Source organism: Culex quinquefasciatus, chromosome 2 (assembly GCF_015732765.1).
Source record: "Culex quinquefasciatus strain JHB chromosome 2, VPISU_Cqui_1.0_pri_paternal, whole genome shotgun sequence".
NCBI lineage: Eukaryota > Metazoa > Arthropoda > Insecta > Diptera > Culicidae > Culex > Culex quinquefasciatus.
In genome coordinates, this window is record NC_051862.1 from 108,554,523 (window position 1) to 108,625,474 (window position 70,952).

At 42.8% G+C, this 70,952-nt stretch overlaps 7 protein-coding genes across 8 annotated transcripts; 1 reads left to right on the forward strand and 6 right to left on the reverse strand.

Annotated features, from left to right (window-relative positions):
• Positions 1-9,740: 9,740 nt before the first annotated feature.
• LOC119766212 lies at positions 9,741-10,334 on the reverse strand. The gene is made up of 2 exons (XM_038250647.1): positions 10,053-10,334; positions 9,741-9,999 (listed from the first exon to the last, which is right to left on the reverse strand). The coding sequence occupies exons 1-2, from the start codon at positions 10,265-10,267 to the stop codon at positions 9,741-9,743; spliced, it is 474 nt and encodes a 157-aa protein (XP_038106575.1). The 5' UTR covers positions 10,268-10,334.
• Positions 10,335-10,602: 268 nt separating this feature from the next.
• Positions 10,603-15,942, reverse strand: LOC119766213. The gene has a single exon (XM_038250648.1). It carries the CDS (start codon positions 15,940-15,942, stop codon positions 10,603-10,605), a length of 5,340 nt encoding a protein of 1,779 aa, XP_038106576.1.
• Positions 15,943-16,496: 554 nt separating this feature from the next.
• Positions 16,497-18,100, reverse strand: LOC119767104. The gene is made up of 2 exons (XM_038254754.1): positions 17,704-18,100; positions 16,497-17,650 (listed from the first exon to the last, which is right to left on the reverse strand). Exons 1-2 carry the CDS (start codon positions 17,916-17,918, stop codon positions 17,416-17,418), a joined length of 450 nt encoding a protein of 149 aa, XP_038110682.1. The 5' UTR covers positions 17,919-18,100; the 3' UTR covers positions 16,497-17,415.
• Positions 18,101-18,297: 197 nt separating this feature from the next.
• LOC119766216 lies at positions 18,298-36,804 on the reverse strand. Its single transcript, XM_038250655.1, has 2 exons — positions 36,657-36,804; positions 18,298-20,267 (listed from the first exon to the last, which is right to left on the reverse strand). The coding sequence occupies exons 1-2, from the start codon at positions 36,802-36,804 to the stop codon at positions 18,298-18,300; spliced, it is 2,118 nt and encodes a 705-aa protein (XP_038106583.1).
• Positions 36,805-47,696: 10,892 nt separating this feature from the next.
• Positions 47,697-51,648, forward strand: LOC6049778 (zinc finger BED domain-containing protein 5). Of its 2 annotated transcripts, XM_038254753.1 has the most exons (6): positions 47,697-48,316; positions 48,379-48,648; positions 48,710-48,979; positions 49,040-49,372; positions 49,434-49,803; positions 49,864-50,460. In XM_038254753.1, the coding sequence occupies exons 1-5, from the start codon at positions 47,789-47,791 to the stop codon at positions 49,608-49,610; spliced, it is 1,578 nt and encodes a 525-aa protein (XP_038110681.1). In that variant the 5' UTR covers positions 47,697-47,788; the 3' UTR covers positions 49,611-49,803; positions 49,864-50,460. The 2 variants fall into 2 exon arrangements, with proteins under 2 accessions (XP_038110681.1, XP_001866486.2); XM_001866451.2 differs by lacking the exons at positions 47,697-48,316; positions 48,379-48,648; positions 48,710-48,979; positions 49,040-49,372 and having other exon boundaries at positions 49,626-49,803; positions 49,864-51,648.
• A 3,919-nt stretch (positions 51,649-55,567) lies between these two features.
• On the reverse strand, positions 55,568-56,756 carry LOC119766217 (uncharacterized protein K02A2.6-like). The gene is made up of 2 exons (XM_038250656.1): positions 56,000-56,756; positions 55,568-55,578 (listed from the first exon to the last, which is right to left on the reverse strand). The coding sequence occupies exons 1-2, from the start codon at positions 56,754-56,756 to the stop codon at positions 55,568-55,570; spliced, it is 768 nt and encodes a 255-aa protein (XP_038106584.1).
• Positions 56,757-58,894: 2,138 nt separating this feature from the next.
• On the reverse strand, positions 58,895-59,776 carry LOC119766219 (paraneoplastic antigen Ma3 homolog). The gene has a single exon (XM_038250657.1). The coding sequence runs from the start codon at positions 59,774-59,776 to the stop codon at positions 58,895-58,897; it is 882 nt and encodes a 293-aa protein (XP_038106585.1).
• Between the last annotated feature and the right edge of the window lie 11,176 nt (positions 59,777-70,952).

The window sequence follows — 70,952 nt, forward strand, 5'->3', positions numbered from 1 at the left end:
TCAACAAGTTATGGCGGATGACAAAACGAATGTGATAAGTGGTGATTTCAATATCTGCTGGAATAACGAAGGCTACTCAAGGGACCTGAAAAACATTGCGGATGCAGTTGGACTAGAGCAAAAAGTTTTGGAACACACTCGGATCAGTGTCAGAAGCCGCACTACTATTGACTTGGTGTTTGCAAACGTTGAAGACTGTACTGTAAAAGTACAAGCAGATTGGAGAATTACAGATCACGAGACATTGGGAATCAACGTGGAAGGAGTTTGTAAAATAAACATGCCGGAGAAGAAAACGGAGTACACATGCTGGAGAAAGTATTCTAAGGAACGGCTGCAAAACACTTTATTGTGTGATGAGACCCTGTGGAGAAACAATTTGCCGGTGGATGGAAAAGCACAGCAGTTTAGCAGAGCTCTAGCAACAGCAGTAGGACAACTTACGGAAACACGTATGCGACGCTCAGCAGACACCAAACGGTGGTTTACTCCACACTTACAAGCGGTGAAACTAAAGCGAGACGAAGCATACAAAATTTTCAAGACAACGAACAGCGCGGAACACTGGGAACGGTACAAACAATTCCGGAATGAGTACGTGCGGGAGCTGCAAAAAGCAAAAAATAGTTCGGTTCAGCAAGAGATTCAGAGCTGTAGTGGAGATTCAAAAAAAGTTATGGAGATGTTTAAAAGATTTGATAAAACCTGGAGGAACGCCCGAAAAGGAAATTATCTTCGACGACAAAACTGAGCCGTGCAGCGATGAAGAGACGGCGAACAGACTGAACCATTACTTCATCAAGAGTGTGAAGGAGATACACGATTCCATCCCGACTGTGAATCAACCTCAGCAAGACCCGTTACCAACTGTGCGTACGCTGGACATCTCGGAATTCAGCCAGTTCCAACCCATTTCCATGGAAAAGCTTCGAACGATTATAGCAGCGATGAAAAACTGTGCAGGAGTCGACAACATCTCGAAACGTGTGTTGGAGGACGCTATGGATGTTGTAGGAGATAAGCTGCTCGATATTATCAACAGTTCATTGAACCTGGGTGTTTTCCCTCAAGAGTGGAAGAAATCTGTGGTGGTGCCGATTCCGAAGGTACCGAACTCGACGCGTGCAGAAGACCGGAGACCAATAAACATGCTGCCAATCTACGAGAAGGTTTTGGAGACGGTTGTAAGGGAGCAGCTGGTGGAGTACGTTGATCGGGCCGGATTACTTATCGAGGAACAATCAGGATTCAGAAAGCAGCACTCGTGTGAATCAGCACTTAACCTGTTGATGCTGAAGTGGAAGCAGTCCATCGAGAACAATAAGTTTATCCTGACGGTGTTTGTTGACTTGAAACGTGCTTTTGAAACTATTGATCGGCGGAAGTTGTTGGAAGTGTTGCGGCGAAACAGGATTAAAGGGGACGTTTGGAGGTGGTTTAAAAGCTATCTGGAGTACAGAACCCAAATTACACGGTATAACAACACAGTATCAGAAGCAGAAGCAGTAGAGTTAGGTGTTCCACAAGGGAGCGTGCTGGGACCACTACTGTTTATCCTTTACATAAACGACCTGACGAAAGCCCTTAGGCGGGCATGTGTTAACCTGTTTGCTGACGACACCGTGATATATATTGCTGGAGACAAACTAGACGAGTGCTACGAGATCATGAATAACGAGCTGGCAGTGTTCGCGGATTGGCTGAAATGGAAGAAGCTGAAACTGAACGTTAGCAAAACAAAATACATGGTGGTGACAACAAGGAGGAGTGAAAGTAACTGTACAATATCTGTCGACGGTGAATTGGTCGAGCGGGTTAATGCCATCAAGTACCTTGGTGTAATGTTGGACGAAAAGCTCTCTTTTGCGGAACACGTGGACTACACTATTCGGAAAGCTGCTCGGAAGTTGGGTGTCCTGTGCAGAATCAATATCGTTTGACAACAAAATTATGGTCTACAAAACGCTGATTGCACCACATTTTTGACTACTGCGCTTCAATTCTGTTTCTTGCCACGAACCAGCAACGGAAGAGGATGCAGATCGTACAGAGTAAAGCTATGAGGATGATACTTAGATGTGACAGATTGACACCAAGAATTTTGATGCTTGACTCTCTGCAGTGGATGTCGATTAGGCAACGTGTGGAGTATAGTACATTAGTGTTTATTTTTAAAGTTGTTAACGGATTGGCACCACAATACTTGACAAAAACTGTACAGTGCGGAAGAGACGTTCATCGACATTTTACTAGGCAAGCAGGAGATATCAGATTGCTGAATTTTAAGAAATCGTGCACACAGAACTCGCTATTCTACAGAGGATACAACTTGTTCAACATGCTACCGGAGTCAACGAGAGCGACAACTAATATTCGTGAGTTCAAGAAACTGTGTAAACCTTTTGTAAGGCAGAGACCTTAGGAATGAAGTGGCATCCCATAGGTGTGGCTGTGAAGGAGAGCATGTCACGACGGTCGGCTTCTCTATATCGGTTCACATCCTAATGAGGATGTCACTGGGCCGCATATGAAACAGTCCAAAGAAACGCGATTCTGGGCGCGGTAAACCCCTATGTGCTCATATGTGTGTGGAACAGGAAATGATTCCAGTACCCAAAGTGGATGTAAGCAATCTGGTGAAATGAAAAAGACTCTTGAAAGTATGAGCGCCTTGAGATGACAAATGAGAGAGACGGATGGGCATACACGGAAGTAGAGTTAGATTTAGGACACTCTCAAATACGGACAACTGAATTATCGAAAGATATCTGCTCGTAATCCTTCCATGCTACAAAGATGTGTATGGGCCATCCAAGGATAAAAAAAAAAACTTTGATCGTTGACGGCTTGAAAAAAAATTCAACTGTCATTAAATACGCCCTCAAGAAAATATAAAAAAAAGCTTTGGTCGCTGACGCCTTGAAAAAAAAAAACTAAAGTCTCGCTTAATAAGCCTTCATAAAAATTATTTTAAAAAAACTTTGATCGTTGACGCCTTGCAATTTTTTTTCACTAAATACGCCCCCAAGAAATTATTTCAAAAAAACTTTGATTGTTGACGCCTTGAAAAAAATACTTTCACTAAATAGGCCCTCAAGAAAATATTTAAAAAAATTTTGATCGTTGACGGCTTGAAAAAAAATCAACTGTCACTAAATACGCCCCCAAGAAAATATATAAAAAAAAGCTAAACTAAATACTACTAAATACGCAAACAAGAAAATATAAAAAAGCTTTGATCGCTGACGCCTTAAAAAAAATTAAACTCTCGCTTAATACGCCTTCATAAAAATAATTAAAAAAAACTTTGATCGTTGACGCCTTATAAAAACTTTCAAGGAAATATTTAAAACAAACTTTGATCGTTGACGCCTTGAAAAAAATCAAGAAAATACAAAAAAAGCTTTGATAGCTGACGCCTTGAAAAGAACTAAACTCTCGCTTAATACGCCTTCATTAAAATAATTTAAAAAAACTTTGATCGTTGACGCCTTGCACAAAAACTTGCACTAAATACGCCCTCAAGAAAATATTCAAAAAAAAACTTTGATCGTTGACGGCTTGAACAAAAATTCAACTGTCACTAAATACGCCCTCAAGAAAATATAAAAAAAGCTTCGATCGCTGACGCCTTGAAAAAAAACTAAACTCTCGCTTAATACGCCTTCATAAAAATTATTAAAAAAAAACTTTGATCGTTGACGCCTTGAAATTTTTTTTCACTAAATACGCCCCCAAGAAATTATTTCAAAAAAACTCTTATCGTTGACGGCTTGAAAAAAAATCAACTGTCACTAAATACGCCCTCAAGAAAATATAAAAAAAAACCCCCATTTAATATCACCAGAGGTGAAATCGAGCCTTTCTTGAAAAATGATGAATTTCCGAAAAATATATTGGTGCAATTAAGTTTTCAGAAACATAATGATACCACCCAGTGAGAATTTGACCTAAAGCTTCGAATCTTTTTAGACTAAACCTCGAATGCATTTTTTTTCAGAGGTACATTATGGGTCCTAATTATATTTAATTAAGAAAAACTTATTTGACTGACATTATTAGAAAAAAAAATAAAGGGTACTCAGTCTTTAATGTTACTCTATGATTAACTTTAAAAATATGTATCGTTATTGCGATCTATAATGAGAAGCCAGAAAGAACACCTTTACGCGCAGCGTAAAACGCGCAAGCGTAAATGTGCTGGCGTTTATGCTTCGATTTGACGACTTGTCGATCTTTTGAGCGAGGACGAGCCGGGACTTCAAATTTTATGTTCAGTATATGATTCCGTATAAAACCAGAAATGTAATAGGAAAAAATAGGGTAAACATAAGACGTAAAACACTTATATGGCTATATATATATCTCTGGAAATACATTTTGGAAAAGCTTTAGGCCCAAGCAGTTTATGGCGCATGTTTTCGAATGGATTTTTATTTGAAACTGAATTCTTTTAATTTGATAGTGTTATCTGTAAAATAGTCCAAAAAATACCTCTAAAAATGGCTTTGACCACATTTACTGGTCGAAAATTGTGAATCGAAAAATAAAATGTTCGTCTCCGACCCCACGGCTACAAATCAGAAATATAAAAATTGTGGGTTTTACGAGCGGTTTTCCAATGATGGAAGACACAAATTTTTAAGAGCGGATACAGACATCGCTCAAGTATTTCAGAAAAAGAGCTCTATTTTTATCAGACTTTGAGTTCCGGGTTTCGGGCCAAAATTCAATCGAAAGAACGCATCTAAACCTACAAACTTGACATAGGGTTTTTTTCTGGGACGAATCCTCGCCGTGCACGAATATTTTAAGATTTCTAAGAAAAGCGTTTTTCCAAAAGCAAACCTTAAACCTTTCTTTTGTAAGAAAGGCAAAAAGCTTTGATCGCTGATCCCTTGATAAAAACCAAACTCTCGCTTAATACGCCTTCATATGAATTATTTAAAAAATAAAAACTTTGATCGTTGACGCCTTGAAAAAAACTGAAGTTTAGCTTAATAAGGCCTCATTATAATCTCGAAAAATCGAAATCGCACTAAAATCGGCCAGCTATTTTTATTATAAAGCCTTTGATGAACTGGATAGGCCCTCCTTGATTTTGTTAGTAAAATACTTAGATCGTTATCAGCCAGATCCAAATCCAACTTTGACTATGTACGCCAAAGTTTTTTTTAATAGGGTCATTTCTCCCCAACTGGAAACAAAAAAGTACAAATTCGAAATCTACATTTTCTGATCCTGCTGAAATTTGGCGAAACTGTTTATCATATAAAAACATGAAAAAATCTTCTATTTTTTGGCACTGCTCCAAAGTTTTACGATTTTCGCCAGTTAAAAAAAATAATGTCAAATATTTTGGAAAAAAAATGATATATTCGACAACGAATATTCGACTGCAATTTTTAAAAGAAACTTTACGCTGATTCAATTTAGCGTCATCATTTTGATTAATATCAAACATGGCAGCATTTTGAGCAATTAGAATAAATGATGCAGGGATGGATGTAGGTAAATTCTGCTATGTCGTGGATACAAAAAAGCAAAAATCGACTGTTTTTTTTTTTAACGCTGAATTCTATGGCGTCATCAAATTGTTTATTCGAATCGAACTTTACTTGTTAGGGCAAGTTGAAATCTCTTGAGAATTTCAAATTTGTAATTTGTCAAATTTGTAAGCTTACAAGCTTACAAATTTGAAATTCTCAAGAGATTTCAATTTGCCCTAACAAGTAAAGTTCGATTCGAATAAACAATTTGATGACGCCATAGAATTCAGCGTTTAAAAAAAAAAAGCAGTCGATTTTTGCATTTTTGTATCCACGACATGGCCATTTGAAAACTATAATTTAAAAAAATAGAAAAAAAACGAAACTATTGGCACTACGCCCCCCGGGCATGGCCTTCCTCTAACGTGGGATTTCTGCTCCAGCGCCTCTGACGAGACAGGAGAAACCGGGACCGACGTTTTACTTCACCATCCGATAGAAGCTCAGTGGATAAGGCGGGAATCGAACCCGCGTCTCATAGCATCATCGGGATCGGCAGCCGAAGCCGCTACCCCTGCGCCACGAGACCCACCCAATTTAAAAAAATAGATGAAAATCGTAAAACTTTGGGGCGGTGCCAAAAAGATGGGATTATGCATGTTTCGATAGGATAAACAGCTCCGCTAAATTTTAGGCATGTTCAGAAAAAGTCATTTTCGAGTGGCGTGAAATGGCCTCGTAAGCAATTGTATGGGCAGCTGTCAAACTTCTATGGAAACTTGTACGGACAAATCAATGTTTTTTTGACGATATTATCTAAATGTGATTGATTCGAAAATGTTTAAAAATGTTATTGTGTGATATGACTAGAAATCTGGTAAGTTTGGTACGAAAACTTTTTGTTGATTTTGATTTTCCAAAAACTTTATGAGCTTATAGTTTGGGTTTTAAATAACAACTTTGCTGAAAACATCAAAGAGATACGTCTACATCGCATTAATTTTTTTTTTCAAACTAAAATCAAACTAAGGGATTATTGTCTGTGCCAAAGCAAATCTCGCTGATGTCTTCGGCAAACTTGTTCCTTAAAACACAAACTATAAGCTCATGATATGTTTGAAGAATAAAATAAAACGGCGAAAACCAAAACGCATAGATTAAACGAGTTGATTTCCATTTTGAATTAATTTGGCTTGAGATGCTCGAGTTCGTTACCAATCTGGCTTAAGCTGTGTAAAGATAAAAAATGCCGTCCTGTAAAATTTTCTCCAAAAAATTAGGGGCAAAACAAATTACTGAAGAGAAAAAAATAATTGAAAACAAAACAATCTAAACTATCAAGGATTCAATAACGTTATTTCAATATTTTCTATCACATAGAAAATATTGATGTGATAATAATATATGCAAGAATAACAATATTTTCATGAACTTATTGATGTTTAGATATTTTTTTAGCATTACTGCTACAATATATAAATCAAATTTCACGTTTTTGTTTGGTACGCATTTGTTGACTGTATACGCCCTTCCTATAACACACACACACACCCCTAACGCCTTATGGGGGGAAACACCCCCCATTGAAGAATCCTGGATACGGGCCTGCGGGCGTCGGCGAGCCTTCCGAGCAACGATGCTATGAGAAGGTCTTTCTGGTTAACACAAAAAATCACTCAGACACAGTTATTTTGCTCCACTCGACGATCCAAATTGTCAGTGCGTCTTTCGATCATTATATAGAAATGGCTTTTTCACCGCAAAAAAAATAAAACCTTATTCGAAAAATTTAAACACAATCAACCCGACGCCGTGCCTTCCGATCAACGATGATATAGGAAGGGCTTTCAATATCACAAAAAATCACTTTCCGAATATTTTTTTACGACCACGCGCAAACCACGCGCTTTTTTTGCCAATTATGCACTCTTGCTGAGATATTGGCATGCAGGTTTTAAAAACAGGAAAATTGATGTTTGCTAATGGTACGTTCGTTTGAGGGCTAGTTCCGCACTGAGTGCCGCACTCAGAGCTGTCAAAGTGTTTGTTTGAAGAAACTAGCGCGAGTGTCGCACGAGTTTCGCCGCCATCTTGGAACTGAAAGTGCGAGTGCCGCACTCGATTTATTTCTAGTTTCGTGCGGGTTTCTCGCACACCAACAGGTGATGTTTGTAAACATCGAAATCAGCTGTTTATTCAAAACAAGCTGATTTTGTTTCTGTCATACGACTGCTGAGGAAACTGATTTTGTTAAAGTTTTCGATTGTTGATTGGTGGACAAGTTGGTGGCTTGATCGGACAATAATTTAATTTGGGTAAGTTTTACATTACACCGGAACAATTTTCAGTTGTTTAATAATTTTAATTATTACTTTCAGGTGGCCAAGCGGAAACCATCCCGTAGAAGCAACTTTTGCTGATGTACGTCAAGAAGGAGTACAAGCGATGCCGTTTCCGGGAACGGTTTCATCCGGACGGACGACGACCGGTCAAGATTCGCAAGAAGGACAGCTAGGCACCGTGATCGGTCGTTCGGTTGTTCCTTCTGGCAAAATGTGTGGTGATTACAACAGTACAAGTGCAATATCAAGCCTATCAACTCGTCGAGTCGGAAGAAATGCCTGAGTGGATGATCCTTCAAAGACTATCGCTGAATCTGGTGCTGATGCCAACCTGGCACACTCCTGAAACCTAATGGCGAACATGCTGCCGAGCTGACCGAGTGCGGAATCGCGAGCTACGACGCACTTCCGACAGGATCGAAGGATAATCACGAACATTCTCGGCGATTCTAACGAACAAGTGAATCAATAAAACCAGAGAAAATGTGTATTTTGTGAACTGTATAGTGTAAAAAAATCAGTGTTGCGATTTTGAGCGCTCATCCGCTCATGAGCGAGCATTTTTCGCTCATTCGTGAGGAGGAGCGTGACGCGAGCTAGCTCACGTTTGCTCGTGCTCGTGTTTGCTCATTTATTTTATGAGCGAAAATGCTCATTGCTCGCGCTCATTTTTGCTCATTGAGCAAAATGAGCGGCATTTTTTTACCTGTAACGGGTCTCGTGGCGCAGGGGTAGCGGCTTCGGCTGCCGATCCCGATGATGCTATGAGACGCGGGTTCGATTCCCGCCTTATCCACTGAGCTTCTATCGGATGGTGAAGTAAAACGTCGGTCCCGGTTTCTCCTGTCTCGTCAGAGGCGCTGGAGCAGAAATCCCACGTTAGAGGAAGGCCATGCCCCGGGGGGCGTAGTGCCAATAGTTTCGTTTTCGGTTAAACGACAATTACTTTTTTTTTCAGCAGAGCTTTGAGGTTGTTTTTTTTTTAAATGGAGGCTTGAATAGGATAATCTTAATAATATTGGATGAAGTTATTTGTCATATTTTTTGTTTTGAAACTTATTTTGGAGTCAGAATTAAGGGGTTAAGGTGTTACATTAAGATCTGTACACAGTAAAAAACCATAGAAATATTACATCTGGGAAGTACGTCTTTTATGTTAGAAAAATGCGTAATTTTACTTCTGAAAATGTGTAATTTTACCACTTTTCTGGTGTAATGCAACTTTTTCAGTCTAAATCGAGGTAAAATTATAACATTCAAGAGGTAATATTCAACCTTACAAAATTACACCATCCAAATGTACAGTTTTTTTACTGTGTACAAAAATAATTCGATTAATAAAAAAAAGTTGATAATAGAGTGACACGTGAAAGTGAACTGTTTAATAAAGCTGAAAAGTATCTTTTAAGGAACACAAATATGTTTTCTTGGTAATAAATTACGTAATTTTTTAATCGTGAATGTTTTGAAGTCTGGGCACCTCATCTTGTTTAATCAATTATTTGTAAATAATTTAGCATAATAAATGTCAATTCTGTGTCTTACATGAATTTCAATAAACTATATTATTTAAAGGAGTCTATTTCAAATAAATAAATAAATAAATGAGAAATGAGTCTGGCCACAAGTAAAATTATGTTTTAATATAAAAAAAAATTATTGTCTTCTGTTAACAGCTTATTTAAGACCTAAAAATGCAGTTCCTTGAAAGTTTAGTCTAATTATGAAAGTTAAAATGATAAACTAAAAAGTGTGCCTGGAATTCTAAGTTATTGTGTCTTGAATGCAAATCAGCAATTTTTCATTGATCGGGTATTTAATAAAAACTAGCATTTCCAATTATAAAACTCTGAAAAAAATACTAGGCTGACAATATTAGATGAGTACATGCCTCTTTTTCGTGATGAAATTATCTCAGGAAATTGAAAATCGGTTGATCTTCTGTTCGTTGCGGGGGTGGATGCTTCGATGCGCTGCGGTTGTTGTTCGACGGCGTGCCGCCGACGTCGGTTGTCGGTTCGTCTGTCTGCTTGCTTGCTGCTGTTAATCTGCGATGATCTGCTGAACGCAAAGCCACCGTGCGTGGGTGGCGCCGTGCGTGATCTGCTGCTCTGCTATCTGATGCGATCGGTGACGCCGGCGTCGGCGTCGATGCGATGCGAGACTCCCTAATCAGATGAGAGGGTGCTTTTTAATCAGTTAAATTATATTCAAAAACGACTTGCCTGAACTGGGGGAGACCTCCGTGGCCTCCCCCGACGCCTCCTGGCGTCGCTGTTGACCCTCAGCGGTTACCGACACGATGGTTCTTCGGGTGTACAGATGCTGCGATGACGGGGGTTGGCTCCATCGGGCTGCGATTGGGAACGAGCTGGCCAAGCTCGCTGCTGGTCGTCGCAGATGGAACCGGGAGGACGTCTCCTCCGCTGTTGTCATCGTGTGCGTGTGTGTACCTCGAAGAGTTCCAAACGTGGAACAGAAGTTAGCTGAGTTCAAACAGTGGGAGCAGTCGTTGCGACTAAAATGGCGCTGTGCGCCGCTATTATCCGTAACCGTAAACTGTGCTGGGTTTTTGCCAGCTAGATCGCAAGCAAACCACCACCGAAACCGATCTTTTTGACGGCCTCCGAGCGCAGAACGACCCGCAGGTCTGGGCGCAGACAGGGTGGCGACTCTGGAGGAAAAAGATTCGGTGAACTTTTTGAAATTCAAAACAACACATAACTTAACTGGTGTGCGGAGGCCTTTCGACCTCCGCCGTTGGAGGAGTCCTAGTTCTCCCCTTGCGCGGTAGAAAGGTTGTCACGGATCGGCAGAATGCAGATCTTAGAGATCGCACGCTGATAGCTACCGTCCTTTGTGCGCACCGTGACGACACGGATGTTGCCGTCAATTCCCGGGTGGATATCGGAAACGCGTCCGAGCTGCCACTTCAACGGCGGGAGGTTCTCGTCCTTCAGCAGGACCATGGTTCCGACTGCGACGTTGTCTTTCTGCTTTGTCCACTTCGTGCGGTTATGCAGGTCCGACAGGTAGAGGTTGGACCACTTCTTCCAGAGCTGCTGCGTGTACCGCTGGACGGTTTGCCAGGCCGACAATCTGTTCTCGGGAATGTGGTCGAGGTTTGGTTCTGGAATCGCAGTGAGTGGACGCTGGATCAGGAAGTGTCCTGGAATCAGCGCTTCGAAGTCTGCGGGGTCGTTGCTGAGCGGCGTGAGCGGTCGCGAGTTGAGGATCGCTTCAATCTGGACCAGCACAGTCTGGAACTCGTCGTACAGCAGGGTGTGCAGCCCGATCGTACGTTTGAACAGCAACTTGAAGCTCTTCACTGCGGACTCCCAGAGGCCGCCGAAGTTCGGCGAGCGAGCGGGAATGAACTTAAATTCGATGCTGTCGTTCGCTGTTTCGCGGATGATCTCCTCTTCGAACTGCTGACTTAGGAACAGCTTGGCGAGTTCGCTCAGCTCACGTCTTGCGCCGACGAAGTTCTTGGCGTTGTCGCACATGACCAGCTTCGGTTTGCCACGCCGGGCAGTGAACCGTTTGAGGGCCGCCAGAAATGCCTGCGTCGTTAGGTCTGCTGCTAGTTCTAGGTGAACGGCCTTGGTGACCAGGCAGACGAAGATGGCAACGAAGCACTTCACTGGACGAGCTCGGCGTTGCGGGTACGCGACCTGAAAAGGTCCGCAGTAGTCAACTCCGACTCGTGCGAACGGTGTGCACGGAGTGACTCGTTCGGGCGGCAGATCCGCCATGAGCTGGTCCAGAACCTTCGGCTTGACACGGAAGCAATCGACACACTTGTGGATCACCTCGCGAACGAGGTTGCGGATGTTGATCGGCCAAAACCGTTCACGCACAGCAGAGATCAACAGTTGTTGTCCAGCGTGAAACATGGTCTCGTGATAGTGTGTGACGATAAGCTTCGTGAACGGATGACGATGGTCGAGAATGTACGGATGCTTTCGGTTGTCCGAGACTGCGGCGTGCTGCAACCGGCCGCCGACGCACAGGATTCCATCGACGATTCTTGGGTTCAGCGCAGCGATGCGGGAGTTGTTTGGAATCGCGCGATCTCTGGACAGAGCATCGTACTCTTCCGGGAAGCATTCTCGTTGAGCGAGGCGCACCAGCTTCTTCAAAGCGACCTCGAGCTCTTCAGCCGTCAACGGACCAACTCTGCGACAGTGCTTGTTCGCCGCACGGCTGTTAAAACAGAAGCGGCAGATTACAGCGGTCGTCCGTATTGTCACGGTGTACGACGAATTCGCTGTAAACAGTCTGCAGGGCTCGGCGTCATGTGCAACTACAGCGACAGCGTTGTGTTCCTCCAGTTCTTCGTGGTCGAAGTCTGCTGCGTTCGGCACTTGAGCGTGCGGCCAGTGCTGGTGGTCGAGACTCAGCCAATCGGGTCCGCTGAACCAAAGCTTTGAGTACTGCAGCTGCATCGGTGTCATGCCGCGAGAAATGATGTCAGCTGGGTTCTCTATTCCGGGCACATGGTCCCAAGACCCGCTCTCTGTCAGGTGTTGAATCTCGGACACACGGTTGGCCACGAACTGGTTCCATCTGGACGGCAGTGACGCAAGCCAGCAGCGTACGATCATGGAATCCGTCCAGAAAAACGCTTTGCCTCGGAAGTTAATGGCGTTGGCCACTTTCTCGTACAGATGCGCCAGCAGCAGAGCGGACGCCAGCTCCAGGCGGGGAATCGACTGCTTACGCTTCTTCTTCTTCAGGTTCTCGAGCGGTGCGATGCGGGATTTGGAGGCCAGCAAGCGGACGGTGACGTCGCCGTTGGCCGAAACGGTTCGGATGTAGATGCACGCACCATAAGCGTTGACTGAAGCATCGCAGAACCCGTGAAGCTGCACATTCTGGTCATCTGCACCTGTGCCAATCCAGCGGGGTATCGACATGCTGTCTAGACCGGCTAGATTTCTGCGGTATTCTCGCCAGTACTCCTGCAGATCTTCTGGCAGAGCGGCGTCCCAATCCAGTTCCATGCGCCACAGCTTCTGCACGAAGATTTTTGTTTGGACGACGACAGGACCGATCAACCCGTACGGGTCGAAGATCATGGCCATGTCTGAGGCCACGACACGCTTCGTGATCACGGCAACGTCGTTCCACTTTGGCGATCTGAAACGGAAACAGTCCGTACTGGGCTCCCAGACGAGCCCGAGCGTCTTGACGGTTGCGTCAGACGTGTCCAGTTCTAGCAGAGTCCGCTCGTCGCGAAGATGTTCCGGGACGTCGAGCAGGATGTCTCGGGAGTTTGAGTGCCACTTTCGCAACGAGAATCCGCCAGATTCCATCAGATCGACCATTTCGGCGACTAGCTCTTTTCCTTCAGCGAACGTGTGCGCACCTGCCAACATGTCGTCAACGTAGAAGTCACGTTTGAGGACCTTGGCAGCGGATGGGTGCGTCTTTTCTCCGATCTCACCGAGTTTTTGCAAGCACTTGGTCGCTAAATACGGCGCAGACGCCGTTCCGTACGTGACAGTGGTCAACTCGTAGATTCGGATGGGTTCGTCCACATTGTCTCTCCAAACAATTCTCTGCAGTGTCTGGTCGTCAGGCTGGACGCGAATCATACGGTACATCTTGGCGATGTCAGCGACGATGGCAACAGCGTGGAGTCGAAAGCGTAGCGCAATGTCCAGTAAATCGTCCTGCACAACTGGCGCATCGTTCAGAGCAACTCCGGTAGACGTGCGACACGAAGCATCAAACACCACGCGGAGCTTCGTAGTGGTGCTGTCCGGCCTCAAGACGCAGTGGTGTGGCAGGTAATACGCTAACTCTCCCCCGGCCGTGTCGCCGGCAACCCGTTTCATGTGTCCCATGGCTTCGTATTCGTGAATAAAATCACTGTACTGTTGTTTCAGGTCTGGATTCGCTGACAGCCGCTTCTCCAGTCCGAGGAAGCGTTTGATGGCTGTTGATCTGGACTCACCGAGACGCTGGACAGCATACTTCTTCTTGGGCAGCGTCACAACAAATCTGCCAGTTTCGTCACGAACCGTCGTCTCCTCGAACAGCTGCTCGCACGTGGATTCTTCGATCGAGTGCGTGCTCTTGGTGCGGCACGTTTCCAGTTCCCAAAATCTGGTCAGCAGCTCGTCGATTGCCGCGACGGATACGAGAGACGTCGATTCTGGAACGTTGCCGGGAAGCCGGCCGGAAATGATCCAACCGAACACCGTGTTGTGCAGCGTGGGACCGTCTGCAGCTGGTTTCACCCGTTCGTCCGTCAGCAAGTCCATGTAAAACTCGGCACCGATAATGACGTCCACTGGACCGGTTTTGTGGAACTCCGGATCAGCCAGGAACATCCAGTCGGGCAGCTGAATTGTAGACGGGTCGATGTACGACGTCGGCAACGAGATGTTGAGCTTGGGCAGGACGTGGAACTGCATTTCCGACTCGTACGCTGAAATCTGATCAGAACGCGGACCGACATCTGCACGCACGAGCTGCGTCGACACGCAACACGACGTTCCGATCCCTTGGATCGGCAAATACGACGATTGTCGCACGAATTTGAGTCGTCGCGAGAACTCTCTGGTCATCAGACAGTGCTGCGAGCACGAGTCAAGAAGCGCACGCGCTAGCAGCGTGTTTCCGAAGCGGTCTTTAATGCGGATGAGCGCGGTTGACAGGATGATGTTGTGTGTGGGCGTGACGGGTAGTGCAACGTAGTTTTGGCTAGTGGTTTGTGGCTGTGTGGTTTGAGAGTCTGTAGTCTGTAGGTTAGTCGGATTAGCAGGTGCATTGTTGGCTGGAGTGTGTGTTGTCTGATTTGTGTTCTGTGGTCTGGGTTGTTGTCGCTGTACTGAGGTCGTCGCGGTCGGTCTCGACTGCTGTTGTGGAACGGAGGATCTCATCTGATCGTTGTGCAGCATCGAGTGGTGTTTCTGGTGACAGTGGTGGCAAGTTCCTCCTTCGCACGTCCGCGGGTAATGTCCAGGCTTCAGGCAGTTTCTGCACAGCTTGTTTCTCGTAACAGCGTCGTTGCGCTCCGAGATCGTCATCTTCTGGAACTTGAAGCACCGGAACGGGGTGTGCCACGGGCCGCTGCAAAACTGACACTGATTGCTGCTCCGCACAGCAGTGTGACAGACCGCTGTCTTCGGAGGGCGCTGTTCCGACGATTTCGCTTTCGCTCGTTTGATCGACTGAAGAACCGAACAGTGGCCGCGCAGGTACTCCAGTAGAGCCTTGTAGGTTGGGACTTCCTTGCTGTTGTGGTGGGTCTCCCAATTCCTAAGCGTGGCCGAGTCCAGCTTTGAGCACAGGACGTGCGCCATAACCGTACTCCAGTTGGCAGTATTTTCACCCATCTTGTCCAGCATCTGCAGATTTTTCTCAAACTCACCGAGCAGGTGGCTGAGACCGTCGTACGACTCCTTGGTCAGCGGTTCCAGATCCAGAATGACATCGAGGTGGGCTTTCACGATCAGCTTCTTGTTTCCGTACTCCTCCTCCAGCGCGGACCAAGCGACGGAGTAGTTTTCTTCCGACAGGTCGATGCCACTGATCTCCAGCAACGCAGGACCAGAAAGAGACGATTGGAGGTAGGTGAACTTGTCCATCGATGTCAGCTTCGAGTTCCGGTGGATGAGACTCTTGAAGGTGTCACGGAAGGTCACCCACTCGCGCAGATTTCCGCTGAAGTTCGGCAGATGAATGTCAGGCAGCTTGACGCGCAACGGAAACGAGGTATCCGCATCACCAACACTTGGAATAGTCTGCGCGACATCCTTGACCGGCCGCTTCGCAATCAGCATCGCCTTGATCTTGCAGAATTTGTTGTCGAACTCCTGCACCACCTGTAGATTGGCCTCTTCACGATGTGACACGACCTCCTGCTTGACCTTCGGCTCCGCATCCGCGTACTTGGCCGCATCCTTTTCTTCCAGCAGCAATTCCAGCTTCGTCCGTAGGTCCGTGAACTCCTGGTACACGTCGTTCAGCATTCCGAGTCGAACTTCCAGCTGGCACTCGTGTTCTTCCGCCTTGTAGTGCTCGACGAACTGATTCAGCACCTCCAGCTTGTTCAGCAGGAATTCCTGCTTCTTCCGCAAAGTCTGCAGATCGCCCATCGTGACCACTGATCGCCAACTGAATAACATCCACTTTCACTTTCAGATTCACCGGAAACAGACAGATCGACTCGACGTTCCACGACGCGACCGCGCAAGACAGATTGCGAACTGTACGACCCAGTATTGACAGCAGCGACAGGGGAATCGACCAGGGAATTCCAGAGGACCAGACAGAACAACACAACACTCATGCAACCTGACCAGACTTATAAAAACTCTCGTGCAATTTTATTTTGTAAGCCAACTTTATTTTCGTCCGCAAAAGAGCCAAATTAACCGAGCCACCTCACTACGTGCAAATACTCTCCTGTATCTCCGTATTGATCCGTGAAATCCGTCCCGAAAGCTCCAGGCGCCAATCAATCACCGACTCGAACGATGACGTCAGCCAACCGGTTGAGATGGTGACGTCGCGACGCTTGCCAAAGCGCGCGCACACCGTGAGTCGCCGTGAGTTCCGCGATGGCGAAATCTTCTTCACAGCACTGCACTGATCGCCGCCGCTTTTGTTCAAGACGAACAATTCACTTTTGTATGCACAATTGTGCCACTGTTCAGCTCCGCTTTTTGGGATTTTTTCCGCACTTTTTAGCACTGCCCAAATGTTCGCGCGTGTGGTCGGTTCGGGGATTTCGGACACTAATCATAAACCGTTTAGCACTGATTAAAACAATTTATTGCGCGAACAGAAACTACACAATTTATTCTTAAACGCGTAGCTGTCTGGCGTAGTCAACGGTTTATTTAAGACTATACTCTAACAGGGACAGTACATGAGAAGCGAGCCGGGGAGAGATCTAAAAGAGCGAGGATCACCTCTGCTCACTCTGCTCACTTCAGGGACAGACAGGGACGGAATAACATTTATTTGTGGATCACATTTAGGCTGGTACAATTTGGAATTTGATCTCTCGCGCGATCATACCGGCCGCCTTGGAATCACTCTGATTCAAACATTCTTCTCGCTGTTACAACTACTACTACAATTCCCACTGATTTGTTTTGGTTCTGTTCCTTATCTCATATCCGTTATCTTCGTCACTTATGTACTACTTCTACTGTATCTATTGTTACCTTAGGTCAAGTCAGATTTTTTGTTTGCTTATATACTACGATCGCGGCTGCGGCCGTCGATCGAACACGGACAATAGATATTGTTCTTCTGCTGGACTGTAAACATCGTGCATTTCGCTGCAGTCGAAAATGCATCGATTTCGCCACGGATTTGCTGCTTTCTGGACAGGACTGGACCTTGGACCATCAATCAGGATGCCGCGCTGCTGCTGGGGACACTTTTGGGGTTGATTGGTGTCGTGGTGCGCTGCAAAACGCTGATTTTGTCGTTCTTTCAGGTGCTGTTTCATGATGGTGTCGATCGACAGCAGGTCGACCTTGAACTTGAGCTGGAACTGGGATGTGCTGCTACCGTCTGCTGGTGTTGTTTTGAAATGCTTGCTCTGCTCGATCGGTTTAATCGTCTGCTAGTTGCGGGGGTGGATGCTTCGATGTGCTGCGGTTGTTCTTCGACAGCGTGCCGCCGACGTCGGTTGTCGGTTCGTCTGTCTGCTTGCTTGCTGCTGTTAATCTGCGATGATCTGCTGAACGCAAAGCCACCGTGCGTGGGTGGCGCCGTGCGTGATCTGCTGCTCTGCTATCTGATGCGATCGGTGACGCCGGCGTCGGCGTCGATGCGATGCGAGACTCCCTAATCAGATGAGAGGGTGCTTTTTAATCAGTTAAATTATATTCAAAAACGACTTGCCTGAACTGGGGGAGACCTCCGTGGCCTCCCCCGACGCCTCCTGGCGTCGCTGTTGACCCTCAGCGGTTACCGACACGATGGTTCTTCGGGTGTACAGATGCTGCGATGACGGGGGTTGGCTCCATCGGGTTGCGATTGGGAACGAGCTGGCCAAGTTCGCTGCTGGTCGTCGCAGATGGAACCGGGAGGACGTCTCCTCCGCTGTTGTCATCGTGAACGTGTGTGTACCTCGAAGAGTTCCAAACGTGGAACAGAATTAGCTGAGTTCAGATTTGGGAGCAGTCTTTTCGAATGAAATGGCGCTGTGCGCCGCTGTTATCCGTAACCGTGCTGTGCTGGAAATTGTCCAGCGAAATCGCAAGCAAACATCCTTCATGCAAACCATCACCGAAACAAAACAGGTTACCTCAGAGCATTTCGGAAGTTCCGATCTTTTTGACGGCCTCCGAGCGCAGAACGACCCGCAGGTCTGGGCGCAGACAGGGTGGCGACTCTGGAGGAAAAAGATTCGGTGAACTTTTTGAAATTCAAAACAACACATAACTTAACTGGTGTGCGGAGGCCTTTCGACCTCCGCCGTTGGAGGAGTCCTAGTTCTCCCCTTGCGCGGTAGAAAGGTTGTCACGGATCGGCAGAATGCAGATCTTAGAGATCGCCCGCTGATAGCTACCGTCCTTTGTGCGCACCGTGACGACACGGATATTGCCGTCAGCTCCCGGGTGGATATCGGAAACGCGTCCGAGCTGCCACTTCAACGGCGGGAGGTTCTCGTCCTTCAGCAGGACGATGGTTCCGACTGCGACGTTGTCTTTCTGCTTAGTCCACTTCGTGCGGTTGTGCAGGTCCGACAGGTAAAGGTTGGACCACTTCTTCCAGAGCTGTTGCGTGTACCGCTGGACGGTTTGCCAGGCCGACAGTCTGTTCTCGGGAATGTGGTCGAGGTTTGGTTCTGGAATCGCAGTGAGTGGACGCTGGATCAGGAAGTGTCCTGGGGTCAGCGCTTCGAAGTCTGCGGGGTCGTTGCTGAGCGGCGTGAGCGGTCGCGAGTTGAGGATCGCTTCGATCTGGACCAGCACAGTCTGGAACTCGTCGTACAGCAGGGTGTGCAGCCCGATCGTACGTTTGAACAGCAACTTGAAGCTCTTCACCGCGGACTCCCAGAGGCCGCCGAAGTTCGGCGAGCGAGCGGGAATAAACTTGAACTCGATGTTGTCGTTCGCTATTTCGCGGATAATCTCCTCTTCGAACTGCTGACTTAGGAACAGCTTGGCGAGTTCGTTCAGCTCACGTCTTGCGCCGACGAAGTTCTTGGCGTTGTCGCACATGACCAGCTTCGGTTTGCCACGCCGGGCAGTGAACCGTTTGAGGGCCGCCAGAAATGCCTGCGTCGTTAGGTCTGCTGCTAGTTCTAGGTGAACAGCTTTGGTGACCAGGCAGACGAAGATGGCAACGAAGCACTTCACTGGGCGAGCTCGGCGCTGCGGGTACGCGACCTGAAAAGGTCCGCAGTAGTCAACTCCGACTCGTGCGAACGGTGTGCACGGAGTGACTCGTTCGGGCGGCAGATCCGCCATGAGCTGGTCCAGAACCTTCGGCTTGACACGGAAGCAATCGACACACTTGTGGATCACCTCGCGAACGAGGTTGCGGATGTTGATCGGCCAGAAACGCTCACGCACAGCAGAGATCAACAGTTGTTGTCCAGCGTGAAACATGGTCTCGTGATAGTGTGTGACGATAAGCTTCGTGAACGGATGACAATGGTCGAGAATGTACGGATGCTTCCGATTGTCCGAGACTGCGGCGTGCTGCAACCGGCCGCCGACGCACAGGATTCCATCGATGATTCTTGGGTTCAGCGCAGCGATGCGGGAGTTACTTGGAATCGCGCGATCTCTGGACAAAGCATCGTACTCTTCCGGGAAGCATTCTCGTTGAGCGAGGCGCACCAGCTTCTTCAAAGCGACCTCGAGCTCTCCAGCCGTCAACGGACCAACTCTGCGACAGTGCTTGTTCGCCGCACGGCTGTTGAAACAGAAGCGGCAGATTACAGCGGTCGTCCGTATTGTCACGGTGTACGACGAATTCGCTGTGAACAGTCTGCAGGGCTCGGCGTCATGTGCAACTGCAGCGACAGCATTGTGTTCCTCCAGTTCTTCGTGGTCGAAGTCTGCTGCGTTCGGCACTTGAGCGTGCGGCCAGTGCTGGTGGTCGAGACTTAGCCAATCAGGACCGTTGAACCAAAGCTTTGAGTACTGCAGCTGCATCGGTGTCATGCCGCGAGAAATTATGTCAGCTGGGTTCTCTATTCCGGGCACATGGTCCCAAGAACCGCTCTCCGTCAGATGTTGAATCTCGGACACACGGTTGGCCACGAACTGGTTCCATCTGGACGGCAGTGACGCAAGCCAGCAGCGTACGATCATGGAATCCGTCCAGAAGAACGCTTTGCCTCGGAAGTTGATGGCGTTGGCCACTTTCTCGTACAGATGCGCCAGCAGCAGCCCCGGTTCGAAGGACCAAATGTTCGCGCGTGTGGTCGGTTCGGGAATTTCGGACACTAATTATAAACCGTTTAGCACTGATTAAACACTTTTTCATGGATTTCCCGTGCACTTTTTGTCCGTTGGTTCACGCGCACCAAAACTGTCCAGGCGCGCTTCTGCACCGTTCACTTCAGGCCGCTCTTCGCGAGCCGGCCTACACTTCGCACTGAACTGTCCGTTTCGCGAAGTGTCCCGAACCTGGCCAGACCGGATCCTTCGGATCCGGTTCGAAGGACCAAATGTTCGCGCGTGTGGTCGGTTCGGGAGATTTCGGACGCAGTAAAACACCGTTTTTTAAACTACGCGAACTAAAAACAATTTTATTGCGCGAACAGAAAACCGTTTATTTTGAAACGCGTAACCGTCTGGCGTAGTCGGCAGTTTATTTCTAACTAAACTCTAAAGGGGACAGTACATGGGATGCGAACCGGGGTGAGTTCAAAAAGAGCGAGGTGATCACTGGCTCTCATCAGAGATGGGCCAGGGACAGACAGGGACAAAATTACATTTATTTGTGGATCACATTTAGGCTGGTAAAATTGTGAATTGATCTCTCGCGCGATCACCCGCCGTGGACACAGTCGGGATGGACCATTCAATTATGGTCCCGGGACAAAGCATTATGATGAACGGAATTAAATTGTCTTATCAACTCGATTGGGCGAAGTATTCAAAGCAGAAATTAAATAAAAAACAAATGTTAAAAAATAACCAAGCAAAAATTCCAATAAATTTAAAAATTCTATATAAAATTTGAGAAATTCAAGACATCAAAAAAAAAACAATTCTATCAGTTGTGGTTTTGGTCAAGCGTTTTAGCAGAATTTTATTCATAACTCTATTAGAATTCCAATTAGGGGAAATTCTCGTATGTTTGGCAGGTTGATCGCTCGCTCCTAACTCTATCCAGCTGATTTTCACTATTTCAACTACAATTTGGCAAAACTATTGATAGCAACTTGCTAGCTCACTTCATATTGAGCTGATTATCACTCGATTTCAGTTGAAAACGCTTTTAATGAGCAGCAATTGAATGTCAAAAAATCAAAAACTATAATAGCAAAAAAAACAAACATTCAAAAAATTCATAAACCTCTTAAAATCTTTTTTTAAATATATGAACATCCTGAAATTTAAAAAAATCTAAAATTTATAATATTTATGAAATTTTTGACATTCTTAAATCTCTTAATATTTCTCTTAATATTAGGAAATTCCTGAAAATTCAAAAAATCTTTAATGGTACTTCAAAGACATATAATTCTTTAAATTCCTAAAATAGATATAATTTCCTAATCTCTGAAATCCTATCAAATAAAAAACAAAATTGTGAAATTCCAAAAATTTCTTAATTTCTATTCAATAAAGTAATAATTAATAATAATTGTAGGAATTTCGAATTTTTATTTTATTTTTGGGAATTAGTTAATTGGGTACTAAAACCCTATGCCAATTTTTATGTACAACGGTAAAAAACACGATTAAAAACCATTTCTGATCACTTTTTTCCATTTTAATGCAAAAAAAAAATATTGACTAGACAACATTTTTTCGATGGATCAACTATGGTCCCCTTGGAACGAGCTGTCAAGGAGCTTTTCTGTCAAGAAGGACCGCGAGGTTAATTTTTCAAAATTGATTTAAAAATCCATTTTAAACTCTTTGTGGTCGTACAAAGGGTCATTGTACTCAGAAAAATAAGCTTTATCGCTGTGAACAATAACATCAGCAATCTAAGCTTCATTTTAGGACCCAATTTAATTACTTACTTACTTACTTTTACTTTTACTGCTCGTACAACCTCCGGGTCATGAGCTGTCTCCAGATCTTCCTACACTTGGTTCAACCACCATGCACGTTGCGCCCCCCTCCGCCGCGTTCCAGCCGGCTCCGAATTAAACACCAACTTCACCGGATTGATAGTCTTGTTCGGTTGGCACGCATCCAGCGCGTCCGGCATTCTTGCGACGTGTCCGGCCCACCGGATTCGGCCAGCCTTGGCGACCTTCCGAATACTTGGCTTGACGTAGAGTTGCGTCAGCTCGTGGTTCATCCTTCTCCTCCATTCAGTGTTCTCACGCACGTCGCCAAAGATCGTCCTAAGCACTTGTCGCTCGAAAACTTCAAGCGCTTGCAGGTCCTCCTCAAGCATCGTCCACGTCTCGTGCCCGTAGAGGACGACGGGTCTTATCAGCGTTTCGTACATGGTACACTTTGTACGCCGGGAAAGGTGACCAGACCGTAAGGTCTTGTGGAGTCCGTAGTAGGCACGACTACCGGTGATGATGCGCCTCCGAATTTCTCTGCTGCAGTTGTTGTCCGACGTAACCAACGATCCGAGGTACACAAACTCCTCCACAACCTCGAACTCGTCGCCGTCGATCGTCACGCTCGGTCCTATGCGAGCCCTAAGGGACTCGGTTCCTCCTGCCAGCAGATAATTCGTCTTCGCAACATTTACCTTCAATCCAACCTTATCCGCTTCCCGCTTCAATTCGGTGTACCGCCTGGCCACCTCCTCGAACGTTCTGCCGACAATGTCCATGTCGTCGGCATAGCAGATGAACTGGCTGGATCGGTTGATAATCGTGCCCCGCATGTTGAAGCCCGCCCGCCTCATAACACCTTCAAGCCCAATGTTGAAACAGAGGCCGGAGATACCGTCGCCTTGTCGCAGTCCCTTGCGCGATTCGATCGGGTTGGACATCGCTCCCGAAATCTTCACGCTGCACCGCGCCCCGTCCATCGTCGATTTCACCAGTCTGATCAGCTTCCCGGGAAAGCTGTTCTCGTACATGATCTTCCATAGCTCTTCGCGATCGACCGAGTCGTACGCGGCTTTGGAATCGATGAACAGGTGGTGCGTCGGGATCTGGTACTCGCGACATTTTTGGAGGATTTGGCGTAGCAAAAAGATTTGGTCCGTCGTCGATTTCCCCTCCACAAAACCGGCTTGGTACGTCCCAACGAAATCCTTTGCTCGCTCCGACAGACGACAGAAAATGATCTGAGACAGCACTTTGTAGGCCGCGTCGAGAATGGTGATAGCTCGATAGTTCTCACATTCCAACTTGTCCCCCTTCTTGTAAATCGGGCATATTACTCCCTCTTTCCACTCCTCCGGTAGCTGTTCTGTGTCCCAGACCTTGACTATCAGCCGGTGTAGACAGGCCGCCAGCTTGTCCGGGCCCATCTTGATGAGTTCAGCACCGATACCATCCTTATCCGCTGCTTTGTTTCGAGCCGCCCCTAACCTGGGGAACAGCCGCTCGAGGGGGGGGGGTCTGAACTTTATCCGCTGTAAGCCGCCCCTAACATGGAGAACAGATGCTTACCTCGACTATGGAGCCAGACACCAGTTTCTTCGAGCCGCCCCTAACCTGGGGAACAGACGCTCGAAGGGGGGGGGGAGGGGTCGCTCACCTCTTCAGAGCCGCCCCTAACCTGGGAACAGCCGCTCACGGGGAAAGGGAGTCGAAACCCCACGTTGTTTTGGGCCGCCCCTAACCTGGGGTACAGCCACCCAAAAACAGGATACGGAGGGGGGGGGGGGGCTTTGGTGCACGGCACTTGCGTTCACTTTCCCTTTAATTTTCTTTTTAATTTTTACAATAAAAAACTTTTTGCCGATTTTTTTTTATCTTTTTGTCTTCACTCCGACCCACTGTGCGCCTTCCAAAACTCTTCCACACTTCCAAGCAACACCACACGCAGACCTTTCGTGACGACGACGGTACGATCACACAACACTACCGCGATGCGAAGGAACGTAGACGACGACGACGACGACGAGCTTCTTGTTGCCGGGGAGCACTTTATTGTTCACTTGTTTGGCCAGATCTGAACCGCAAGACCGACCAATTTTTTCGTGCGAAATATTGGCGATTTCGCGATCGCTGGACGCGGATTTTGTTTTGCACCGCTTCACTGCAGGTTCCAACACCTGCTGACGGGAACTTCACGTTGCGGTAAACCGGATAACCACGGATTCGCGAGTAAATTCGACGGACCGGCCGAAGTACAACACCGCGTTAGTACGCACGCATACTATAGTACGACCGATTATAATCCCTAAATTTTTTTTTATAGTTTATGGAATTTGAAATTTAAGCAACAATTCTTGGTATGTTTGTAATATTGGAACATAAAGAAGATAAAAATTTTTTTTCTGGAATTTTAATACATTTAAATCTATCTATATTAGGGTGCCCAGAAAAAATGACCCCCTGCTCCACAAGCGGAAAACAGTTTTTTGGGTAATTTTAAGCATCTGTGTAAATTTTGAGCGAAATTGGTTGAGATTAACCCATTGATACCCGAGCCTAAAGTTGGTGAAAAAAATGTTTTTCATACAAAAATGACTTTTTTAAATCGCTAATAACTTTTCAGGATCAAGTTTTACAGCTTTGGTATGTTCTACAAAGTTGTAGAGCATTAAATTTCCAATGAGAATCTCACTTTTGGGAATATTTGGATGAAAGTAGCGCACCGTGGAAACCAAACCGTGAAAAAGTTGGGTTTTCCATACATTTTTTCAATTTTTTCCATACAAACTTCACCTTCGAGTATCAATGGGTAAATGTTGACCGATTTTGCTCATATTTGGCCCAGAGTCCTGAAATAGCTCAAGGAACAATATTCAGCTTGTGGAGCGAGGTTTTGAGAAAAAGTCCCATATTCTGGGCACCCTAATCTATCTTCTATATATATAAAAAATTTCGACGGTTTTGTTCGAACGCGAATCAGTTCAATACGGAGCGTCGGATCGAGGTGATTTTTGTTGCGTTGGGTTCGTATAAGCTCAAGGAAGGTTCTTACGCCAAAAAGTTACAACTTTGGCCACTCTGGAACCGATTCCGGAAAATCTGTGGATTGCATGGGAAAAGTTACGTAAACTCAAACTTAGATCACAGGAGGCTGAATTAGCGAACAAGCAAGAAACGTCAGGAAACCAAACAAGGGCAGGACGAAGTTTGCCGGGAAGAGCTTGTTTTTAATATATTTTATGAATTTTTAGAATTTTATAAACTTTAAGATTATGTAATTTGAATATTTATGAAAGTATAAAGAATTTCAAAAGCTTTCAGAACTTCAAAATTTAAAAAAAAAATCTGAAATTAAGAGTTTATGGTATTTTACATTGATTTATTTCTCGAATGGAATGGATGAGTTCGAGGGATTTTAAGAATTTCTGAAATCCGAAAATTCTCATTATTCAGAAAATTCTAAAATTTCTTAAGTTTCTAAAACTTATGGAGTTAGAAAAAACAGAATTTATTAAATAAATTTTTTAATTCTAAATATCTGGAATTTTATAACAATTATATTTTTCATGAAAAATCCTGGAATTCATTCAACATTCCAATATTTATAAGTTTTCTTTTCATTTCTAAAATCTTTAAAATTCTTAAAATCTCAAAAATTCTTGAAACAACTTCAATTCCAAACATTACAAAAAAGTTATATCAAAATTTGCATGGTTTCATTTCATTTTCTTTTAAAAAATTTAAGAATGTTTCAAGAACTTTAAGAATTTTTGGAAATTCCACAACATTTTAGAAATTTTGGGAATTTTAGGAAATTTTTGAAATTAATGCATTTTAGGAATTTCTGTAATACAAATTAAAAAAAAATGTTTGGAATTTTCAGAACTTCAGGAATTTTAGAGTTCTTAGGAATTTTTGGGATTGAAAAAAATAGTAATTGCTGGAATTTAATAACTTCTGAAATTTTAAAAATTTCAAGAATTTTTAGAATATCAGAATTTGAAGAATTTTTTGAACTATAGCATTTAAGGGCTAAGAGAACCAGCTGGGAGTTTTTTCAGTAAAATTGAAATATCTCGAAAACGATACATTTTCTCAACAAACCGACCCGACATTTTGTAGCCAACATTCTTACGCACCTACTGGTTAAATATGAGCTTGATTGGTTAAGTCTAGCCTGAGTGGTTATCTTTTTAGTAAAAGGTACTAAAACACCTTGAAAATTGCCTCATTTTCCTCCCAACTTTTATAAAAAATGAAAGCGTTTTTGAAAAATCTAAGCTCGACAGTTTGTAGTCGAGACAATTACCTGCAATTTGATATATATAAAGCCATACTTTAGTAGTAAAATAATTGAGTGGTTATCTTTTTCCCAAAAAAAATCGAAAACATAAACAAATTCGCGCAGAATTCTACTCTCTCATTTTGTCTCGAGCTCGCGTGCTGACAGTTCGTTTGCAGTGGTGCCAGAATATTTTCTTTACATTTTTTAAAGACTTTTTAAAACTTTATAATTTTTTTTTTAATTTAGAAATATCAGGTAGGTTTTTTTTCTGAGGTTACAGTGAGTTGGTGGTAGATCTACGGTCTGTTGAGAAGTTCTAGGACATCTACCAACTCTACGGAGTTCAGATATGAAGGTCAACCTGATCAATGGCTGCTTATATCAATAACTATGAAGTTGGGACATCTTCAGGTAGCTTCAGTGAGTTACAGTGGGTAGATCCATGGTCTGTTGAATAGCTCTAGGACATCTACCAACTCTACGGAGTTCAGAGATGAAGGTCAACCTGATCAATGGCTACTTATATCAATAACTATGAAGTTGGAACATCTTCAGGTAGCTTCAGTGAGTTACAGTGGGTAGATCCATGGTCTGTTGAATAGCTCTAGGACATCTACCAACTCTACGGAGTTCAGAGATGAAGGTCAACCTGATCAATGGATACTTATATCAATAACTATGAAGTTGGAACATCTTCAGGTTGCTTCAGTGAGTTACAATGGGTAGATCCATGGTCTGTTGAATAGCTCTAGGACATCTACCAACTCTACGGAGTTCAGAGATGAAGGTCAACCTGATCAATGGCTGCTTATATCAATAACTATGAAGTTGGAACATCTTCAGGTAGCTTCAGTGAGTTACAGTGGGTAGATCCATGGTCTGTTGAATAGCTCTAGGACATCTACCAACTCTACGGAGTTCAGAGATGAAGGTCAACCTGATCAATGGCTGCTTATATCAATAACTATGAAGTTGGAACATCTTCAGGTTGCTTCAGTGAGTTACAGTCGGTAGATCCATGGTCTGTTGAATAGTTCTAGGACATCTACCAACTCTACGGAGTTCAGAGATGAAGGTCAACCTGATCAATGGCTGCTTATATCAATAACTATGAAGTTGGAACATCTTCAGGTAGCTTCAGTGAGTTACAGTGGGTAGATCCATGGTCTGTTGAATAGCTCTAGGACATCTACCAACTCTACGGAGTTCAGATATGAAGGTCAACCTGATCAATGGCTGCTTATATCAATAACTATGAAGTTGGAACACCTTCACGTAGCTTCAGTGACCTACACTGGGTAGATTTATGGTCTATTGAGAAGTTCTAGGACATCTACCAACTCTCTGTTGAGAAGTTCTAGAACAACTGCTAACTTTTCGGAATTCAGAGAAGAAGATCAACCAGATCAATGGCTTCCTTTATCAAGGAGTATGAAGGTGGAATGTTTCAGGTAGCTTTAGTAAGTTTTATTGAGAAGATCTGTATTCTATTGAGAAGGTTTAGGTCATAGCAATGAAAAAAAAATAAACCTTGAACCGTAGTAAAATGTTTTACACTCGTAAATGTTGTATTGTTATGTTGTACAATAATTTTGATTATGTATAAGAGCAATTCTTTACAAAATCGACTGATATTATAAAGTTGTGATTTTCATATTTTTTTTTGTATTGACTGAACATTGCGAGGATTTGACCAAAAAGGCATTTTGTATCTTATTAAGCCGTTGCAAATATTTTTTGAAGTTTATGTCCCTCGACTCTGGCCAAAATCGGGCCAAACAAATAAAAAAAATTGAAAAAAAAAATTGCAAGCCATGGTTATAACATTTGAATGAAAAAAGGGTTTTAAAATGCATTTTTCGACTGCCCATATGTTTTGCAATCTTTAGTTTTCAAAATATCATAGCATTAGCGATTTTTTTTGTTGAATGTTTTGTTTTGCAAAAAATAATTATTTTATGTAAGTTTAGTATTTATTTTTGAGTTTTACAATTTTACTATACTCTCTTTTTCATAACTTACAACTTTGCTCGAGACTTTGTATCATTTAAACAATTCTTACTGAGATAGGCAAAAACTGACCAAGAAGGTTAAAATTACCTCAAATAAACCAACAAACAACGACATCCTTTCCAAGATATGGATTTTCAAATATATACATTCCATTTTTGAACGGACAATTCATGCAAAATGCTTTCGATTTTGAGATCATGATCACTGTTTTTAAAAATCGAGACTTCAAATATTTCGCTAAAATCAAACTTTCGGTGGCTATATTGAAAACGGAGCCCTTTATAAAAAAATTGTGATGTACTTTTAGATTGCGAATTCAATTTTACATAATGAATCAGGTCATTTTTTTTTGTATAAAATTCGATTTTTTCTAAAATTATTATTTTCCAAAAATGTATAACTGGGCGGCAATTTTTTTAACCATACTTCTCTATGACTCAAAAGTTGCAGTTTTTGTCTCCTAAAACATATCAATTCTCGAAAATCTAAAAATACATTTTTTGGGACTTTTAAGGCCGATGCAAATATTTTTGAAAGTTTTTGTCCCTCGGCTCTGCCCAGAGTCGAGGGGGCAAAAAATAAAAAAATATAAATACTAAAATAACTTGCCATAGTTTCAACATTTGCATCGAAAAAGTGTTTTAAAATGTCTTTTACACTAGTTCAATTGTTTTGCAATAAAAGTTTTCTAAAAATGTAAAATTTGACGAAAACAAAAATTTTAGCGAAAAAAAAAACTTGAGCGATAGTAGACATCGAAAATTTTCAAAATTCAAAAGATTTTAAATCAACCCAAACATGCTAAAAATGATTCTAAACGCAGGGAATTCATTTTAAATTTATTTTAACTAATTGAACTTAAATTTTCATAAAAATATTGAAGTTTTTTGAAAAATATTTTTTCGCCCCTGATTTTTCCGGCTAACATTGAAGGGGGACAAAAACTTTAAATAAAATTTATACCAGCCTAATTTTTGTGAAAAAATCGGCGATTTTTCCGTGTATCAATTTTTTCTTAATAGTCGTCAACCTACAACTTTGCCGAAGACACCAAATTGATCAGAAAATTCACTTAAAAGTTACAGATTTTTTAAATATTAGTACAGACAGCTGCCAAAATTGTATGGGGTCTTGCATGGGAGAACCAATGACACAAAATAGCATCTTTGGTCATAGTGAAGGTCTCCACAAAGTTTGAGTCAAATAAAAAAATACAAAAAAAGGTCGAAATCGGCTGATTTCGTAGAGAATAACTCTTTTTGGGATAAGGAAGCCAACTATAAATTTTCAGCCATTATTTAGATTTTCCCGATATTTCACTGATATTATCGAGAAATTTGAAAAAAATCAGATATTTCTTAATATGTTGTTAGAAATATATCTTTGATCTCTAATCCAGCCCACAATAATAAATAGTTGAAAAATATGTTTATACCTCAGTGAGTTAAACATTGTAGAAAAGAATAAAAAAATCTTTACTTGGGAAATACGTTGCAAACATTTAAAAATATATTCCAACCAAAAATTGTGGAGTTAATTACGATTAAAAATCGAGATCTTGAACAATGTTTGGTCTTTTACTGTATTTTCGTATTTTTGGAACAATTTATAGTTCTTAAATATCGCGATAAAAATTGAGTTCTAGAACAATGTTTTGTAATAAGTTATAGTACTCGAATACAAAACTTACAGTTTTTTTTGTTCAGGAATATATATCTTATACTTGCTGACACATTTTGCAACTAAAAACTGTGGGGGTCTCCACCATAAAAGATGAATTCTAGAAAATGTTTGATTTTTGTTGTTTTTATGTATTTTTGTATTATTTTTATTATTTGATTATTTTAAAATGCGTTTCCAACACTTGTTGAAATATTTTGCAATCAAAAACATTGGCGGTCATTGCTTTAAAATCAGGTTCTCGAACAATGTACGATTTTCACTATATTTACGTATTTTTTTAATATTTTGTATTACTTGAATACAACACTTTTCAGAATATTTTAGAAATATGTTGCAAACATTTGAAAAATAAGCTCCAATAAAATAATGTGGAGATCATCGTATTGTAGGGTTGTTTAGAATTGTCGAATTGTAGAATGAAATTTGATTGTTTTCTGTATTTTTGCATATTTTTAATAATTTGTAGTACTTGAATACAAAACTCTTCACATAATTTCAGAAATATGTTTCCAATACTTGATGAAACATTTTGCAATAGAATTTTTGGGGGTCGTCACGATAAAAGTCGAATTCTTGAACAATGTTTGAATTTTATTATATTTTTGAATTTTTTTGTAATATTTTGTAGTACTTGATAACAAAACTCTTCGGATTTTTTAAAATATGATGCCCACATTTGAAGAAACATGTTTCAATAAAAGATCATTGCGATAAAATTTTAGTACTAGAACAATTTCGGAATTTTATGTATTTTACGTATTTTTGTTATAATTTAAAGTATTTCAGTACAAAACTCTTCAGATTGTTTTAGAAATATGTTTCCAACACTAGATGAAACATTTTGCAACCAAAAACTGTTGGGCTCATAAAGATAAATTCGATATTTTTGTTGAACTTGATTACAACACTCTTCAATTTATTTTAGGAATATGTTTCTAACACTTGAGGAAACATTTTGAATCCAAAAAATTTTGGAGTCATTGCCATACAAATCAGGTTTTCGAACAATGTACGATTTTTACTGTAATTACGTATTTTTGTAATATTTTGTAGTACTTGATTACAAAACTATTCAGATTATTCTAGAAATATGTTGCAAACATTTGAAGAAACATGCTCGAATAAAAAAATGTGGAAATCATCACGATAAAAATTGAGTTCAAGAACACTGTTTTGTAATAATTTATAGCACTTGAATAAAAAAACTCAGCAGTTTTTTTTTTTTTTTTTAGAAATATGTATCTAATACTTGATGAAACATTTTGCAACTAAAAGCTATGAGGGTCGTCACTTTAAAAGTCGAATTCTAGAACAATGTTTAATTTTTATTATATTTTACGTATTTTTGTAATATTTTGTAGTATTTGAATACAAAACAGATTGCTTTTGAAATATGTTTCCAACACTTGATGAAACATTAGGCAACCAAAAACTTTGGGGGTCATTGCTATAAAAATCAATCACACATACAGTACGTACTTTAGGATTTTCACTGTTTTTACGTATTTTTGTAAAATTTCGCCGGGACCGTGGTGTAGGGATAAGCGTGGTTGCCTCTCACCCAGTCGGCCTTGGTTCGATCCCAGATGACATCCCGGTCACGCCTTCCGTTGGACGGGGAAGTAAATGTTGGCCCCGGTCTAACTTGGAGGTAAGGTCGTTAGCTCAGTCCAGGTGTAGAATTCGTCTCCGTGGGTCCTGTCTCAATGGAGTCGCTGGTAGGCTGTTGAACTCATAATACAAAGGTTGTAAGTTCGAATTCCGGGTGGATGGAAGCTAAGGTGTAAAAAGCGGTTTGCAATTGCCTCAACAACCAAGCCTTTTGACACCTAGTTTCGAGTAGGAATCTCGTAATCGAGAACGCCAAGACAATGTGAGGAGCGAACAATTTATTTATTTTTGTAAAATTTTGTAGTGCTTGAATACAAAACTCTTCAGATTATTTCAGAAATATGTATCTAATACTTGAGGAAACATATTGCCACTACAAACTGTTGGGGCCGTCACGATAAGAGTTGAATTCTAGAACAATGTTTGAATTTTACTGTATTTTACGTATTTTTGTAATATTTTGTAGTACTTGAATACAAAACTCTTCAGATTGCTTTTGAAATATGATTCCAACGCTTGATGAAACATTATGCAAACAAAAACATTGGGAATCATTGCTATAAAAATCAGGTTCTTGAACAACCCAAGTAACATTTTTTTTCAGGAGTTCTACAAGAGCTCTTCAAGATAGCTACAGCATAGCAGTTTGGACCGCGGTAGGATAAAACTCTCTTCAAGTACTCTTCCAAACTCCTGAAGAAGTTTTGAAGAGAATTTTATCCTACCGCGGTCCAAACTGCTATGCTGTAGCTATCTTGAAGAGCTCTTGTAGAACTCCTGGAAAAAATGTTACTTGGGAATGTACGTTTTTTACTGTATTTACGCATTTTTGTAAAATGTTGTAGTATTTGAATACAAAACTCTTCAGATGGCTTTTGAAATATGTTTCCAACGCTTGATGAAACATTATGCAAACAAAAACTTTGGGGTCATTGCTATTAAAATCAAGTTCTCGAACAATTTACGATTTTTTGAAGTATTTACATATTTTTGTAATAATTTATAGTACTGGAATACAAAAATCTTCACAATGTTCTTGAAATAATAATTGAAGATTTTTACATCCGAAGTAATATGGAATCAACGGCATAATTATTGGTATCACGTTCATGCGGCACAAAAATATGCCTATCGCCATGCTGGCAGCACGGTGCAGACGGCGAGAGAGAATAGAGAGAGAGAGCAGCGCGCGGGGAGAGCGAAATGTAGCAAGCACAAAACGACAAAAATCGGAGCTCGGTCTTTCACTTAGCCCTTAAGCCATTTCTGTATTTATTTGAATTTTAAGTGTTTCAGGAATTTTTGAAATTTTGTTGGAATTCGATGAATTCCTGAATTTTTTTTAAGATTGCTAGATTTTTTGGAATTTTGTTTTAATTTGTTTTAAGAATTATAGTGAAAATTTATAAATTTTAGTTATCTGGGTTTTTTGGTATTTTCGATATTTTGGAAATAAAAAAAAGGAAATTCAAGTTATTTACAGTGCATTAGGAATTTTAGAGATTTCAGAAATAAATGTCTATGATGTTTTCAAATTCTTGGATTTTTTGTTTAGAGTTTTACGAATAGTAAGAATTCTAGGATTTTTTTGTAGTTTTAACCCTCTACAACCTAACCCCGCCTTTAGACGGGCTTCGATCTAAAAAATCGCCAAAAATCAATTTTCCAACCGATTTTTGATATTTAAAAAGCAAAAAAAAATCTCTTAAAATTTTAGAAAATTTCAGGGTTGGAAGTTTAACTTGTTTTATGTGACTTTGCCAATGTTTTTAAAAATGTCATTTTTTTAGGGGTCAACTTTGGCTGTGTTTTTTACTAACATTTCCTATATTTTCAGTAAAAAGAAGTATGCAGTAATTTTTGTAGTGTCCCAGACTATGCCTTTACGCATTTTTTTGCAATTTAAATGATGATGGTGCGATTCTATGGCAGAAAATGTGAAAAACATGCAAACAATTGAAAAAGTGACTGTAAAAACATGAAAAAATTAGATAGGAGAAATGTAATTATTTTAGATGGCCAAATACTACCAAAAACAAACATAAACTAAACAAGATAAATGCAAATTAAAATACTAAAAATGAAACAAGAAAAACATAAAACAAGAGAAGTAAAGTTTTTCGTAGAACAAAAGTTGCTCAAAATGACCTCCTGAACACGGGAAAAATAAATATTTTCGAAAAAAAAAATTTGGGCAGTAGAGGGTTAATATTTTTTGGGTTTAAGATGTAAAGAATTTCTGTAATATTATAAGTTTTTAAATTTTTAGAATATCGATTTTTTTATCGAAATTTTGAAATTACTACAGTTTAAGAAACCATTTTTGAATTCTAGAATTTGTAAAATTTCTGTTTTTTTCAGTAATGAAAGAGTTTTTTGATTTTTTAAGTTTAAGTGTACCTATTTTGGATTTTTTGGAATTGAAGGTTTCTTATTTCGATTTTAAATTGCCCTCTTTTGGATATCATTCAAGGTTTGTTGTTTGTTTGTTGATTACACACTTGCATGCCAATATCTCAGCAACTAAGGGTCGTATCAACAAAGTTCAAAAAAGCAAAATATAGAGAATTTTCTCAGCTTTTCAAATTATTTTTTTCAGAAGTGGGCAAGCATGTGCACTAATTTAAAAAAAATTAAAAACTGCGACTATTTTCAAAAAAGTTACCTAAAAATGGTTGACGAATGACTGGACATGGCGTACCATAGGTACTTCGAGTACCGCAGGAAAAAAATAGACCCACCAAGCGGTCCATTAGCCTCTTGTCCAGTAACTCCGATACCCTGGCCTCCCCGCGGCGCTAGCCGGGTAGAATATGCTCGGCCATCGGCCAGTGCCTCTGAAGCCGCGCTAGGTAGTACGGTCCGAGGTGGAAAGCAGCGCTGGTTCGACGAGGCGTCTTGACGAGAAGAAAGCAGCTTATGCGGTGAAGCTGAGAGCTGCAACTGATGAGAACGTGGCCAGATACAAACAAGCGCTGAAACAGCAGAGAACGGTCTTCAAGCTCAAGAAGCGCCAGCTGGAAGATCGCGATCGCGCCGAAATGGAGCAGCTATTCCGGCAGAACGAGACGCGAAAGTTCTACGAGAAGGTTAACCGGTCCCGCAAAGGCTATGCGTCGCAAGCCAACACTTGTCGGGACGCCGAGGGAAACCTTCTTATGGACAAAAGCGAGGTGTTGAACAGGTGGCAGCAGTTCTTCAACGAGCACCTCAACGACGATGTAGCGCATGGAGACGGCTTTGAAGCCCAACTTGGACCGCCCGCTGCTGACCAACAGTTCCCGGCACCTGATCTGGAGACGGTGAAGAAAGAGATCGCCGGTAAAGATCGGTTACCCGGTGAGCTCTTCAAATATGGAGGAGAGCAGTTGGCGAGGGCGATCCACTTGGTGATTTCTAAGATCTGGAGGGAGGAGAAACTACCAGAAGAATGGATGGATGGTGTCGTGTGTCCCATCTACAAAAAAGGCGATAAGCTGGACTGTGGCACTACCGCGGCATCACGCTTATCAACGCGGCCTATAAAATCCTCTCCCAGATTCTCTGCCGTCTGCTGACACCGTACGCACGGAGGTTCGTGGGCCCCTATCAAGCGGGGTTTACTGGTGCTCGAGCCACCACGGACCAAATTTTCTCGCTCCGGCAGATCCTCGAGAAATGCCGTGAGTACAACGTGCCCACACATCACATCTTCATCGATTTCAAGGCAGCGTACGATACAGTCGACCGCGAACAGCTATGGCAGATCATGCACGAGTCGACCGCGAACAGCTATGGCAGATCATGCACGAGAAGGGATTTCCGGACAAACTGACTCGACTGATCAAGGCTACCTTGGATCGTGTGATGTGTCACGTGCGATTGGTAGGGGAGCTAGCAGACCCCTTCCAATCGCATCAAGGGTTACGACAAGGTGACAGCTTATCCAATGCGCTGTTCAACATCGGACTTGAGTGAGTTGTGCGAAGAGCGGGTATAGACACGAGAGGCACGATTTGCAACAGGACAGTCCAACTTCTTGCTTATGCGGACGACATTTATATTATAGCGAGAGACCTAGAGACGGTGAAAAGGGTTTACACCGCCTTAAAGACGCAAGCAAGACGAATTGGATTGGCCATGAATACGACGAAAACAAAGTACATGAAAGGGAGGGGCTCAAAGGACGATGACCCCCCAAGACTCAGCCCTTTAGCTGTGGATGGCGATGTGCTGGAGGAGGTGAGCGAATTCGTGTACTTGGGATCGCTGGTAACGGCAGACAACGACACCAGCTTAGAGATCCGGACTCGTATCCACTCCGCGAATCGCGCCTACTTTGGATTACGGAAAATCTTGACATCTGATCGAGTGCAACGCGCCACGAAGCTGACCCTGTACAAGACACTGATTAGACCGGTTGCCCTCTATGGCCATGAGACCTGGACGCTGCGGCAAGAGGATGAACGAGCCCTTGGAGTTTTCGAACGGAAGGTGCTGCGATCGATCTACGGTGGAGTACGTACAGCTCAGAACGAGTGGTGAAGGCGCATGAACCACGAACTGCACGCGCTGCTGGGGGAACCGACCATCCTCACATTGGCGAGAATCGGGAGGCTCAGGTGGGCCGGCCATGTCGCGAGGATGGACGAAGACCATCCTGTCAGGATGCTCTTTGATCGCACGCGACCGGATGGCGGCACAGGTCGACGAGCAGGAGCACAGCGTGCACGATGGGGAAATCAGATCGAGGCGGACCTAAGAAAGATCTGCAACCTAGGAGACTGGCGAGCTGCAGCCCAGAACCGAGCAACATGGAAAAACCTTCTTGACCTTCTTCAGCACGGGCACCGCATATGGTGTTCTAAGCTGATTGGTATGGTATGTACCTAAAAATGGCTTTAACTTGAAAACGGTGCACTTTATCAAAATTCCACTAAAGTACTTTTTGATTGCAAATTTAATTTTACATCGAAAAATGGTGTTAGTACCGAGGACTTCCAAGGAGCTAGCAGTGAGTTAACGAAGGAAATAAATTTGAGCATCAACAAGGAGCTGGCCAGTACGTTCACCGATGCTCATACTCAGTGGCGTTTCAATCCCCCCGCGGCACCGCATGGGAGGCTCGTGGGAGAGGATGGTGCGTTCCGTGAAAGCTGCGCTAGGAGCGATACCGTTGGAGCGCAAATTGGACGAGGAATCGATGGTGACCATGTTAACATGGTGAATTCCCCACTTACGTTTATCCCTTTAGAAGGCGCCGATCAGGAATCACTCACGCCGACTAATTTTTTACTCATGAGTTCGAGCGGGGTTTAACAGCCGGTGAAGGATCCGATGTGCGAAGGCGCGGCTTTGAGGAATAGCTGGAACCAGATCCAGCACGCCTTAGATGAGTTTTGGCGACGGTGGGTAAGGGAATATTTGCCAACTTTATCAAGACGATCGAAATGGTTCGAGGAAACGCGGCCGCTCAGAGAAGGAGATCTTGTGGTCGTCTTAGATGAGGGAACGCGAAATCGCTGGCAAAGTGGACGAGTTTTGCGGACGTATCCGGGCAAGGACGGGCGTGTACGACGGGTAGATGTGCAAACAGCTAAAGGGATTCTACCAAGTCGCGCATTGCTGGATGTAGGAAATGTTGGTGACGCCGAAGGAACACTTCCGGCGACACGAGGGGGAGAATGTTAGTACCAATCTGCGCTGACGATACTCCCCGTTGGGGCAAGAGCCACTGGCTATACATGAGCTTTAGTTTTCTGGTAGGGAGAAGAACGTCAGTTTGACTTGTCAGGGTCGTCTTGTTATCACAGTGCAATTTCACCTAATCGAACGCCCATACGCAATCGTAACAGCAGCAGAATTACTAATCTAATGGTATGAATTATTTGCATTTTTCTTGAACTGGCTAATTAGAATTAAAATTGAATTTATAGATTCTACCTAGGATTGCGCGAATTGAAGAGTTCTTTCTGTTAAGTGGACGAACTTAAAAAGGGCACTAAATGTAAATATGAAATTTACCGTCATGAAGACACAGCAACTAATAAATCTCCCTTTTTAGCTTTGAGCTGAACCAAAGTACGAACTAAGTCTGCTTCTTTGATTGGCCCGAACAAATACCGCTGACAGAAAACTCAAAGATTTACCTGTTCAACATCATGACCAAGCCACCGATTACTCGGCAGACTCGTTCCCAGACGAGAGCTGCCCAAGAGCTTGCGAGACTTAACCTACAAACCGAGGAAGTTGTTGATGAGGGTGCAGTTCTACAATTTGAAGCCTCTGTGGTAGACCTTCAAGGAGGGGAAGAAGTTGACTGCGGTAGTTGCATTCGACCCAATAATGCCGAGACGTTTATGGTCCAATGTTCGCGATGCTTCCTCTGCTGCCACTTCTCGTGTGCGGGAGTGACCGTCGCCACCGTTAATCTCCAGCCGTTCATTTGTAAGACCTGTATTCCTCGCGGGCCGCCAGAGAAAACCCCTTCAGCCCGCTCTGGAACAACTTCGAACTTACGTAACTCACAGCTTTCGTTGGAACTACGAAGAGAGGAGGAGGAGATACAACTGGAAGAGAAGATTTCCAAGCAGCTTGAACGCAAGAAGAAGTTGATTGCTAAAAAATACGATCTTATGAGCCAAAGAGATGATGTCAAGTCACGCAGCAGCGGTCGTAGTAACCGAACGACGCCAAATAGAGTTCTCAACTGGATCGAGACACAGGGAAAAGCCGGTAAATCCGACCCTGCCGATTCCGTGAACCTACTGAGCGGTAATCCGGTCGGCCGGCTCAACGCGGGACTACACCGGCTAATAAGAGCAAATCTGTAGACGACCTGGCAAAACTTGAAAAGCTTCCAGCTGGAGGAATCAGCGGTCCTGATCCAAACAAACCTCCTGGCCAACTGGACGTCGATTCGATTCCCGAAGTTCCGGACAAACCTTTCTCGAAAGGAGCCGTTGGGAAATTGTTCAAACCGACTACGCGGTATGAAAACTGGCTGGATCAAATAAATCGGAAGCCACCAGCTAACAAGCCGGATGATGTCGGCCGTCAACTGACTGATAAAGTATTAGCTGAGAAGCTTGCACGATTGGAAGATCAACGTAAACAGGACCAGAACCTACAACGCGAACGAGAACAAAAGCTGAAACATCAACTGCAACGTGCAGAGCCGGAAAGACTAGAGCTGATTAGAGAGAAGGATCGTGTCCTGGCCGAAAAACAAAACCACCAGAAGCGCTTTGACGAATTTCAAGAGGACTTGATCAACCAGTTCAACGAGATGCTAAATCAGCAGCAGAACAACATCAATAGCCGGTGTAGTTCCGCGTTGAGCCGGCCGACCGGATTACCGCTCAGTAGGTTCACGGAATCGGCAGGGTCGGATTTACCGGCTTTTCCCTGTGTCTCGATCCAGTTGAGAACTCTATTTGGCGTCGTTCGGTTACTACGACCGCTGCTGCGTGACTTGACATCATCTCTTTGGCTCATAAGATCGTATTTTTTAGCAATCAACTTCTTCTTGCGTTCAAGCTGCTTGGAAATCTTCTCTTCCAGTTGTATCTCCTCCTCCTCTCTTCGTAGTTCCAACGAAAGCTGTGAGTTACGTAAGTTCGAAGTTGTTCCAGAGCGGGCTGAAGGGGTTTTCTCTGGCGGCCCGCGAGGAATACAGGTCTTACAAATGAACGGCTGGAGATTAACGGTGGTGACGGTCACTCCCGCACACGAGAAGTGGCAGTAGAGGAAGCATCGCGAACATTGGACCTGAATCCTCGGACAACTTGTATGACCGGCAGCTGCAGCGATCACGAGAGTTGAACTTCAAACGAAACGAACCCACACCTACACACAGTGTGCATTCTAGTTTGCCTTCCATTTCGGAGGGAATCAGAAGCCCGTACGGAGGACGCACGCAATCATCTCATCCTACGATACCGCCGCAGGAAGATTAAGAAGTTTCAAGCTGCTCCACTATTCCGCCACATCCCGTTCCGTCCGGTTCTCATACCCGACCATCTAAATCGTGTCTGGATCCACCCCCGCTTACATCCCACCAAATAGCTGTAGGGCAAGTGGTGTCCAAGGAACTGCCAGACTTCTTTGGTGATCCTGCTGAATGGCCACTGTTCATCAGTAGATACAATCACTCCACAAAAGCGTGTGGCTACACTGATTCGGAAAATCTGCTACGTCTAGATCGAGCTATCAAAGGGTACGCGAAGAAGATGGTTAGCAGCCTACTGCTCGACTTATCCACGGTGCCGAAGTTACTGTCCTCGCTGAAACTTCTCTACGGGAGACCCGAGCAGATCGTGTACAACCTGATCGCCAAAGTGCGAGCAACAACAATGGTTTTATCTCACCTAGATCATCTACTCAGACTTTACCTGCTGATTTAGTCTCTTCAAATCGAATTGCTCAACCTGTTGTATCTACGAATCTGCTGCTTTACTATCAGAACGTTGGAGGCATTAATACCACTATCGCCAACTACGCCCTTGAAATCTCTTCTGCCTCCTAAGACCTGTACGCATTCTCTGAAACGTGGTTGACCTCAGCTACTCTATCTGGTCAAATCTTTGGTCCCAAATTCGAAGTATTCCGTGGAGATCGGACCGTCTCGAACAGTATTAAAGAGTCAGGCGGGGGAGTTCTGCTTACCGTCCGCTCCAAACTAAAGCCACGCCAACAATTCCCACCAAATTTTACCGTTCCAGAGCAAGTATGGGTCGCAGTTCCACTCGCTGCATCTACGATGTTCATGTGTGTTATCTACATTTCTCCTAAATTTGACAACGATAAGCCGCTGTTCGATCAGCACAGACATTCTTTGACGTGGATAGTCTCCAAAATGAAAGTAAACGATAGTGTTATGGTCCTCGGTGACTTCAACTTCCCAGCCATTCGCTGGACGCGGACCCCGACGAACAAACTGCTTCCAAACCTAGCCCTTACTCCGACCAACGCGTTAAAACACAACCTCCTGGATGACTATTCCACCGCAAACCTTAGCCAACTGAATGACATGCGCAACAACTCAAACCACGTTCTCGACCTGTGCTTTGCCAGCTCAGATACACCGATCAACTATACTCTTCTCCCAGCACCTTTACCGTTGGTTAAAGACGTGCGGCACCACCTGCCATTTCTCGTATCGATATCTTGCACGGTGCTCCCTTTTCGTGAAGTCGCTGGCAACTCTTTTATGGACTACCGAAAGGGAAACTATGATGACATGAACAACTTCCTGACCAACATTAATCATGTAAAAAATCGTAATAATCGCTTTTTAGATCTTCTATTCACTAACATGACAGAAGACTTCTGTGTAACAGAGGCCAAAACCCCACTTTGGGAAACCGATGCTCATCGTACAGCAATTGAATTTTCACTTTCTGTGCACATGTCTTGTAATAGACCAGATGGTTCAGATTACGAAGAGATTCCTGATTACAACAAAGCCAATTATTCCTTAAAATTACTGCTTATTTGTATTTATCTTTTCACTATAAGATTTATTTTTATATTCATATCTACCATTCCCCCATACAATATATGATAAAATTGAATGACAAGAAAGAACATGGGCCGTTATCTAATCATACAGCAATTCCCCACGAAAACAGCATGGAAAAAAACAAAAGTAGTCGGATCGGGCTCAAAATTTTTCTGGGGGTTCCCTGGCCGAAATAATTAGACCCTTATTTTTTTGTTTGGCCATTAGGGTGACCTACGCCGTGTTAGGGTGGTCTGAAAAATGGCAATTTTCGTCGATTTTCGCAAAAACCAACTTTTTCGAAAAATCATAACTCCTCGCCATTTCAACCGATTTCAATTGTCTTATACGCAAATGAAAGGTGATAAGTGGCCTTTCAAAGAAAAATAGTAAGAAGTTTCAAAAATCTAGCCTAACATATGAAAAGGGCTATGAAACTTTAAAATGCCGTTTTGACGGTGTCTGGACCAAAGAGCCTATGTCTGGAAATATTTTTATCGGATTCCCGGACATTTTTACATATTATACTAAAAAATGGGAGGAGTTCATTAACAGTTTTCCGAGATATGATTTTTTGAACATAAATTCCGTGTTTTTTGAGGCGCCGCGCGCAAAAACCAGAGAATGACGAAATTGGCAAAAAATCACTAAAACTGCGATAACTTTAAAATTTCAGCGATGACATATACATGTGTGGGTACCAAAAGTTGCGTCTTTTAATTACGAAAATTGGTACCCAAACATCTATAGGTCATTGCTGAAATTTTAAAGTTATCGCAGTTTTAGTGAAAAAAGTTGATTTTTTGCCAATTTCGTCATTCTCCGGTTTTTGCGCGCGGCGCGTCAAAAAACACGATTTTTTTGTTCAAAAAATCATATCTCGGAATCCTGTTAATGAACTCCTCCCATTTTTTAATATGTTATGTAAAAATGTCCGGAGAATCCGATAAAAATATTTCCAGACATAGGCTCTTTGGCCTAGACACCGTCAAAACGACATTTTAATGTTTCTTACCCCCTTTTCATAAGTTAGGCTAGATTTTTGAAACTTCTTACTATTTTTCTTTGAAAGATCAACTTATCACCTTTCATTTGCGTATTGAAATCGGTTAAAATGGCGATGAGTTATGATTTTTCGAAAAAAGTGGTTTTTGCGAAAATCGACGAAAATGGCAATTTTTCAGACCACCCTAACACGGCGTAGGTCACCCTAATGGCCAAACAAAAAAATAAGGGTCTAATTATTTCGGCCAGGGAACACCCAGAAAAATATTGAGCCCGATCCGAGCACTTTTGTTTTTTTCCATGCTGTTTTCGTGGGGAATTGCTGCATACATATAATATGTTCTTCCTGGATACTTTCCTCGGATCAGCTGCGCTTGTGTTCGATTAGATTAGATTAGATTAGAGTAGAATTGTTAACATTCAACACGTTGCCTTTTTATATGTAAGTACCAATAACACATGCACATTTTAAATACCGTCAGTGGGGGTGACATTGGGTCTGGGGGGTGAGATTGGGTCAAAATATTTTTTACGGATTTTATCATTTCTCAGGTACTTCTCAATAGAGCTTTATGACGTTTCGCGTACGCACACTAGCGCAACATTTGATTTTGCTGCCTGACAAAATTTAACCTCATACTCAAAATAGTGTTCACCACAATGTTGCATGAAAATATAGGTGATTTTTTTCCATGTGGTTGTTCATGCGAAATCTACGTGAACCTCAGGAGTCTTGGTTTTTTCAATTTTCAAACGAACCAATACATTCATATGTAACAACACAAGAATTCACGTCAAAGTTGCAACCAATTGAACGCGCCCGAGCGGTTTAGGCTTTCAGGATTTTTGTGATATTTACTTGCAGTGTCAAAACAGATCAGTAAACTTCACTTATTTGTATGTTATACTTTTTTAAAGATTACATTTTTGTGGTAACACTCTCAACTTTTACGCGCACGATCACATCACTCAACTTTTTGTTGCTAATTTCATTAAGACTTTCGTCGAGCCAATTCTCTACGTTGAAGCCAGACTTGTTCTCCAGACCTCTTCGCCGAGCCATGCCAGACCCCGAACTCCTAAGTCCCGGGTGGACTCTTCTCTGCGGCTAAGTCCCGACGGACTCTTCACGGCGGCTAAGTCCCGGCGGACTTCTCAAAGTCCCGGTTGGACTCTTCACGGCGGCTAAGTCCCGGCGGACTGCGGCCTCCACCGCTAAGTCCGGCTGGACTGGGGCCTCTGCTACTGGTGGCTGCTGGCGGGTCTGGCTGGTCTGGGGCGTCTTCTGGAACTGGAACTGGACTGGAACAAGAACTGGAACTAACTAACCTCCTCAAGAATTTTGGGTTTTTATAGTCAGTCCCCGAAAACTCTACTAAATTTTGTTCTGCTTAAAGTGGTCCGTTTCGATGAGAAGCATCGATGAACCTCATGAATTAAATTATGCAGACCTCTGCAATTCTTCATGACTTTCCGTATGGTGTCGTGAGTACACCTCAAAATCGGAAGTCATGAGTTCGAACCATTGTCGTGAATCTTTAAATTATGTTATTGGAATATCAAAATTATGTTCCTCAAACATTCTCAAAAATGTAGGTCAATAATGAGAAGGTCGAATTCTCCATTGAACAAACATGCCAATTAATTTGGTTAAGCCACACCCTCAATTTCCCCTGTGGAACATAACATCGCACATTCATAATTGAAAGCTTAACCATTTTTTTTGATTGCCTAATAATTGGCGAAATTTAATAAAGGGCTTTTCAGGTCATGACTCATGATCCACACCTGTACATAAGCTTAATTATTTGTCGCGCAACGCGAGTCGACGGGTAAAATTATTTATGCTTGCGTAAGCGCGCATGGTCAGAACTGTGGTGAGGATCAAAAAATGGACAAATTTAATGATTTAAATTTGAGGTCGCTGCACAATTCACGCAGCACCTACCTTCTCAGAATGTGACCATCACATGATTTTAGAGGTGATTATGGGGGTTTTGGGGGAGGGGGTTTTCATTCATTTTTTTGCTGCTTTTGGTGATTTCTGAGCAATGGAAACATGGAGTTGAGTTTTAACTTTTTTATTTTCAAAATATGCCGATTTTCATGAACACATATCACAACACAGAAAAAATACTTTCCATCACTTATCACAGTATTTTTCTTTGCAATAAATCCTCCGACATCAGCCACTTCTGAAGCACAGGCGAATAGTTCACGATTCCGGCACGCTTGCGGTTTGGGTGTAGTCTAGTGGGACAGTTTCGTTCACGTCCGCCATTCGGGGCCAGCGCCTTCGTCTCCATCTCCTCGGCCTGCTTTGATTCCCTTGGCTACCTTGATTACCGGTCCCGATGAGCCTGCGCACATTCGGCCTCAAATTAAAATTGGCCACAGTGAGATACCGATGATCGCGCTGAATTTTCTGGCTTCGATGCCTGGAAAATAAGAACACAGAAAATTAATGCAAAAATTATCAACAATGGTGCAGAAAATACTTACAAATGAATCTTGAATTGCTCCGGTTCTTAAATCAACCGAGAAATAAAAATAACTAAAATCTTGATTCCGTGCCCGACTGAAACCATGTTTAGCTGTTGAGAATCACCAGCAGACTGATTGTCCTCAGACTTGCTGGCTGGCTCAAAATTTTCAGATAGGAAAATCATGCAACTCTGCACGTCGTCGTCACTTTTCACCACAATGTTGCATGAAATGGTAAGTGGATATTTTCCATACCACTTTTCTTGCGAATGTGACACACTCAAAAAACGTTTCACCACATAGTTGCATGAAAATTCCGGTAGCAGCCAATTTTTGGTCCCAAACACCGTTTCACATGAGTCATGCAACTACCACAGTACATTCACGTCAATCCTACTTGCTTCCAACACAGCCTACACTATCACAACTAAATTTTACGTGAAATTCTTGCCTGAAAAATTGGAGGCGTGGCTTGGAAGTCAGCTGATTTGGGTTTGCATGGAATTCATGTCACATTCGCAAGCAAAGTGGTATGGAAAATATCCACTTACCATTTCATGCAACATTGTGGTGAAAAGTGACGACGACGTGCAGAGTTGCATGATTTTCCTGCACTCAAAAAACGTTTCACCACATAGTTGCATGAAAATTCCGGTAGCAGCCAATTTTTGGTCCCAAAGACCGTTTCACATGAGTCATGCAACTACCACAGTACATTCACGTCAATCCTACTTGCTTCCAACACAGCCTACACTATCACAACTAAATTTTACGTGAAATTCTTGCCTGAAAAATTGGAGGCGCCGTCGTTTCTGGTTTGCACCGGAAGCAAAGCAAGATCGCCTCAGCAGCTGGACACCGAGTTGCGGCTGAGGACAAAACGCAAAGGCCAGAAGAGCCAACCAAGACCCCTACACAATCCCCCTTCCCATCCCACGCCTTGTCTTTAACATCAATCCCTTCTCTACTAACCCCGAGTAGGCCGCGAGTAATCGGCTCCCCTCCCACTAACATTTACACACAAGATCCTCTGTAATTATTAAGTTTTTTGTAATTACAGAAGCCGACTCGGTCCTAACCAGGTCCCAGTACCGAAAAGGACCTAATAAAAATAATTTTATGAAAAAAAAAAAATTGGAGGCGTGGCTTGGAAGTCAGCTGATTTGGCTTTGCATGGAATTCATGTCACATTCGCAAGCAAAGTGGTATGGAAAATATCCACTCACCATTTCATGCAACATTGTGGTGAAAAGTGACGACGACGTGCAGAGTTGCATGATTTTCCTGTCTGAAAATTTTGAGCCAGCCAGCAAGTCTGAGGACAATCAGTCTGCTGGTGATTCTCAACAGCTAAACATGGTTTCAGTCGGGCACGGAATCAAGATTTTAGTTATTTTTCTTTCTTGGTTGATTTAAGAACCGGAGCAATTCAAGATTCATTTGTTAGTATTTTCTGCACCATTGTTGATAATTTTTGCATTAATTTTCTGTGTTCTTATTTTCCAGGCATCGAAGCCAGAAAATTCAGCGCGATCATCGGTTTCTCACTGTGGCCAATTTTAATTTGAGCTGGCCCCGAATGGCGGACGTGAACGAAACTGTCCCACTCAGCGGTTCTCAACCTGGGGTACATGTACCCCTGGGGGTACCACAACAGCTCTCAGGGGGTACCGAAAATAGTTACCTGTAATGGCGGCTTCGGCTGAACAGGCCGTGAAAAAACGCTATCCCGCAATGCTTCGCGCCTCTTTCGCTTGTTAGCTGTTTACATCTTGATTAAAAAAAATGTTGTTTTCTCTTTCTAATCGCAGAATAAAACTCTGAGGGCTTTTGTTAATTTGATTTGGTTAACCGCGGTGGATTTTCTTGAAATAATTCGAACTGTCAAAAATCCACCAAAACATCTACCACATTGATCACACAAAAAACTGTGGTAGAAAAGTATCCACCGGTAGATCCTTTGGTGCACTCAAAGTAAAAAGTATCCTTTTTTCAAGTTCACCCGTCGTCACCCTTTAAAAGGGTATCGAAAATGTACTGATTTTGACATACCCTTTTAAAAGGGTGACGCCGGGTGAACTTATGAAAAGGATAGAAGGTATCCTTTTTGAGGATTGAAAGTACCCTTTTGAGGGATACTTCTGATTTTGAGTGTGGATTTTTGACAGTTCGAATTATTTCAAGAAAATCCACCGCGGTTAACCAAATCAGATTAACAAAAGCCCTCTGGTCTTGATCTGCCAGCAATATGGAGTTTAATTTTAATATTTTTTAAAATTTTCTTACACTGGTAATCAACATTACACACAGTTCAGTTCACTTTTACACACTTTCATTGGATTTTCTAGTTCAAGTATGATAACACGAAAGTGTGTAATCCATTACACGAAAGTGTGTAATCATACTTGAACTGAAAAATCCTATACAAGTGTGTAAAAGTGAACTGAACTGTGTGTAATGTTGATTACCAGTGTAAGAAAATTTTAAAAAATATTAAAATTAAACTCCATATTGCTGGCAGATCAAGACCAGAGGGCTTTTGTTAATCTGATTTGGTTAACCGCGGTGGATTTTCTTGAAATAATTCGAACTGTCAAAAATCCACCAAAACATCTACCACATTGATCACACAAAAAACTGTGGTAGAAAAGTATCCACCGGTAGATCCTTTGGTGGATTTTTGACAGTTCGAATTATTTCAAGAAAATCCACCGCGGTTAACCAAATCAGATTAACAAAAGCCCTCTGGTCTTGATCTGCCAGCAATATGGAGTTTAATTTTAATATTTTTTAAAATTTTCTTACACTGGTAATCAACATTACACACAGTTCAGTTCACTTTTACACACTTGTATAGGATTTTTCAGTTCAAGTATGATTACACACTTTCGTGTAATGGATTACACACTTTCGTGTTATCATACTTGAACTAGAAAATCCAATGAAAGTGTGTAAAAGTGAACTGAAAAAAGTGTAATGCTGTTTCTCGAATGAATCTTTCACTTCGATTTAGATTACCATTTTTTGGTTATCCGAGTTAGACTGAATGAAATCGTATGAGAAGTGCTTAAATTATTTTGGCAGGTATGGATTTTAGTTATCTGTGCACTTTTTACAAAACGTTCACGGGGTGCTTGTCATTGATGCGGAAAAAAAACCTGTCGTATCATTTGCTTTGCTGCAGTGAAAAAACGTGTTCGTAAAAGTATGGATCCTCCGAAAAAAAAACGCATTCATGAAAAAGCAAAAAGTGCCAAATCCGCCGCAGTACTTCAAGCATGGTTAAATCGAGGAAATCCTCGTGATGGAAGTGCCAGTTCGTGCGATTTGAACGGAAATCAACAAGCTTGTGTTTCCCGACAGTCAGCGGACAAGAACGTTGCTTGCACGAGCACAAGGGACAGAATTGCGTCCGTAGAAAGTCCTCACCCGGCGGAGCTCAAATGTCCGGAGACCGATTTCGGTGTCGCAAAACCGGCAGGCACGGACGACGCGATAAGCACCGATTTCGGAACAAGTGGTAGTCCTTTTCGGGTGGAGCTCAGCTGTTCGGCTATCGATATTAATGTTGCGCAGCGGACGGTCACGGATGGTACGGCCTGCACCGATACCGAGGTGTCGACTTCAAGAACAAATGCGATCGAAACGGATCGCGAGCTCAACAAGCCAATCCTGCGCTGGTTTGCAACCGGTTCTGTTCGGAACAATGATAAATCAATGGATAAACATCTCAGAGTAAGAATTGGACTATAAAAAAATGTATTTTATGTTAAATTCCCTTTTTTCTCTCTTAATAGACGGCTCCCGGTGATTCTCCGCGATCTACGAAGGCTGTTGGATCAGCCGCCAGTTACGTTCCGGCCAATCACGGTGTCCTAACACCGGCAGTCGCGGACGACACGAACAGCTCTGGTTCCGGAATAATTGAGTCTACAGCAGGAAATCTTCACCGGGCGGAGCTCATATGTACTATGACCGATTTCGGTGTCGCAAATCCGGCAGGCACGGAGCGGACTGGAAAAAGTGTGCTTTCCGTTGGATGTCTTTTTCAAGCGGAGCTCGGCTTGGTAAGAATTGAACTATAAAAGTAGTATTTTATGCTTAACTCGTTTTTTTCTCTCTTAATAGACGGCTCCCGGTGATTCTCCGCGATCTACGAAAGGTGATGGATCAGCCGCCAGTTACGTTCCGGCTGATCACGGTGTCTTAACACCGGCAGTCGCGGACGACACGACCAGCTCTAATCCCGGAATAAGTGAGCCTACCGCAGGAAGTCTTCACCGGGCAGAGCTCAGCTGTACTATGACCGATTCCAGTGTCCTAAATCCGGCAGGCACGGAGCGAACTGGAAAAAGTGTACTTTCCGTTGGAAGTCTTTTTCAAGCGGAGCTCGGCTTGGTAAGATTGAACTATAAAAGTAGTATTTTATGCTTAACTCGTTTTTTCCTCTCTTAATAGACGGCTCCCGGTGATGGATCAGCCGCCAGTTACGCTCCGGCCGATCACGGTGTCTTAACACCGGCAGTCGCGGACGACACGACCAGCTCTGATTCCGGAATAAGTGAGTCTACCGCAAGAAGTCTTCACCGGGCGGAGCTCAGCTGTTCGGCGATCGATAATAATGTCGCGCAGCGGACAGTCACGGATGGTACGGCCTGCACCGATACCGAGGTGTCGACTTCAAGAACAAATGCGATCGAAACGGATCGCGAGCTCAACAAACCAATCCTGCGCTGGTTTGCAACCGGTTCTGTTCGGAACAATGATAAATCAATGGATAAACATCTCAGAGTAAGAAATGGCCTATAAAAAATGTATTTTATGTTAAATTCCCTTTTTTCTCTCTTAATAGACGGCTCTTTTTGATTCTCCGCGCTCTACGAAAGCTGTTGGATCAGCTGCTAGTTACGTTCCGGCCGATAGCGGTGGCCTAACGGACGACGCAAGCAGCTCTGATTCCGGAATAGGTGCTGCTAATGGAACTCCTCACCGGAATGTGCTCTACGAAAGCTGTTGGATCAGCTGCTAGTTACGTTCCGGCCGATAGCGGTGGCCTAACGGACGACGCAAGCAGCTCTGATTCCGGAATAGGTGCTGCTAATGGAACTCCTCACCGGAATGTGCTCACGGCCGATTTCGGTGTTGCGAAGCCGACAGGTACGGTGTCTAAAAAGCAACCATTTATTGAAGATCCATCGAAAACGATCCAACCTGCTGAAAAAGTGAGTTTTTATCAATAAGTCGTGGATTTTTATTAAAATTAACTGGACCTTTTTTTTAAGGTGCGCAAAGTAAATATACATAAAAAGAGAATGTACGCTGAAAGTTATCTCGGATTTGGATTCACGTGGATAGGCGACGAGGATAATCAACAGCCCAAGTGCGTCGTTTGCAATGAAGTGCTTGCGAATAGCTGCATGAAACCTTCGCTGCTCATCCGTCACCAGGCACGAAAACATCCTACTTTGGTGGGAAAGTCAAACCAGTATTTTAAAAATATGCAACAACCGACCGTAGCGGATCATTTTAACAAATCCAAACGAGAAAACCAACTTTATGTTGAAGCGTCGTATAAGATCAGTTATAACATCGCAAAATCTGGGAAAGGACACACGATTGGCGAAACTCTTGTTTATCCCTGCATAAAAGATGCCGTTCAAACCGTTCTAGGCGATGAGTCCGTGGACAAAATTTCTAACATACCTTTGTCCAATTCAACTGTTCATCGCAGAATTGACGATATGTCCCAAGCCGTCGAGCTTGAGGTCATCACGAGACTCCAACGAAGCGCCGGTTTCGTAATGCAGGTAGATGAGAGTACGGATGTCGCAAACCTTGCAATTTTGCTTGTGATTGTACGATACATGAACGGGACCCAGCCTGAGGAGAACTTGCTGCTTTGCCACCCACTGGAGGAACACACCAAAGCCGCCGACATCTTCGGCGCCATCGATAGTTACTTTTCGAAACACCAAATAAAATGGGGCAAGTTGGACGGAGTTGCCACCGACGGAGCTAAATCGATGTCTGGGAGGCTCGGCGGTTTCCGGGCTCTTGTCGCGAAGGTAGCTCCGCAGGCCGTTTGGACACACTGTTGCATTCATCGACAGAATCTAGCTTGCAGTAAAATGCCCGCGAATCTGAGAGAGGTTCTCGACGAGAGTGTAAAAATCATAAACTTTATTAAGGCAAAGTCACTTAACTGCCGATTGTTTCGAAAATTGTGCCAAGACTTTGAGGCACCGCACGATTCTTTGTTGCTTCACACTGAAGTGAGGTGGTTGTCGCGAGGCAAAGCGCTTAACAGACTATTTGAGTTACACCGAGAAGTACAATTTTTTTTGAAGGACCACCCGCATCCGTTGGCAGATAAGTTCAACGATTTTGACTGGTTGGCACGGCTCGCATATCTTGCTGATATATTTGCTTCTATTAACAAACTAAACCTCAGCCTACAAAACAGAAACGTAACGGTGTTTGACGTTAATGATAAAATTGAAGCCATGATAAAAAAGATTGTTTTTTGGAAGGATTGTTTAATGCAGGGTAGGTCAGAAATGTTCGAGCAGCTACATGATTTTGTGCACTCCAAATCAAAGAAGCTATCGAATGATTTGAGAGATGAGATTGAAAACCACTTGTGCACATTGAAAGTTCAATTTAGAAAATATTTTCCAGAGCCAAATAATTTGAATGATTGGATTTCTAATCCGTTCGAAGAGCAACATTTCGAACACGCAGATTTAGACATTAGCGATAAAGCGGTGTTGATAGATTTATCAACAGATACAGCAGCAAAAAGGCTATTGAAGGAGAAACCATTGTTGCAATTTTGGGCTGAACTCCCGATTGATTATCAAAAGCTTTCCGCAAAAGCAATTAGATTTTTGTTGCCATTCACAAGTACGGAGTTAGTAGAAAGTGCGTTTTCAGCCTACGCGTACATCAAAAATAAGTACCGCAATCGATTAAATGCAGCTTCAGATATTAGACTTTACCTGTCAAACATAGTGCCCGATTTTGCAGCACTTGCAAATAGTATCCAGGGCCAAGGATCTCATTAGTTAAGGACTGTTTTGCTTTTAGTATTTTATGTTTGTTGACTGTTAACAATATCTTTGTTATCAATAAATGATATCTGCTTTAAAACTTTTTCTTTCAATTAATTAATTGGCAAATAAACAGAGGGTTTCTGGCTTGCTTATATTCTATGATTTCTATAATACTTGTTCTTTAACTCGACGTCCAGAAAGGGGAAACGGTCTCCAGCAAAATTTAACAACTTTCCGCCCAGAGCAAAATCCAAACCTTATAATTTTGAAAAAAAAACAAATTAAACTTGTTAAAAATTCAGAATCGTCCAAAATGGGACATGGGACAATTATGCGTAGAAAGGCAATATATATTGGAATTAGAACCTAACAGACGATTTTATAACTTACCCTGCCCTGGTTCTTGGATTCGCAGTCTAGATATTGTCAGTTCAATTAATGATATTGAGGTGAGCACCCGATTCTAGTGGTAGAAATGATAAAAGCAAAAACTGCTCGGTTCTTGATAAGTTCGCGTATACGTGAACAAAATTAATGACATCGGGAACAGGAAAACACAGTTCTTTGATTATGCGAGTTAACTCTGTGACCGAGCGTTAAGTTTGTTATGTTTCAGTAAGAATCACGATAAAAGAAATTTTATTGAAAAAACTATGTAGTATTGTATCGAAGATAAAAAAAACGATTTTTTTTTATAATTAAAACCAATCTGGGAAAATACAGAGGGGGTACCTCAGGCCACCGAAAAATTGAAAGGGGTACCACATGGAGAAAAGGTTGAGAACCGCTGCTGACTAGACTACACCCAAACCGCAAGCGTGCCGGAATCGTGAACTATTCGCCTGTGCTTCAGAAGTGGCTGATGTCGGAGGATTTATTGCAAAAAAAATACTGTGATAAGTGATTGAAAGTATTATTTTCTGTGTTGTGATATGTGTTCATAAAAATCGACATATTTTGAAAATAAAAAAGTTAAAACTCAACTCCATGTTTTCATTGCTCAGAAATCACCAAAAGCAACAAAAAAATGAATGAAAACCCCCATAATCACCTCTAAAATCATGTGATGGTCACATTCTGAGAAGGTAGGTGCTGCGTGAATTTGTTGCAACTTTGACGTGAATTCTTGTGTTGTTACACATGAATGTATTGGTTCGTTTGAAAATTTAAAAAAACCAAGACTCCTGAGGTTCACGTAGATTTCGCATGAACAACCACATGGAAAAAAATCACCTATATTTTCATGCAACATAGACGTATCCAGTTTGAAATGGCCGCTAGGTGGCCAATGGTGTTAGAAATGACAGCTTCCATGTATTTGAATATGGGAGCTCAGGAAAACTCAATTTTTAAGCAATAAAATGATTTTTTATGATAAAAGTATTGATTGATTTGGTGCACAAAATGTGTCTAGAATATTATTAAAATAAAAACTGTTCGAAAAATTTGCAATTGAGATAAGTACACTATTCGATTCAGCAGGAATTTTGGGCACCAAAAATATATAGTTTTCATTACTTACTTTACTTTTACTGCTCGTACAACCTCCGGGTCATGAGCTGTCTCCAGATGCGCTGCCACTGAGCTCGGTCTTGGGCTGCTACTCTCCAATATATAGTTTTCATATGTTAAGTATTTTATTTTAGAAGAAAATTAACAAAAAGTATGAAAATCGAGACATTTAGTATGGGAGCTGTCAAATCTCTCACCATCAAAAAGCAGCGTTGAGCTTTCGCTGGATTTGTCTATTGTGGTGAACACTATTTTTAGTGCATGAATTCCATGCAAACCCAAATCAGCTGACTGCAAGCCACGCCTCCAAGTTTTCAGGCAAGAATTTCACGTAAAATTTAGTTGTTTTAGTGTAGGCTGCGTTGGAAGCAAGTAGGATTGACGTGAATGTACTGTGGTAGTTGCATGACTCATGTGAAACGGTGTTTGGGACCAAAAATTGGCTGCTACCGGAATTTTCATGCAACTATGTGGTGAAACGTTTTTTGAGTGCACTTTATTTTCGAGTACGTACACGCAATACATACGCACGTAGATTACTCTATAAAACTAAATTCTGTTAAAAGGGTTGTGCAAGGAACATCTTAAAATGACTTTGCTGAAAAAATCTCGTTCCTCGAACAAATGTCTAAAATTGAGGTACGTTTTTGGCCAAAAATGACCTCTCGAAAAATAAACTTTTTAAAATTTTTGTTGGAATTTATCAAAAAGTACCCAAATGTTTGAAAATATCTACTTCAAACATTTTAGCATGTCAATACGATTACCTCGAACAAGAAACACTGTTGGATGACTTGTTTTTACCATATCTTTGTATTTGAGCATCATTTTAGTTTCATTTGACCCAACGTCACCCCTCTAAGAACAATTCTACGAAAAAAGATTTTTGATGTTATTTAAATTGTTTTTGTTATTGTGAAAATTACGAGAGGTGTATCGTTTCTTGACCCATAGTCACCCCTACTGACGGTAATTTAGTTTTTTGCACGTCAAGAATTATTTTTATTTCCAGGAAATGAAAAATCTTCGCATCAAATTTGCTCATCAATATATTATTTTGTTTCTTTATTTTTTTTCTTTATTTCACCTCAATGAACTAACAACGCACGTAATTTGGATTGAGAACAAAACTCAGCTGGATGTGCAGGGAATGTGCTTGAAAATTAAGTTTTTTTTTCATATTTTTGTTTTATTTCTAAATTTCAGCACACAAGAATCTACAAACGTCTGCATTTCTATATAAGGCACTTTGTGTTTTTTTCAGTTTTAGATGAACTTGAAACAACTCAATAGAATCCTGAAGAAACCTGCTTGGGCGGATGAAATTTGTATGAAAGACGAATTGAGGGTGGTCCAAGGCTTTTCGGGCGGATGTACTATATATGGGAATTTTATCGAAGGCGACCCGCTGGTGGATCAACCTACAGGGGCGGACGAACCGTATATGAGAGGCGCATTGAGAGCGAACCAAGGCGGTTGGGGCTTTTTGGGCTGATGAATTTTATATGGGGGCGTACCAAGGGCGACCCGCTGGCGGACCAACCTACAGGGGTGGCCGATCCGCATATGAGAGGCGCATCGAGGGCGAACCAAGGCGGTTGAGGCTTTTTGGGAGGATGAATTTTATATGGGGGGCGTATCAAGGAAGACACGCTGGCGGACCAACCCACAGGGGCGGACGAACCGTATATGAGAGGCGCAGCCCGCCGGCGGTTCGCTGGTGGACCACCAAACCGCTCTGGCGATTCGCCGGCGTTTAATTTGGCGGACCACGGGCGACCCGCTGGCGGATAAAATTTGCAACAATTTGGCGCACAATCAGTTTTTTTATCGAGACGTTGGTCCGCCAGCGACCCGCCCCGGGGTCACCCAGGTTTGCCTTGAAATGTTTCACCCGCCGTTCATCCGCCCCACATACGCCGTTTTGTATGGTTCAACCGCCCCTATAGGATGGTCCGCCAGCGGGTCGCCCTTGATACGCCCCCATATAAAATTCATCCGCTCAAAAAGCCCCAACCGCCTTGGTTCGCTCTCGATGCGCCTCTCATATACGGTTCGTCCGCCCCTGTAGCTTGGTCCGCCAGCGGGTCGCCCCCTATATAAAGTTAATTTAGCTGCCACCCTGCAAGTGACGAGCACATCACTTTCTACAGTGTCCTGAAACTAACAGTTTTTAAGGAGGAAAAACTGATTCGTGGTATTTGCAGTTACGTGAAAAGTGAAGATCACGAGGCGGAGGACAGGTGAACGTGTTATCTTGGATGCCGGTGTATGGACAGTGCAAGAATCTTGAGGGAAAAGTTCCTAATTTCCTGGTAAATATACTCCATTGGGAAGCGTAGTAAGACGTTACACTTACTCATAAGTTGTCAATGTCTTTTCGGTGCGGATTAAAAGACTGTTTCACTTTTACCTTTGAACTTTATTCTTCAACTGCTGGATCGGGAAAGAGGAATACAATAGTGTAACAATGGTTTATATAGGGTCGTACAGGAAATAGCTTAGGTACTAGAAATGCAACACACTTGCAATATAATTAAAGAGATTCAAGATACAATTACAATGATCTAGACCAGCTAAACGAGGGATACTTAACACTTCCCCGCTTAAATTCAAAATTACATTTTGTGGAATCTAAAAACTTCGTATCTCTCTGGTCTTCTCCTGACACGCTTACTCCTACGCAACTTCGCAGGTCGTTCAGGTGTCTTGAGAGGTGAACTCTTCTCTCTCCTTCGCTTGTATCTCTTCTTAGGTGTTACAATTACATTGGGCTCAACTTTTGGGTAAATATAATCGTTTTTCTCCACAACTCTTCTCTTCAGTTGGTTCCTGCTAGCCAACTTCGTATTACCTGACACCTCAATGTAGTATGTATTCTTGCTATTAACACCCACGATCACAGCTTCCAACCAAGATCTCATCGTCTTGTACTCACAACGGTACCACACAAGATCTCCTACAGCGTAATCGTCGTTTTTCCTGACCCTTGGCTTTTCATTGACACTTTCCCGCTTATCAATGATCTTCTCTTTGACCCGCAGATCAAATCTAACCCTTTTCTTAACCTTTTCTTGCTCCGGCTTCAAATTGCTGTCCAAATCGGTTTTTGGCACAAAAGAAAAGATTTTGCTTGCAGGCGAACACCCTAGCGCCTGGCAGTAACTGTTCCGGTAACTAAACAGGAAAATCTCAACCAGTTCCGGAATCTTACAGCTACCGTACTTCGGATCAGCCATCAGTTTCTTCAAACCGCTTTTGGCTGTCTGGACCCCCCTTTCCGCAAGACCATTACTTTCGGGCGAATACGCCGGACTCTTCTTCAACTCAATCTTCATCTGTCTCGCGTAGTCCACAAATGCTTGACTGTTAAACGGTGGTCCGTTATCGCTGACGATCAGATCGCTTTTCCCAAAAATACGGAACACAGAGTTCAAAGCGTTAATCAGCGAATCTGAATCGGTTCTACTCATCAACCTCACGTCGATCCACTTCGAGTAGGCGTCAACGACAATCAAAAACGTTTTTCCACCGAAGTGAAAGAAATCCAGATGGACTCTCTCGAACGGTTTACTTGCCTCCGGCCACTTCGAGTAAACCTTCTTCGGCATTCTTCCGGTCTTACTGCAAACCTCACACCGCTGTACGAATTCTTCGATGTCCTTGTCCAACCCCGGCCAGTAAACGTACCGTCGAGCTTCTTGTTTCATCCGGATCACTCCAAGATGACAACCATGCATCAGCTCTAGAACACGTTTTTGGCAAGACTTCGGAACAATAACTTTTCCGAATAAAGTACGCAATCGTTAAACAACGACAGACAACTCTGGTTTGCGAAGTAAAACTTCAGGTCGGCGGGTACGTTACTCTCGTCCCACCCACTTTGCACCAGCTGGAAAAGCGTACTCAGCAGAACATCTCTCTGAGTTTCCCGGCCTATGACCTCCAGATCGATCATGGCTGACTCCTCGGTCACGCTCAACAGCTCAGCAATCTCCGAGTCGACCCCGGTGGTACCAGAAACCGGTAGTCTACTCAAAGCGTCTGCATTTGGAATCTTCGACCCCTTGCGATACACGATCCCAAATTCGAAAATCGAAAGCAAATAAACGTATTTCTGCAACCGCGCCGCGGCCAACGGCGGCAGACCTCTCTTCTGGTCCAAAATGGCTGCTAACGGCTTGTTGTCGGTGACAACCGTAAACTGCTTACCGTAGATGTACTTGAAGAACTTCGTCAGGGCAAAGACCACGGCAAGAGCTTCTCGATGCAGATTCGGGTAGTTTCGTTCAGCAGCGGACAAAGTGCTCGACGCGTAGAAAACGGGCTTTTCCACGTCATCAACCCTGTGGCACAGAACGGCTCCCACGCCATTCAAGCTCGCGTCGCACACGACCACGATCGGTAGATCAGGGTTGTACAGCTCTAGGAGTCGGTTACTCAACAGGAGCTTCTTGCACTTGTCGAACGCACTTTCACACTCAGCAGACCACTTAAACTGAACGTTTCTTCAACAGCGCGTACAGGGGACACAACTTCACGGACAGATTGGGGACAAACTTGGAGTAGTAGTTGATCATTCCGAGGAACGATTTCAGCTGGGACACATCTTTCGGCCTTGGTGCATCTACGATCGCTTTGACCTTCTCCTCCGACGGACTGAGACCCTTCTCAGAAACCTGATGCCCAAGATAAGCGATTTTCTTGACCAAGAACTCGCTCTTCTCAAGGTTCACCTTGACCTTGAACTCTTCCAGCCGTCCCAGAACCTCGTGAATTTTTTTCACTAACCCCTCAACGGTCTCACTTCCCAACAAAATGTCGTCTAGATAACACTGGACTCCTTCTACCCCCTTCAAAATGCCCTCAGTCATGATAAACTGGAACGCGGAGGCCGCGTTTGAGATCCCGAAGGGTAGTCTCTGGTAGGCAAAAAGTCCCTTGTGCGTGTTGATCACCAGATACTTCTGGGAATCCTCCGACACTCTAACCTGCAGTACGCCCCTTGCAGATCGATCTTCGCAAAGTACCGGTAACCACTTAGGTTCGCAAAAACATCACTTATGTTAGGCAAAGGATAATGTTCGGTACAGATCGCCTTGTTCACGGTCACTTTGCAGTCCATACAGATCCGTACACTACCGTCTGCTTTCGGCACAACCACGATCGGCGATGCCCACTCACTGTGCTTAACCGGAACCAAAATCTTCTCACGCACTAACCTATCCAGCTCACTGGACACTTTCTCCTTCAGGGCAAACGGAACTTCGTACGGCCGGTAGAAGATCGGCCTGGCGTCCTCCTTCAGAACCACACTAGCTTCAAAAGTCTCGATTGGTTCTTCCAAGTTCTTGGTGAACAAGTCGTGATAGCGTGCGTTGAGGTTAGAAAGCAACGTGGCGCGAGTACTGTCCAACTTAACCTCACTTTGGTCGACCTCTGCGACCTCGTTCTCAAAAAATTGCCTCCACTCAGGGTACAGCACATCTAACCAGTCTCGCCCCAGCAACGGATGGAACGTACTTTTCCCATCGATCACGATCAAGGTCATCGTGTACGATCGGCCATCGCACTTCACTCTCACTCGTATTGACCCCGCAATGTTCAACATCGTGCCCGAAATAACCCTTAACCTCACTTCACACTTCTGCAGCTTCAAGCGCGCAAAATTTTCTTTGTAATCGTGCACACTGATAATAGTATAGGATGCCCCCGAGTCGATCTCGAATTCCAGCCACTTACCGTCTAGTCACAACCTCTTGAACAGCGGAACGTTCACCACGTGGTTGACCTCGTCGTCAGAGTCGACCACGCTGTCGTCGTCGCTGCGGTTCACCACGTTCGCCTTGTTGCTCCAGCACGACCGCGCCATGTGGCCCTTCTTTCCGCAAGCGTAGCAACGGAAATCCTTGCGGCCACGTGGTCCTCCTCGCGAGCTGGGTCTGCCTCGCAAACTGCTGCGCTGGCCTCTCTCGGACTGCTCCGGCTTCCGGGACTGCGAACGGTTTCGTCGGTTGGTGTTTCCGCCATTGACTCGGTTGGCGTACTGCTGCTTGGCCTTCATCTTCTGCTGGTCCTCCTCGATCTGCTCCAGATTCTTGGCTTTCGTGACTGCTTCATCGAACTTCGTGTTGTCCGGACTGTTCATCAGCTCGGCCTGGATTTTGGCGTTCCGTAGACCGGCGATGAATTTGTCGCGCAGGGCTGCGTCGAGGAACTGCTCGAAGACACAGTGTTTCGACAGGGCTTGCAGCTCGACCGCGAAATCCGCGACCTTCTCGTACTCGTGCTGGCATCGCTTGAAGAACTCCACGGACTGGGCGATCCGGTTCTTCTGGGGACTGAAGTACGACTTCAGCTTGTCGGTTACCTCCTTGTACGTCGACTGCTTGTGGGTTTTCGGGTACAGCAACTGCTGCAGCTTCTTCAGCGCGGGCAAGCCAATAAAATGGACGATCAGCTTCCGCTTGAACTCATCATCCGTGATGCAGTTCAGTTCGAAAAAGTTTTCGGCTCTCTCGAGGTAGTCATCAAAATCCGCACTGGGAACGAAATTCTCCAGCGTTCCGATCAGCTTCATCGCGTGTTCCGCCGCGCCGGCGTTCTTCTCTTCTTCTTCCGGCTTCGTCATGGCACTGACCTTGAGCACAACGATCACACAGCACGTGGTTTTTGGCGTCCACGGCAAACTTCTCCCTTCCGATCACTCTACTTACTCGACTACTCCACGCGTTACCAGCAACCTCGTTGCTATTTTCCTTCGTCGCCAATGTCTTTTCTGTGCGGAATTAAAAGACTATTTCACTTTTACCTTTGAACTTTATTCTTCAACTGCTGGATCGGGAAAGAGGAATACAATAGTGTAACAATGGTTTATATAGGGTCGTACAGGAAATAGCTTAGGTACTAGAAATGCAACACACTTGCAATATAATTAAAGAGATTCAAGATACAATTACAATGATCTAGACCAGCTAAACGAGGGATACTTAACAGTCAATAAGATGATAGCTTAAGTTCCAGAATTTTCGCTGATGCAGTACTAGTTCGCCGGTTATTACTGTCTGTCACTTATCGCTGCCCCCACTTGTTTGTAAAAAAAACATTCGGTGGAAATGTCTGCCGACCCGAGTATTTGCGCGGTGTGTAAAGTTGCCGAGCCTGAGGCAACCAAAATTGTCACCTGTGTCAACTGCTAGAAAAGTGAACACACAGAATGCAAAGGAGTGTACGGGTCATCAGCTGCTGCGCTACGAGCGAAGCCCTACTTCTGCTCAGTGCAATGTTGTGAAATTCATCATCGCTGCCAGAATCCAACGCTGTTCAGCGGGATCGACGACAAAGTCATGAGCGAAATTCTCATCGAGGTACGCAAAACAAACACCGAGATGCATGATATCCAACAAACCATGGGGGAGCTGAAACGGTTCAACACCTACGTTGGGAACCAAATCGAGGTACTCGTCACGGAGATCAAGTCTGTAAAGCGGGACTACGTGAAGGTGAAACAGGACGTTGGGTACCTCCAGAGTGACCAGAAGCAAACCAACGAAACAATCAGCGACCTGCAGTTAAGCCTTGATCGAGTCAACCGAGCTGCGCTCATCAAAAACGCTGTCATTCTGGGCGTACCAACAACCCAAACTGAGGACACCAAACAACTCGTGCGCCAAATTGCAGCTGCCGTCAAATGTCAACTACCGCAGGATGCTATCGTTGAAGCTACTCGGTTGGTGTCGAAAGATCCTTCCCAGCGAACCAGTAAATCCGTGCCGATTCGAGTCGTCTTCGCAGAAGAACAACACAAGGAGGACCTCTTCGCAAAGAAGAAGAACCACGGTTTGCTGTTTACATCTGCTCTAGGTGCTGGTTCGGGCCCTGCGACGAACAGAATCATCATTCGCGACGAGATGACCAGCTTCGGTATGAAGTTACTGAAGGACGTCAGATCTCTCCAGGAACAAGCCGACTTACAGTATGTCTGGCCAGGTCGAGACGGGGTAATTCTCACCAAAAAATCGTCAGACTCGAAGGTCGAGAAGGTCCGCAGCCTCCTGGATGTCCGCAAACTGCAGCAGTCTAAAAGGTCGCGTGATGAGTCGCTCTTACACTCAACTGATCTCTCGATGTCGATCTTGGCCGAGCCGGACCCGAAACGTTGATGGTAGTGATCTGGTTGATCTAGCTGCTAAGCGATTTTTACTGTAAACTACTTTAATTATGTCAATGTATTGTAATATTGAGTTTGAATGTATGCAACAGTGGATTGTAAATAAATTTTGTACTGATGTTGTTTCTCTGAAAATTCTTCAACTAAATATACGGGGCATGAACGATCTGGCCAAGTTTGATGGTGTACGGGAGATGCTGCAGCAGTATGGAGAACGTATCGATGTGTTGGTGCTTGGTGAAACCTTCCTGAAGGCAGATCGAACTTGTATTTACAACTTGGATGGATACATCGCAACTTTTTCCTGTCGTAATGAATCGAGCGGAGGTTTGGCTGTGTTCGTGCGGAACGATATTGTTATGGATGTACTCGAGAACCGAACAGCTGACGGATTTCATCACATACACTGCCAGCTACGTTCCTTAAACAAACGTATAGACTGCCATGCTGTGTACAGGCCACCGTCATTTGGTGCTACTCGGTTCCTTGACGAGATGGATCAAATCTTGTCGAAAACTAAAAATGGTCACGATTGTATCATAGTCGGTGACATGAACATTCCCGTAAACAAACCCTCGATCAATATTGTGCAGCAGTATTCTCACCTGTTATCATCGTACGGCATGGTGGTTACGAACACTTTTGTAACGAGACCGGCGAGTGGTAATATTCTGGACCATGTGATATGTGATGAGAAACTATCGCACTCGGTTACCAATGAAACAATTCCCTCTGACTTGAGTGACCATTGTGTGGTCCTTTCCACATTCAGAAGGGTTGAACCGATCCTGAAAAGAACTCTGGAGAAGCAGATCATTGATCACCGTCGTCTCAACCAACTGTTCTTCGATCGCATTACAACGTTGCCGCAAACCTTAACAGCTGATCAGAAGCTTTCTCACGTAATTAACTGCTACAATACCCTACTGCCCCAATGTACGAGAACTGTCTGTGGTACCTGAGTACGGCCCTGACACCAATGTCAGTGGGGGTGATTGAGTACAGCCCTGAGCGAAGAGCGGTAAGCTGTCATGTGAGGTTGAGGACAGGGATTAGGGAAGTAAACATCAACAGAGTCAGTCTGATCTGGAGTAGCGTGGAGAGTGTTGATTAGAGCACCACAATGGCGACGAGGAAAAATTGATTCTGAGTGATTTGTGATTTTATTGTTCACAGGAAAAAGTAGAGAAAAATGTGGTTGTGGGTTTTCGTTGGGTGAAGGGGCAAGGCTCCGTTGTCCTCCGCCTACACCCAAGGCTTGGAATCCGGATTGAAAAGTTTAGTGTGATAAAAGAACGGTTCCAAGCAGAAGAAAAGCCGATGACGGGTGAAGGGAAGCCCGAGATGGATACAGCTGCATTCTCAGTGGTTTTTGACGATTCCTTGGAGTGTTGTGAGTGGTAATTCGTTGCCCTTGGTACGGGTAGTTTGCGTAATTATTCCAAATGGAAAGAGCGTCTGGAAAATTGAGATCTATGGGATCTTTTTGATGAGAATTCGTAGATGACACGGAATGAGTTTGCTTTTCTTGTAAACAAATACAGGGAAAGAAAAAGTTTTCCGTTTGCATGATACGAAAATCGTAATGTTTGAACGGAGTCCCGTAAACAGTGATCAGTCTCAAGGGTGATTGAAACTTGGTGGTCACGAAAGATTCAAAAACCACAGAAGGACTGAAGGATCAGTCTCAAAGGAGACTTTAAAAAAGTGTCTCAAGGAAGACAAGGATCAGTCTCAAAGGAGACTTTAAAAAGGTGTCTCAAGGAAGACAAGGATCAGTCTCAAGGGAGACTTTAAAAAAGTGTCTCAAGGAAGAGAAGGAACCAGTCTCAAAGAAGATTTAAAAAAAAAGAGTTTCAATGGAGACAAAGAATCAGTCTCAAAGGAGACTTTAGAAAATAATCGAAATGGAGACAATCTACAAGTCTCAAAGGAGACTTTAGAAGAAACTAGTCTCAAGGGAGACTTTAGAAAAGAACCTCGTGGAAGACAGGGACTTGTCTCAATTGAGATTTTAGAAAAGATTCACCAGGGAGCAAGGTTGCAAAAAAAAAATCTTTTCTAGCGAATAAGATTGCCTAAAGAAAGGCCCTCCGAGTATGCTTGGATCTCGTTTTTCATGACTGCCACTTGATCGCTGGGTAAGACAGAGACAAATACAAATCTAGACGATTGGGTTTAGTCGTCAACTTACTACGATCTGATTACAATCTTCCCCATTTACCGCCAGCAGTCATGGGTTGTTACAATCAGCGATTGTACACTTGAAGAATGACAGCTAGTCGTGGCAATTTGAGAATCAAGACTATTCTCAGCAGTCTTATTCGTGAGGTGTAACAGGCAGCGATTAATCGCAAAATTAATAATAGTCGTCGGATTTTCAACACTGCCAGGGAGACAGGAAAATAGTCTCAAGGGAGACTTAAAAAAAAATAGAGTCTTAAGGGAGACTAAAAGGAAAGAGTCTTAAAGAAGACTTTAAAAAAAAGGAGTCTCCACGGAGTCAAAAGAGAGTTCTCAAAGAAGACGGATGAGGTATTTCCAAATGAGGTGTTCTTTAAAAAGAGAATACCTACAAAAGCTGACAAGAGGAAAGCTGGGTTTTCATAAACGGCCTATGATAACCAATCTGTTAGAAGACTGTAAAATACAGTCTCAAAGAAGATACAAAAAGGCAGACTCAAAAGCTGTAATTAACTGGCTGACTTTGAGGTGAGATTAACTAAGCTCGGGTGTAACATCATATTATCAGGGTGTTGTTTTGGTCAAATGCAAACAGTTAGTCAATAAACAAAAAAAAAAAAAAAAAACAATCTAAAACAAAATAGTAACGGGAAGTTCTTAAATCCACGTTATTTAGACAATTAGATTGTGAACTTCAGAGGATTGGTTTCTCAAAACACATAAAGTAAAGAAAAATAGTCTGAAGACAAAGTTGAGGGAAACAGACTGCTGCACAAAAAAAAAAGAATTTCTGAAAATACTAGGAATGTTGGCACGTAGTTAGAGGCCGGAAATACATAATAGGGTCCTCAAACCTTGAGTAAATTTTTTGTGTTCAACGGTAAAAAAAAAGACGCTTGAAACCATTTTTGATCGCTTTGTTTGATCTTAGTGAAAAAAGGGGAATTGACAAGACAACATTTTACCATGGATAGACTATGGTCCTCTTGGAGCAAGCTGTCAAGAGGGGCCGCGATGTTAAGTTTTCAAAAATGTTTTTGGGGATCCAATTTGAACCTTTGGTGGACGTACAAAGTACTGGTAAAAGTAGGCTTTGTCGTTGTGAACAGTAGTATCAACAATAGGGCTTAATTATAGGACCCAAAATTCGTTAAAATAATAATCAAACACTAAAACAAATGGAATAAATTGCAAATTCAAATATCGAATGTTCGATTCCCGTACAGGCATGATAGAGTTTTTGTTAAACTGGTATGCGGAAGGTTTGAAAACTATAATGATTCCCTCAGTGTCGACTGCGGTTTTGAAAAACTACTGTTTGATTCAAATCATGTTTAAAGTGAAATTACTATCTCAAATAAAACAGTTTCAAGACCATTTGATGATAAAAACGTCAACTGTATCCAGGTCTTTAAGCGAAGATGGCGTTCGAATGATGAACGCCCGAAATGTCAAAATCGCGCAGTAGCACCAACATTAGAAAAAATATATGGCTGTCATGCCATGGCACACTTGTTCCGTAATGTTGGTACCACTGCGTGATTTTGACATTTCGGGCGTTCACCATTCGAACGCCATCTTCGCTTAAAAACCTCGATAGATTGTCAAGGTCAAACAGACTGGTAAATCGATGCTGAGAACTACTTTTTTAGCTTTTCCACACTGCATAATTTTGCTGGTGCTAAAAAAAAACAAAATCTAATGGTACAGGGAAAATTCTCAGAGTAATAAAAAAAAAATCTAGTAGACAGCATTGAAGTGCAATGATTAGACCAAACATAATCAAAATTTGAAATAATTAGAAAAGCATTCGGTCGAACTAATGGAAGTCAAATTAGAGCAGTTCGGTAGAGTGTGATCCTTCACTGTTAGATTTTATTTGAAATGAAATTAAAATGAAACCAGAAATTAAAAAAAAGGTTAAAAAAATTACATAATAAAAACGCACCTCATTAGCAAAAATAGGAAAAATGAAGAGTTTATAAAATTTCGAAAAATATCATGATTTTGCCCAAGAATAGAAATTTTAAGAGATAAACTGTATAAAGCTATAATGAACTAAAGAACAGAAAGAGCTCTTGAAACCAAATTAACTTAGATGCAAGCAGATAGGGGAACAGCATCCAATTCCATCGTGCCTCTAATGTTGGCATGTCAGCATTTTGACGATCAATTACAGCTCATAAAAAGGGTTTTCAACTGAAACCGAGTGGTAAATAGCAAAATAGAAAAGTGAGCAAGCAAGTTTCTATCAAGTTTTACAAAAAAATTATTTAAATAGTGAAAGTCATCAAATTGGATGAAGTTGGAAGCGGGTGCTTAACCTGCCAAACATATGAGAATTTCCCCTAGTTTTATAATGGGTTGATGTTCAAATTCAGAACAATAGTAACAAAACGGGGAGGGAAAGCCGGTAAAGCAAACATTTAAACTTTGGCTACGGATGCGAATTTTATAATGGAAGGCCTTATTGATCAACACAGATTTTTTTTTTAAAAAGGAGTAAGGGCCAAGTAAGGGTAAGGGTCGACTTAGCGTTTGGTATGAGGAGGAAATTAGTGGCAATGTAAACCAGGTATACCTGTAAGTTCTTACTTAAAGGCTCTTGACTCAACTGCAAATTATCTTAAAAATTATCTATTATTACTAGTCTGTAAACTGTGATCCAGAAATAATAGGATAAAGCTGTAAATCTAATCTATTATAAAAAGGGAGAGATGTGGTACCTGAGTACGGCCCTGACACCAATGTCAGTGGGGGTGATTGAGTACAGCCCTGAGCGAAGAGCGGTAAGCTGTCATGTGAGGTTGAGGACAGGGATTAGGGAAGTAAACATCAACAGAGTCAGTCTGATCTGGAGTAGCGTGGAGAGTGTTGATTAGAGCACCACACTGTCAAAGCCCAGGTCAATGTCAAAGGGCACTGTCCATGGATGACGCTCCACTTATGGAAGCTTATCCAAATAAAAGATAACACGTTGAAGCGGAAGAGGCGTAATCCGAATGATGCCCACCTGTCCGAACTGCTGGCGCATGTCTCCAAGAAACTTCAGAAAGAGAAGGCTGAATGCAAGCGGAACTACTACAGTAATCAGTTTTCCTCCGGTGATCAAAAGGCGTCGTGGAAGGTCATCAACGAAGCTATGGGGAAGAACAGCTCTCGCGCTTACCCAACCGAACTGCTAATCAACGGCAACAAGACAACGGATTCGAACCAGATAGCTCAACACTTCAACGATTTCTTCAGCAACGTGGGACCCAACCTTGCAGCAACTATCAACAGCGATCGTGAAGTCCACAAATTTGGAACCCTATCTGCTTTACCTGAGGGAAACTCCCTGTTCCTGAGACCAGCATCAATCAACGAGACAATCGCCCTCATCAATGCATTGAATCCAAAAATCCCCGGCCCAGATGGAATTCCCGCTTCCTTCTTGAAAGCAAACTTCGTTTTCTTCGCGCACCTGCTGACTGACGTATTCAACGAAATAGTTGAAACTGGAGTCTACCCTGCTGTCTTGAAAGTGGCCCGTGTTACACCTGTGCATAAGTCGGGTGACAAAAAGGAAGCAAACAACTATCGTCCGATATCCTGTCTCTCCATCCTGGACAAAGTCATTGAAAAATTGATTGTTTCGCGACTTGTAGACTTCATCACTCAGCACAAGCTCCTTTACGCCCACCAATACGGTTTTAGGCAGGGTCTGAGCACACTATCCGCCTCGTGTAACCTAGTAGATGACATCTACGACTCGCTGGACAAAAGAGAACTCGTTGGAGCATTGTTCATCGACTTAAAGAAGGCGTTTGATACGATCGACCATAGACTCTTACTGGAAAAACTGGAAAACTACGGCATACGAGGTGTAGCCAAGGCAGTTATTGAGAGTTACTTGTCTGACCGACTCCAGTTTGTATCGCTCGGACAAGTACGCAGTACGCTCAGTCCTGTTGTAACTGGCGTCCCGCAAGGAAGCAACCTTGGACCGATTCTGTTTTTGCTCTTCATTAACGACATCGGGAAGCTGAAACTCAAGGGGACAACACGCCTGTTTGCCGACGACACCTCGGTCTTCTACCACGGGAAAGACTGTGCTCTGATTCAACGCCAGATTACCCAGGACTTGGAACTCCTTGACGACTATTTCCAAACAAACCTGCTCTCCATGAACCTGTCCAAGACAAAGTACATGTTGATTCGATCACCCCGGAAGCAGCTCCCAGCTCGCCAGCCTGTTGTCTTCAACGGCCAACAGATTGAAGAAGTTAACCAGTACCCGTTCCTTGGTCTTACCCTTGATGACACGATGAGCTGGTTAGCACACATCGACCTGTTGAAAAAGAAACTAGCTCCAATCTGCGGAATACTTTGGAAGCTGTCATCGTTCCTGCCTATTAGTTGCCTCAAAAAGTTATACTTCTCCCTTGTCCACTCCCGCTTAAACTACCTTGTCACGACCTGGGGACTTGCTTATGCTGTACACCTCCATGACCTGCAAGTGATACAGAACAGGTGTATCAAAGCCGTCTTTCGCAAGCCGTACCTGTACCCAACTAGCCTCTTGTATTCCAACCCGGCCGACTCACTCCTTCCTCTTCGAGCCCTCCAAAAACTCCAAATGCTGACCCACGTCCGAAAATGTCACCTGAGAACTACCACCGCTTCAACGTTCCCAATAAGAGAGCAAACCTCAGAAAATGACCGAGCTACAAGACAACTTTCTAAGGTAACTGTATCGGAACAGTAAGTTGTGAATGGAAGACATTGAGACATTACCTGATTTTCATTCCCATAATTTCCTTTTTGATAGCATAAATAATTACGACCGCGATTTTAGTAACTTTCGTGGATTGTTAATCTTTCAAGTGAATGCAAGGAGCATTTGTAAGATTTCGAGATTTGATCAGCTTAAATTTGTAATAGAACAGTTAAAGCGCAAACCTGACGTGATCGTTGTCAGTGAGACGTGGGTTTCAAATGATCTTATTCAGTTATACCGTATTGATGGTTACAATTCAGTTTTTTCTTGTCGTAAAAATAGTACTGGTGGGGGTTTGGTTGTGTTCGTCTTGGATAATCTAACTTTTACAACTAATTGTAGCTTAGAACTTTCCTCTGTTCCTAAACCAATAAACTTTATTCAAATTTCAATTAGTGTTAGTAACAATAGATCAATAGTAGTATCAGCATATTATAGACCACCAGATGATCGTAATTTGACAGACTTTTTTAATCATTTAGAATTAATTTTATCTGCAAGTAATTCCATACATGTGCTAGTAGGAGACATTAACATTGATTCCAGTTCTTCTTCAAATAAGTTCCTTGATTACCTTAACATCTTGACGTCATATGGATTCCTCTTAACCAACACCAACATAACCAGACCTTCCAGCAGTTCCATTTTAGACCATGTTGCTTTTAATCATACCGATGATTTTACTGTTACAAACGATACTATAACTAATCCTGACAGTGATCATAATTTTATCTTATCTTTATTCGACATTACTCCCATTTCAACACCAGCTAAAATTTCATACAAACATCAAACCAACTATGTCCGTTTAGAACAGTTACTTGAAATGAGATTTAATCCTGTTTATATGGGAAATTTTGATGATCCCAATGAATTTTACAACTATTTTATTTCTACTTTAACTAAATCTATTCAGGAGAGTACCATTATAACCGAATTAAAATCGAAATCTAAACATATTTGTCCATGGTTTTCGGACGGTCTTAAAACATTATTAAATTCTTCAAAAAATTTGCGCAAAAAAAGAAATAAGCTCTTTGCTGCAGGTAAAAGTATTTCTGAAATTGATTCAAAAATTCATGATTTAACTAACAAAATTCGCACTTACTCAAACACATTAAAGACTCAATATTACACTAATAAATTTGCTAATGCTTCTAATGCGAAAGATACTTGGAAAAACATTAATGATATTCTTGGACGAAAAATTCATTCCAAACTTCCAACCGAAATGCTTATTACTGATGCTTTTGGAAATGATGAAAAAATAAATAATGCTCAATTAATATCTAATGAATTCAACAATTATTTTTCCTCTATTGGAGAAAAAATGGCAAACAAAATTCCTTCCTTTCCTAATGACAATATCAATAAATTCAAAACTTTAAAACGTCCTAATTCTACTTTCTTTCTTACACCCATTAGTCAAACTGAAATCTTTGACATTATCAATTCACTTAAAAATAACACTGCTTGCGGTAATGATCATATTAACGCTTTTACATTAAAAAAAATAAATCATGTCATTTCTCCTGTCCTTGCTGAAATTTTTAATTTATGTATTATCCTTGGTGTTTACCCTGACAAACTAAAAGTTGCGAAAGTGACCCCAATTCATAAATCTGGTTCCACTTCCTCATTCAACAACTATAGACCTATTTCTGTGCTCTCTGCAATAAACAAAGTTTTCGAAAAATTATTATTCAACCGTTTAACTACCTTTTTAAATAGTAATAATTTTTTCTGCCATCAGCAATATGGATTTAGGGAAAGATCATCAACTTTTAATGCTGTTGTTGATCTTGTGAATAAAATTCAACATGATCTTGATAATCGTGACGACGTGTTGGGACTGTTTTTGGACTTGTCCAAAGCGTTCGACACGGTAGATAGACGTATTTTGTTTGAAAAACTTAAATTTGCAGGTATTCACGGTGTTGCTTTAGACTTGTTCAAAAGTTATCTTACAAATCGTTCTCAATTTGTTTGTTTTAATGGAATAAGTAGTTTAATGAATTTAATTGATGTTGGAGTCCCTCAAGGTTCTGTACTTGGTCCTTTGTTTTTTATTATTTATCTTAATGACTTTTCTCGTTTACCTCTTAAAGGGGACCTTAGATTATTTGCCGACGATTCTTCTTTATTTTATAACAGTAGACTAAATTCTGTAAATGATTTAAATTTGAAACATGACCTTTTGATTGTTTCTGAATATTTTAGAATAAATAAACTTACATTGAACATTAATAAAACAAATATCATCAATATCAAAAATTCCAGCCTTTCTACACCTAACCCATTAATTCAAACTAAAATTGAGTTTCCAGACATTGATATTGTATCTGAATTTAAATATTTGGGTATTCTTTTGGACAGCAGGCTTAACTGGTCATCACATGTTAACTCGTTAATTCTAAAACTTAATAAAATAACCGGTATTGTTTTTAAAATAAAGCATAAGCTTCCAAGAAATGTTCTTATTCTGATCTATCATTCTTTATTCAACTCTTTACTGTCTTACTTAACTGCCGTCTGGGGGAATACTTACGATTATCTTCTAAATAAACTTCAAATAGTACAAAACAAATTTCTTAAATCGATTTTCAACCTTCCACTTAGAAGTCATACCGTTGATCTATATACTAAAGAGAAAAACATTATGCCTGTCAGAGGAATTTACATTATTCAAGTTTG

Bases quoted from the DNA above. Each gene is read 5' to 3' on its own strand.
- LOC119766217 (XM_038250656.1), bottom strand. From the start codon at position 56,756: ATGCCGAAGAAGGTTTACTCGAAGTGGCCGGAGGCAAGTAAACCGTTC.
- LOC119767104 (XM_038254754.1), bottom strand. From the start codon at position 17,918: ATGACAACAGCGGAGGAGACGTCCTCCCGGTTCCATCTGCGACGACCA. The intron at 17,651-17,703 runs GTCGTTTTTGAA...TCATCTGATTAG, and splicing joins GTCTCCCCCAGTTCAGGCAA to GGAGTCTCGCATCGCATCGA.
- LOC6049778 (XM_001866451.2), top strand. From the start codon at position 49,894: ATGTACGCTGAAAGTTATCTCGGATTTGGATTCACGTGGATAGGCGAC.
- LOC119766219 (XM_038250657.1), bottom strand. From the start codon at position 59,776: ATGACGAAGCCGGAAGAAGAAGAGAAGAACGCCGGCGCGGCGGAACAC.
- LOC119766216 (XM_038250655.1), bottom strand. From the start codon at position 36,804: ATGGTCACCATCGATTCCTCGTCCAATTTGCGCTCCAACGGTATCGCT. The intron at 20,268-36,656 runs GTACTGGCCAGC...GTTTATAATTAG, and splicing joins GAGTATGAGCATCGGTGAAC to TGTCCGAAATTCCCGAACCG.
- LOC119766212 (XM_038250647.1), bottom strand. From the start codon at position 10,267: ATGACAACAGCGGAGGAGACGTCCTCCCGGTTCCATCTGCGACGACCA. The intron at 10,000-10,052 runs GTCGTTTTTGAA...TCATCTGATTAG, and splicing joins GTCTCCCCCAGTTCAGGCAA to GGAGTCTCGCATCGCATCGA.
- LOC119766213 (XM_038250648.1), bottom strand. From the start codon at position 15,942: ATGGGCGATCTGCAGACTTTGCGGAAGAAGCAGGAATTCCTGCTGAAC.